The sequence below is a fragment of the Vigna radiata genome, chromosome 5 (genome assembly GCF_000741045.1).
Source record: "Vigna radiata var. radiata cultivar VC1973A chromosome 5, Vradiata_ver6, whole genome shotgun sequence".
In the NCBI taxonomy this organism is placed as follows: domain Eukaryota; kingdom Viridiplantae; phylum Streptophyta; class Magnoliopsida; order Fabales; family Fabaceae; genus Vigna; species Vigna radiata.
In genome coordinates, this window is record NC_028355.1 from 14,860,048 (window position 1) to 14,930,397 (window position 70,350).

Genomic DNA, 70,350 nt, shown 5'->3' on the forward strand with positions numbered 1-70,350 from the left:
TTTTGCTGAGCACAGTATTTTGGGTAGTTGAAGGTCAAACTGCAAACGAGTATTAGAATTGACAATTTTGGTCTTTCAATTGTACAAATTATTGCTTAGGATACACTTTGTTGATGATGAACTGGCCTTTCCATCTTTATATTGTTTGAAAAGTGTTGTGAACCATCTAACGACCTTTTAGCATTTGACAGGGCTCATTTAATGGAGTAATTCGTATTTTATGGAGCATTTGACAGCCAACGGCAATATCAGCGAAGCCTATTTTTGGACCTTCAAGGGTCTTTAGATTCTCTCGTGCTTCTTGTGCTGCCTTCTGGTGTTCCTCCCCTCCTTTGGAAAAGGTGAGAATAATAAAAGTGAGTGTTAACAAGGGGAAAAAAGAACACATGATCGCATGCAGTGTTCTACATTATTACTACCTTTTATCATCGTATCTGGACCAGAATTGTGCCTTGGCCCGCTTTCATAGTGATCATATGGAAGAAGAGGACTTTGCTTCCAGCTCTCACTAATATACCTATAATAATGCAGGAGCATGGCATTCTTGTTACTCAGAGCCTGAGAGTAAATGGACTACTCCATAACCCTAATAACGACACTGATTCTTCTTCTATCATCATTTTCCGAATTAAAATCCAAACACTTGCAGTTCTCTCATTCTCGTGTCTATATAGGTATTATTTAGTTATTTGTTATAAATAGAGCTGTTAAAACGGGTAATCCGGTCCGACCCAGTTTGACCCATCATGGATTGGTCACTTAGTGAGTCAATTCAACTCGATTCATTTATTAGCGAGTCAGAAAAACTTGAACCCGGTCCGACCAACCATGGGCTGGTAGGTAAACGAGTTGACTCACTAGTCCATTTAATTACATTTTTTCAAAGTAAAAAAAAAATACAAATTTTCTATAATTTAAATTTAAACAAATTTCACTTCCAAAGAAATTATGTTAAAGACAATTCAAAATAGGGTGTTACTCCCTACACCTCCCCAATTGCTTCCTTCACCTCTCCTTTTCTTTTTTACCCTTCATTATATTTTCTTATTCCTGTTTTATCCCATAAAAATTTATTTTTAAAGTTAAAATTTTATAAATAAAAACCTTTTTCTTCTACGGATATCAACGTCCGCTTAAGATAAAAACGAATGTGAACTTCTGTTTAAGTTGAAAACGGATTTCAACCTTTGTTACTCAGGATCTCAATGGTGCCTCCGAACATGAAAATGGAATTAGGCACACACGTGACCTTCACCCAATTGCCCTTTAGAAAAGTTGCAGACCTAGCACCATGTTGTGAAGGAGGAAGGTTAGTTAACCTATGTCTTGAGTAAAGAACCCGACACTATGTTGGTCCACCCACCGCAAAAATAGAAAAAGAACACCGAACCCAGAGAATATTTTGAGTAAAGACCTTTGCTTTAGGTCAAAATCGAGAATTCCCCCAAACTCAATTCACCAAAGAATCACCAAAAAATCAAATACTCCTCGTCGGAAAAACAGAACCTTTCAAACTGCTATGCTACTGGAAAGAAAAACTTGGGAGATCGGATCGAGAGTTTTCTCCGACAAAAGAAAAAAAAATTGAGTGAGTGAGAATTGGGATTCAGGATTGGGATTCAGGATTTCATAATGTAATTATTATTAGGTCCACTTTGACTTCAATGACTTTTGTTTTTTAGCGAGGAGTGTCTCTTGCAGTGTTGATTGAAAAGCTTGGGAAGGTGGGGTGGGGGAGGTCGGCTGTAAGCAGGGAGAGAGAGTAAAGTAGGGTTGAGAGTTAAAAGTTAAAAAGGGTAAAAAAGGAAAAGAAAAGGGTTATTTTTGTAATAAGAAAAAATGAAAAAAAATTGGGGAGGTAGAAGAAGAAAATGGGGAGGTGGAGGGAGTACCCCTCTTCAAAATAATAATAAAAAGTACAATATAATCCAAATGTCATCCAAAAACAAACACAAAAAACATACAAATAAGTTTCTTATATTCATCATTTTTTGTTCCTTATTCAACATCAACAAAAAATTAATAGTTTAATATGTAACATAATTTCTCAAATTCAAAGATATCAAAAAGAGTTTGTTCAAATAATATATACTCAAATTGTTTAAATAAAATGAACAAAATCTGATAAAACATGTCAAAACATGAAAAAAATCATTTTGTCTTCAAATCTTCTAGAACAAAAAACAAATTCGCAAATTCCTATTTTTGTCATTATAGGGTTTGTGAAAAAAAAAATAATATAAGTGAGAAAACAAAAATGTGGAGAAAAGAGATCGTAAGAGTGATTTGTGAGAGCAGAGGTTATTTTTTTTGTATACATAGTTTTTTGGTATACATAGTGAGTGAAGAGAGTATTTTATTTTTTAGGGTTTCATAAATAAAATAATAAATTAAAAAAATAAAATTAGGTAAGTGGGTTGGTGGGTCAACTTGGTTCACCACGGGTTTAACCCATACGAGTGAGATTTAAATGAGTCGGATTAAAATCTGACCTGCATATAAATGAGTTATATTTTTCAAACCCAATCCGACCCGAACCCGTGACGGGCCGGATTAACTTGTGGGTTGTGACTCATTTTGACGCTCTAGTTATAAATCAATCAATCAGAAGTAACGTACATCTGTACACGTTGGAGCTGAAATAAATGTTCAAATAAATAAATTATCTAGAGTAACGAAAGTAGATATTGGAAGAAAAAATGACTAAGTGTATCAAGTGGTTTTATCTACAACCTTCAATCTTTTCCTTTCTTTGTTTCGTTAGCGTTTTTGTATTTATTTTTTAAAGACAACTCGTTCCGAGGACTAAAGTTGAATAACGGTATTATATCTCAGAAATTAGTTTCTGAAATGGGATAAATTTTTAATGATTTTTAAAAATACTTTTTGAATTTAAGTTAGTTTTAAAATATTATAAAATTAATTTTAAAAATAACTTGATGACTTGAATGCCTTAATGCATAAAATCAAAACCTTTTAGGTTTAATTAAATGAAATTCCAAAATGGTCATTTGTGAATCTTGTTTCTCTTCTAATATTTATGACTGACAATGTTAATTAGTAAGATATTCCATGCTTCTGCATGGGATTTTTGGTATTTTTAGTAGGATTGTAAAAAGAATTTGGGTTGACTCGGTTTGTTTTATTATTGTTTTATTATGGATTAGTTACGCAATGAGTTAATTTAATTTTAGTGAGTTAATTTAAAAATTTGAATTTGGTGTGATTTATTATATTGATGAGTTAAACGGATTAGTTCACTTAACTATAATTTTTATATTCTTTAATTCAAAAATGGTTTCAATTTTTTTTTTAATTGAAACTAAATAAAGTTAAATCTAAATATAATCTAAAATGATGCTAAATTTAGATACTATTCAAAATTACAAAAATATAATATAATAGTTTTTGTTGTTTAATATAATTTAATATTTAAAATTTATGCATGAATCGGGAGTCAATCTAACTTACTAGGAGTTCAATCTTGATCAATCAGATTCTCAGTGGACTAGGCTCAATTTTAACCTGTGTCAAAATTTGCAGTTTTCTTTTAATCAAATCTGATTTGAACATGTAGTGACCAAATGGATTCACGAGTTTGTAACTCATATTGATAGTTTTTATTTTAAATATAAATTTCCTTAAAAAAAAAAATCTGTAACTCATATTGATAGTTTTTGTTTTAAATATAAATTTCCTTAAAAGAAATCTTCTAATCAAAAGCTTACCAAACTAATGTTAAGTTATTCATGCTTGTGAAAGAGTTTTTAATTGAGGTTCAAATTAAATTGCAGTAAATGAAGATAATAGGAAAAAGCAAAACTATAAAGTCTTAAATAATTATTTAAGTGACAATAATCTCACAAGAAAGCAAAATAACTTTCGGACACTTAAGGATAGCAGGATAGCATTTTGAAGGAGGAGAAGTTTGGTTATAACACTACAACAACTATCCATAACAGATTTTACGTGAGACATGCAACACATACATCACTACATTAATATTATACCGATTAATCATCTATTGATTTTAATATTGAAATATTTTTTATAGGTATCATTCAAGCACTTTGAACAATATGTCACAAATTGAATAACGAACCTTGACACACACCAAACATTATATATATATATATATATATAGAGAAAGAGAGATAGATAGAGAGAATAATGATATTTTGACAATATTTTAACATTATTTATACGTGTCATTTCAAAAGTATCATATTATATATATATAAATATATATATATATATATATATATATATATATATATATGAAAACAAATTAAATTATAAACTCAATTATTTACTCTATCATATACACATAAATTATATATAATTCTAAACATTACGTAGTGTAAAAGAAAATACTATTTCATAAATGGCAGTGGAGAAATTTGAACTATGCAAGCTTCTCTTTCTTTCTATTTCTCGTAAATTTCAATTGTATTAGATTGTAGGTGGACCTAATAGTTCATCCTTTAGTTTTTCTTTCCGTATTCGGCTTTTTCCTTTCTTTTCATTTTTTCTTGAACACGACATGGCTGAATAGGAGCTTAAAAGTTAGTCCCAAAATGACATCTAAATTTTAGAAAGTTCATGATATGCACAACAATTTTAGGGAATTTTCATATCATCAAAAGTAAAGCATACTTTCATTGAAAAAATATTTAAAACTAATTCCTCCCGAAGTATTTAAAAGATTTTAAATTCTTTAAGATGTAGAATTCTCAATAACACAAAATATACCAATTTTTCACAATTACATTTATTTTTAGAGAACACTTAGGATTGAAAAATATACTCACAACCAATACAGTTTAAAGACATTATCAAAATATAATTTTCACTATATTTGTCATACAAATCAAAAGCAAATCTCTTCTCCAACAATACTAAACGAATATATATACTTTTAATTTAAATATATAATAATAATATAATATTAAAAACGAATATATTAATTCATCTTAGCGTATTTTGTAAAATCACGTGAGATATGGGCCGAAGAACAGTAGCATTAGCAGTCCATGAACTTAGCGTGGATGCGGGCACAGCATAAGATAACCCTACGGTGAAGCAAAGAAAAAGAACAGAGTTGAGCAGACCATACACGACACCAAGACTTCCCTTTTTCACCAAACATAACACAATCAAGATAACTCTTATTCACCTATTTCCCCCAATTCTTGGATCCAAGATTTTTAGGGTTTCTGAACCAATCTTCTTCGCCATTCTTCCGTTTCCCATTTATTCTTTCTCCAACGCATTTATTTTTTTTCTTTCGATTCTCTCTTATCTTCCATTGGAGATCCTCCTTCGCTCCAAACCTAAGAGGTTCGTTCTTTTCGCGCTAATTTTCTTGTGTCCAATTTTTGCTGTTTTATTATTAGTAAGCCACGCTTGATCATTGGGAAAATGTTAATTCTCACACGCAACCAAAAAGTTTCTGGTTCTTCTCTTCCTCATTCTGCTGGCGGGGGAACGGGGGTTTTCCCTTTTCCCTTTGCCTTTCCCTTTTTGCGTGCCGTATAATAATGACGGTCTTTTCTTGAAATTGGATGTGATTGCGAATATAATACATATATATATGTGTATGTATGTATCGGACGGGTTTTCGATTATTGTTGATGCTCTCTGTATTGATTGTAGAAGACGGATCAAGGTGTGAAATAGGGGTTTGCTTGGGGGATGGGGTTGTTGTGATCTTGAGATTTTTGAGAGTGGTGATAGTTTGTTAACGTTAACCGATGTAATGAGGAAGAAAAGGAAAGGAAGCGAGGCCGATGCGTCTGCTGATCTGCCTGTTATTTTGTCTCCAAATCTTGGCTCTGCTTCGTCGAATTTGAAGTCCCATTATTCGCTAGAGGATTGTTCTAGGCTGAAGAAGAGGTGTTGTAAGGAGGAGGATGCTGCCACTGAGCCAGCTGCTTCCTTTAAAAGGAGGCTTGCCGGCATTGCCACTGCCCCGCCTTGTGGGACTTCTTCGTTGATCACGCCGGGGCGAGGGCTTAAGAGGAAGATTGGATGCATCGATGTTGCTACCCAGATGGGCAGGAAGAAGAAGATTGAGGATGATTATGTGACTGGTGAGACGATTGGGCAAGGCAAGTTTGGGTCTGTTTGGCTGTGTCGGTCCAGGGTTAGCGGAGCAGAATATGCATGTAAGACCTTGAGGAAGGGGGAGGAGACGGTTCACCGAGAGGTTGAGATAATGCAACACTTGTCCGGTCATTCTGGGGTTGTGACACTGCAAGCAGTTTATGAGGAAGCTGATTGCTTTCATCTTGTAATGGAATTGTGCTCTGGGGGACGACTAATCGATCAGATGGTTAAGGATGGTCCTTATTCAGAGCAGAAGGCTGCTAATGTACTCAAGGAAGTGATGTTGGTCATCAACTATTGTCATGACATGGGAGTTGTGCACAGAGATATCAAACCTGAGAATATACTGCTCACAGCATCTGGGAAAATAAAGCTTGCAGATTTTGGTTTGGCCATGAGAATTTCCGAAGGTAACATATGGAACTTGTTTTGATTATTTAACTTCGATTCCAATCTGACTTTTGTAAAAATATATCCAGTTCAGTATCTATCAAGAAAAAAAAAATTATGGGGCTTACGTAGATATGCTGCTGTTCCCATCACATGTTTATTATTCCCGTTTCCGTGCTTTAATTGAAGGAGTTTATCATAATGAGCTTTCGTCTTAAAACAGTGAAGAATTTTGAAAGCGATAGGATCCACATTGTTTGCATTTAAAACAATTGCAAATATCATTTTTTTGTTTGGCAATTTTTTTCCGGTCTGGCTTCACACATCAAGCAGTTATCCATGTCTTGTTTACTAAATAGTTGTATTATCTCAGGTCAGAACTTGACTGGTTTGGCGGGAAGCCCTGCCTATGTTGCCCCAGAAGTATTGTTAGGCAGATACTCTGAGAAGGTGGATATATGGAGTGCTGGAGTGCTTCTGCATGCTCTGTTGGTTGGCAGTCTTCCATTTCAAGGAGATTCATTGGAAGCAGTTTTTGAGGCTATTAAGACCGTCAAATTAGATTTCCAAACTGGGATGTGGGAATCAATATCTAAACCTGCGCGAGATCTTATTGGGAGAATGCTAACAAGGGATATCTCAGCTAGGATATCAGCTGACGAAGTACTTAGTAAGTTCATTATATATTATGAATGCATTGTAGATTGCCTGTTTTATCTTTCACATGTTATTTCATTGAAATAATCAAACCTCGGAGTATATGCAAGTGTACTTCAAATTTATCCTTGTTATCACAATGACTTTGAGTAAATAGGCTTGTTTTATCAGTCTTTAACTAGCTGTGAAACGATTGTACCCTAATATTTTGTGGTAAAAGTGTCTTAATATTTTGTGGACGAGAAGTTACAATACCTTCAATGTTTGAGATGGTTTTAAGTTGGCTGTTTGCGTGTTATATTAACCTTATGGTTTAATTTCTCAGGACATCCATGGATATTGTTCTACACGGCACAGACATTGACGATGCTGCCCATCAAATCAAAATTGAAGAACCAAATTGGCGCAACAACTCAACAGTTTGTTGCTGTTCCTGAACCAGGATTAGGAGGGAATAGAATAGATAATTACTCACTTAGCGAGGGTTCATTCTCCGAAAGTTGCACTTCAGATGATCAGGATGAATCTGTGTTGATTGATGTGCTTGCCTCTGCAATTTCGCATGTGAGGATATCTGAACCGAAGAGGAGCAGGGTGTGTGGTCCCACAGGTCCGATAGTTCAACAAGGTTCATCTAACATGAAGCCTAACAACCTTTGTAAAGCATTTTAACCTACTGACAGGCTGACACCAAAGATACCACTTCTCTTGACTGTTCTTGCTGGGATTATAGAATCTACTTTCCTCAACGCATCACACAGTGGGCTTAACTGAATTTTACATGCTGACTCCTATGGAAGGTTGGCCTGGGTGCCGCTTCCTCCCCAAGTTGCTTTATAGTGAGATCTAATTGCAATATTTTTTTGTCCCTTTGCTTGATAAACTAATAATGATTAACTGCAATAATTGTACAGCATTTGTGAATAGAATGGTAATGTATCATTTTCTTGAAATCGCTACTTTTTAGCAAATTGAATATTTTATCCTTTCTCATTATCGAAACCTATTGACATATCTTCTTTACATATCCGATCCGATCGGGTATTTTTACCTTTTTTAACTTGTCTCGTGAGACTTGCATTCCCTTAACAAGCAATGACAAAATTGAATTGCTTTAAAGTTCTTATTAAGGCAAGAAATTGCTATAATACTTTTCTTCATGTGTGTATGGTGGTGGATGCTTATTTTCTTTTTGCCGTGATTGCAGTATTATCCAATTATTTCCGAATTTAATGGTTATACATGTTGATACCATAAAGTATTTTAGAAAAACTATTACTAGAACTTTTTAAATTAAAACTGTTTTACGACATTAGTACATTACTTCTTTTAATTTCCTTCGATCAAAATTTATTTAATAAGATCAAGTTTGTAATGCCGGGAATACATAGGTAATGTACTTACAAGTTTCGTACGTCTTTTTTAATATATTGAATACGTCCCATCTATTTATCTTCTATTTGGAGAAATAACAAACCTTAAATAAAAAGTAAATAAATAAAATCTTGTCTTTCAAAGTCATATATTAAGATTTCATTACCGTGGTACAAAGATTCACAATTTGCTTTTAGCATGCAACAGTGCACTTGGCAACAATAACAAACCAAGATAGCTCCATTTTGAGGGCTTTCAATCCAGACAGGTTATTGTCTATTGTCGCACCATAAACTCAGTCAATTTCGAGGATGATATTAACTGCATTTATCAAATATATATATATTTTGAAGAGAAAAGAGGATTTTGCGATCCACTAAGCAAACAAACTAGCTTTACTGCTTCGACCCAGAAACATAATTCGGAAGTCGAAGAATTTTTATCAGTAAACTGCAACAGGTAATGTAGCTTTTATGTACAAGATGATTAGGCATAACAGTGACTGGTGCCCTGAGTACAATCTTTCAGGTACGAGCCATCATTTTCTGGACACCTTTGACCAGAGGTATACTATAAAGAAACAGAGTAATGCAAAAACAATCACGTGAACAACATGGTTGGCACCATTTCGGACGATGCTCTTGTTCAATCTTCTTAAATTATTCTTCACTCCAGCTTGAGCTTTTAACATTGTCATTTGCTGTATTGAAACAGACAATCAAAATATTAATGAGACGGTTGGATAATTCCTTGCCAAAAAGGAGACAATGTGCCAATGTCTGATCAATTATAATAAAACAACATTCAACAGAAAATACCCAAAAGAATTCCATCTGTACTCATTTCGCAAGTAGAAAACCATTATTATAAAATATTGGACAAAAGTGTTCATCAATTGATGAAAAACCATTATTAATCGTAACTTTCCTTCTTCCATCAATCATCTTAATGCAATTTAAAGCAGAATAATCCTTTGTAACCAGCCCAAAGCAATGCCGTCCCATCTGATACATGGTTAAAAAAGGCTTTTACTTCCAACATCCCCAAAATTACTATTTGCACCCACATAACTTTTAAAATGCCCGTTCTATTCTCCATGGTATATTTAAATGGTGACTTCTGAATTATCTATTCTGAAAATCTTCTAGAACAAGCTTTTCGGAACAATCCTTCCCTAACAAGATTTTCAAAACACACTTTCGAGGACATATGATAAGCTTTGCGGAACTGCATAAATATCTTTTGTTTAATCAGGAAACATTACAAGTTGAGCAATCCTGAAGTTTTCAGATTAGGCAACCCAAAAGGTAAAATAATACTTCAAAACTATATAATCTCAATCAAACCCAACGTTTTACTCTCTCTCTCTCTCTCTCTCTGTATCTCTCTATTGTTGTAACCCATTTAATGAAATCCGGTTTGATGGGAAATAAACATATAACTTCTAACTTATCATTTCAATGTTTTATGTGCAAACTTACCAAAACAAAATTCTTCCCTTTCTCACCCATGCTCATCGTGATGAAAAATGTTTTCAAATTATTCGTAGTGATGTTTCTCCTGTCTTATCCCATGCCAATTATAAATACTTTGACGTTTATTGATGACAACAGCCCCTTCACCTGGGTTTACTTCATTCTAAAGCTGAAGTTTTTACAATAACCGCTTCATTTTGTCTCGGCATTCTTGTCCCTACACGCCTAGGCAAAATGTCATTGACAAACATAAAAATCAGCATTTCATTGAGGTCACACATCCCTTGCCTCTTGCAGCCTCTATCCCTCCCAAGTTTTGGGTTGAAGATCTATCAGCAACTATTTTTCTAATCGATCACCTTCCTTCCCAGGCTATTGGGTATGATTCCCCTTTCTTCGGTTTGTTTCATTTCATGCACATCCTAATCACACTAATCTTCACCATTTTGATTTTTTATGTTTTGTCCAGCTTTCACCTCTTGAACGTAATAAGCTAGGGGCTTAACATGTCAAGTGTCCTTTTCTAGGTTACAGTACAATTCACAAAGGGCTTTTATGTTATGGTGCTATTGTTAATTGTTTACACATCTCTTGGAATGTTGTTTTCTCTGACCACCAACATATTGTCCCATGCATGTCCTAGTTGTTCTTCGATTGGCTGTTTACACTTTCTGATTTTTCTAGTGTTTTTAATTTTAAGAATGATCTAAACTGGGAAAAGTTTATGCCAAGTGAAGTTCTAGTATGTCCCTTCTCACACCTGACCCATCACCCATCCTTGCTCCAGTAGTTTTGTAACGCTCACAACAGGTTTCTCGTAGCTAAATAGGTACGAATTTGGACCAACTTATTTTCTTATTGTTTATCTGGCACAGTTATTCCTACATGTTATTCCCTGATACTTAAAGATGTTGATTTGGTCAACACAATGAATAATTAACTCAAAGCCCTTCAAGAGAAATTCACTAGACATTATTCCTCAACCATCAAGAGTTAAGCCAATTGGTTGCAAATGGGTCTATCCTTGAATTCTAACAACACCCTCAATCATCATTGTAAAGCCCATTTGGTTGCTCTTGAAAATTGTTAGAGATCTCACGTCAACTAAAAATATAATCAAATCATAATATATATATATATATATATATATATATATATGTGTGTGTGTGTGTGTGTGTGTGTGTGTGTTAGGATACAGGCTGAGAGGACTTCAAGGGTTTGATAACCGAGAAACCCCATTCTTTCTTTCTGTTTCTATCTTTTGAGAGAGTTATTGTTAGGTACCGAACCCAGGAACCTAATACTATACATTTTTGATACAAATCTTATCTTACAAGTTAGTTTTAGGAGACTAAATCAAACATATACCCACTCGCTGAGATGGTATCAAATTTTGTCCTAGTCAAGTTCATTCAGGTTGTTATGCTACCTAATGACCGGCTCCTGTTGAACCACCCACAAATATTTAATCACATGCTTGAGATGTTCGTTCCATGAGGTGAGCGCTTGGTTATAGAAATAAGGTCAAATTATAATATATAAATAGAACATAAACCTCAAAAGTCAATTTTATGAAATTGAATTAAGTCTAAACTTATTAAGATAATCTCAAAATCATTCAGAGCCTATCTTTGTCAAATTCATTGTGATTGTTCTGCCACTAATTATTAGGTTCCTTTTAGACCACCCACAAATATGTAATCCCATGCTTGAGATGTTCATTCCTCGGTCAATTAATGGGTAGCCTCAATTATCTAATCATTATACGTCCTGACATTGCTTTTCTATCCAGCAAGTGAGTCAATTAAAGTAGAGTCCTCACCATCTTCATTTGGTTGTTGCTCATTGCATCCGTCATTAATTGAAAGGAATCTATACTTGAGACCTAATCTTTACTACTACGCAATCTCTTAGTTTGGTTGGCTATAATGATTCAAATTGGGCTGGTTGTTTTGATACATGGAAATCAGTCAATATATGGTGTGTGTGTATTGGTTCTGTGTTAATCTCTTGGAAGAGTAAAAGGCATTCTCGAGTCTATAATAAGTCCTCAATCGAATCTGAGTATGGAGCTATGTCTATTACTTGCTCAGAAATCATTTAACGTTGTTGTCTTCCGGTTGAGCTTGGCTTCCCTCACCACTGACTAACTGCTGCAGGATTTCCACACCGTCCTCCCCTCGAGCAACCACCATTCCATGTTTATCCAGAATTGTTTTTCGGGTCAGAGGTTCAAAATGTAGTAGCAGCATTAACACTATGGTTTTCCATTCCATGTCCTATGATCCTCAACATTATAAGAAATTGGACCTAGAAGCTAGATTTTTTTTATTGAGAAACATTTCTTGCCAGATACACCTATCATTTCACATTTCAATATCTGTAGAATTTAAAACGTCTAAAGCACATAGTTCCAGTATTGCCTGAATCATAAAGCAGACAACTCTGGGGTCCTAGGCCCTCAACAGCACTCTCCTCTCCACCCAAAATTCGAAACAAGCAAAAAATAACAAAAACTGCAAAATTACATACCACTTGCTCCAGAAAATCCCTCTGATACTTGACCTCTGTACCAATATCTTCAGCAACCTGCGGCAGAAACATACGAAGTTTCATTTCACGCGAACATCATTTCAGAAAGGACAAAAAGGGGCATAGAGAAATAGATAAATAGCGAAATACATTTCTCAATCTTCTAACTTGGCCACGAAGACCGGTGATTTCGTCGTCGAAGTCGATGCCCGGGTCGATACTCAATTGGATTTCATCCGACGATGCAACGGGTCGGGTGCTAAGTCCCTCACTGCAATTGTCGAAAAATCAATTTTATTGCAAAAATTCTTTGTGATGAATGTAAGAGAGATAATACAAAACCTGGATCGATAATGAACAGCATCACCGTAGAATGAGGCACCTTTGTGGGGATTGGTGGACATTGAAACGGAAATTGCAAACCCCAAGAAATTAATTCAATATTTCAGAGAATGAGAAACTCAGTTCAACTTTCAAGGTTTCGTGTCAAATCATTCAATTCATTGCAAATTCCAAGTTACAATTCTACCCCCAAATCTATCTCACATTTACATAACCATGTCCACCCTAATCTGTTAAATTGTAGAATATGAAAATATATAAATTTTCATTCTTTATTTTGTCACCTGGCTGTTCTTCCATATAAGTTAATTAAACTTTGTAAAATAAATTTTCTTTCTGTAAAATGTCCTTTATGGTCCCAAATATATTTTTCAAATATCTAAGCCTACAAAACATCATTTTGTTATGTAATTTAATATCAATTTTTCTTTCAAATGTCCTAAACCCTAATATACATATGCATTAACTCTATATAATACTTCGTTTTTTTTTTTTTTTACTTTGATTGAAAAAAACCCTTTTTTCAAAAGTAGCAAGTTAGAAAAAACAAATAACATGTTATTTACAGAGATTATTCAAAAAACATTATGTAAAAATGATTCCTCAGAAACTGAAATCCATTTTTCAATTTTTTTTTTCCTAAAAGTTAAAACGGTGAGAAATTTATTCTCTAAAAAATGTTTTTTTATAAATTTTACTTAAAATATTAAACTTATAAATTAGTACAATTTTATTTCAATAAAGTTATGAATTTATTTGTCTACCTTATATTTATTATTGATTACTGTTTCTGATTTGAAATTGTGAGTTTTTCTTACCTTCTTAATATATAGCCCTTCTAATATTTATTTTAAACTTTAATTTCAATTCAATAAATAAATACATATTTTTAATATTATCTTAAATCATTAATTTAAATTATAAAATAATTTTCAGTTTGTATTATCAAATAACTTTCTACCTGTTCAAATAGTCTAAAAGTTACAGATTTTAAATCATAAAGTTTAATTATAAAAAATCACATTTTTCAACAATATTATATGCCAGTGAAAGATCATGGAGGCACGGAAGACTTGCTTCCTCTCCAAATTATATCTATATCTAAATATAAAAAATTCTCCATATTCATTTTCCAATTTTATTTTTTAAATTAAAATAAGACTTAAACCCTCTCTTGGTCCTAATATTTGTGTGAAAATCTCAGTTCGGTCCTTAAGTTTTGAACTGTCTCAATTGAGTCATAACTTTTGTAAAAATGCACACATTTTACCCCAACTATTAACTGATCTCAAACGGCGTTAAGTTTAGCTGACGTGGTATGCTGACGTGTTGGCTTAATCCCTTCTTGGTCCTCGTATTTGTGTGAAAATCTCAGTTCGGTCTTCAAGTTTTGAACTATTTCAATCGGGTCATAATTTTTGTAAAAATGCACACATTTTACCCAAATTGCTAACTGATCTCACTGTACAATTGTTATCTTTTGCTATTAGTGGAATAAATAGCTTAAAGGCTGGTGATGAACCTATAGGTTACCAAGTTGGTTCATTTGCAGAAAAGGCTGTGAGACTGATTGCACTGGTTATGCGAGTTTTCCGATGACTTTATTTTTTGAGCCGACGAGATAATCTATGTAAAATCCCTGATTTTCAAAGAGATGAATAAAATCCCTAATTCAAATAAACTAAATAATAGGCATTGTGCCATGTGAAACACTGCTTATTTTAAAGAATAATTCATATAATTAAATAATACATGTTAGCATGTCCTTTGGCTACCACGTCAGCTAAACTTAACGCCGTTTGAGATCAGTTAACGAGGGTAAAATGTGTGCATTTTTACAAAAATTATGACCCAATGAAGACAGTTCAAAACTTGAGGACCGAACTGAGATTTTCACACAAATACGAGGACCAATAAGAGATTAAGCCAACACGTCAACATACCACGCCAGCTAAACTTAACGCCGTTTAAGATCAGTTAACGGTTGGGGTAAAATGTGTGCATTTTTACAAAAATTATGACTCAATTAAGACAATTCAAAACTTGAGGACCGATCTGAAATTTTTACACAAATATTAAGACCAAGGGAGGGTTTAAGCCTTAAAATAATTATTTATCAACGTATATTTAAAGTGACTTTTTTGGAATTATTTGATTATTTTGTAAAATTGACCATTTTTAGCATACAAAATAAATGAAATTATTTATATTTAATTTTATAATCATAATAATTTAATTAATTTTTATAATCATAAAGAAAAATAAACCCGTGCATATATTACAGTTAATAAAATATTTAATCTGATATAAAATGAAGTTTAATATCATCAATGTTATAAAATATTATTTTTTTATTATTCTTTTAAATTCTATATTTTAAAATTTTGTCATGTTTTTTTTTAAAAAAAAGCTGAGTTAAATTTCATTTCTCCACCATCTATTTAACTAAATGGTACGAATAGCATGTTATTTAAATATTTTTGTAATAATGTTATTTTAGATTGTTTCAAAGAAAAATATCATTAATTTCTTTCAGTGTGAATCTTATTTCTTTAAATTGATTTGGTATTCTACTAAAATTCACTCGTTTAAAAATTATTTTTTATAATAACTTACTGATTATAGTTCATTGATATAAAAAGTAATGTACAATTGTAAACGGTATAAACTTTTTATATTGGTTGAAAAATTGAGTGTGGTAACATTTTTTAAAAAAATAAGAATTTTTTTTAAAACAATTATAGTTATAATTAATATAGAAAATATAAAAAGTAGACGTGATAGTATTTTTTAATAAAAATACATTTTTATATCGATTTTAATTATAATCAGCATAAAAGTTTTTTTTTTAACACGTAGAGGTTTTAATTATAATTTTTTTTTAACCGATTAAAAAAAACTTTTTTACATTGGTGATTTCTTAGATATAAAATATGTAATATCCTAAGTCAAGTTACTTACCATAAATATAACATAATACATCACCTCTTATAGTTACAAACATTCGTTATAATTATTATTGAATATTTGAATAAAGTTGTGTAAATGAAATTACTTTAAACGAAGACAAATATATAAAAAAAATTATAAAAGTAATAAATAATACATAATTTTATAGTAAATAAGTTATGTTAAAATAATAATTTTAGTTCAAAACATTTTTAAAGTTGAAATTGACTAAATTAACACAATTTTAATTAAAACATTTTAAATTTAAAACGTTTTAAATTAAAGTCATTCTATTTTAATACAATACCAGTTTAAAATATATTGTACTAACACGATTTTTTTTATTAAAATCGTATTAACTTACACAATTTTAATTTTAAAAATAATTTAACTAAAATCGTATTAGTATGTCTTTTTTTTTCCAGTAGAGTCGTTTTATCTTAATACGACTTATTCATTTTTATAATTTTTTCTATTTTTATAATTTTGAAAATAAATTTCACCAATTTTTATTTCAGCTTTCACCAAAATGTCATATACAAATTGATATGTTCATTCATTTGGCCACTTTTAACGTAATACTGATAACAATTTAGAAAGACTCCTATACAAATAAATAACTAGTTCAAATGCAATATTCAGTGATGAATACAGTAAAAGAGCTTTTCATCATTTTTCAATGCACACATGTATTATTTTCTTGAAAAAAATGCTAAATCTTTTTTCATGTTCAACATATTAATTTCACAAGAAATTTCAAAACTCAATCAGATTAGTCTCTCTGACCAGTTCAACCAAAAATTAAACCATGATTGGTCAAATGTGGTCACATTCAATGCATGCAATAAATTTACATTGAAACGTGTAATTTTTTTCATGTATTATGTTAAAGTTCTCTCTTAACAAATTTGAACATATTAATAACCAAGTTTATCGATTTTATTTTTATTTTTTTTACAAAAAGTGAACAAAATTTTCTATTTGTATAAAAATATAAACTAACTTATTGTTATAATTAAAATTTCCTAATACATTGTTTATAGGACAAAATCTAAGAACTCATGTAATGTTAATAACATTATAAATTTCACGATAATAAGATCATATTATATAATATATAATGAAATGTAAATCTATTATAAAAATTATAAAAATTAGTAATGTAAGGTTGAAAAAAAAGAAATTCATTAGTTTTTTTCTTAGTTATTAAAAAAACTAAAAGATTTTGATCATTAATCTAATTGGCAACTATAATTTATCTAAAATAAAATTTGTAGTTTAGAATTGACATTCTTTTAAAAAATAAAAAATGAATATTACAACTTGGAATAGTATTTTAAGACTTTAAATATTACAATTAATTGACCCAGAAGTCTTTAACAAGCCATGCTTAAAATATCTCAACCTAATTCTATCCGTTAAATTTAAACCAACCAGGTCAGATTTTTTTAAGAAACAACTCTCATAATATCATTACTTTTTGTTTAATTACATATAAAATGAAAAATGAAAAGGGAAATAATACCATCTGTTAATTGAATATTCAAAATTAAGTAACAAATATTAAAACAGTGTTGCTGATTTTACATTTAAAATAAAATGAATAAATGATGCTGTTACTTTTAGAAATGTATAAAAAGAAATCAATTATAAGATGATAAAAAAAATTTGGATGATGAAAAAGAATATTATAAGAATAAAAATAAATGCAATACATCAGAATGCTTGGCTGTGCTGTGAGTCAGAATTTGTGTGAATGAAAAAAAGAAGGAATTCCACAAATAAAGTTGAATAATATTATTATTTTCAGCAAAAAAATAATACTGTGTTAAGTAATAGAAAAACAAAAAATCATTATTCTATATTAATGAAAATATTGTGCCATTTTTTTATATATAATTATAAAAATAAAATAATTTTTTAAATGATTTTATTATGAATAGATATTTTAATTTTAAAATATTAAACTTAAAAAAAATATTTTTTTTTTAAAAAAAACAGCATAAAATAATTATTTTAATTTAAAAAACAAATATTAAAAAGTTAAAAAAATTCTTTATATAATAATAATAATATAGATAATAGTATAAATTTATAATGGGATTCATGAGTTTCTTCCACTAAATAACAACTTTACATGATTTTTACCTCCAGAAAACCCAAGTATAAAAGATACAGGATGCAACTGATCTTAACGTTACAACAACATCAGATATTATAATTATCTTATAAAATAACTAATAAATATTAAATAAATAGTTTAAATTTTTTTATGTAAAAATCTTATAACGGGAAAAGAAAAGAAAAACGGAAAATCCATGGAGGGGCAATAATGGAAAACGTTGGCAGTCGATTCTTGGAACACCGCCTGCACCTGCAAGCAATACAAAGAGCCTCTTCACCATTTCTCACTATTTATACTCTATTCTTTGCTTCAGAAAAAAAGGGCTAATTTTTTCTCTTCTACAAAACACAACAATTTTATTCTAACAAAGCCGATTCCCAACCCCAACCCTTTCTTCTCTCACACTCCTATGTGTATGCTCTCACTCTCTCTTTTCTCATCTCTCAGGTACTTCTCTCTCTTCTTCCAATACGATCTGCGTTTTCTTTCCATGGCGAATTTTCGATTTCTTTCAATTTCAGCGCCGGTTGTAAACACTGCGGGGGATGGGTGGATTCTGCGGCGTCGTTTTATTTGCTAATTGTTTTTGTTTTGCGGTTTTGTTTTTTGTTTTTCCTATCCTAATTAAATCTGCAGTTCAAAGTAGCGAAACTGAGGGGAGATGGCAAGCGTGAGATCGAGTTTGCCTTCGAGGCTGCGCCAACTTCTATCGAGCGAGGGTTCCATTGGCCCTTCCGTCAAACTCGACTATGACCCTGTCAGTCTTCTATTTCTCTACACTCGTACTTTCTTTGTTTATTTTTTGTGTATTTTTCTTTCTCGTTCAACTGTTATCATAATTGGGAAATGCGTTTTCCAAAAGCTTTTTGTTCAGTCTTTAGTTGATTGTGTCTATTTTGCTATTCTGCAAAGAAGCAGTTTTAACCTGGTGATGTCTGTGAATTTTATTATTGGTTGTTTATTTTTTTTTTTCATGTCCTCACTAATTCGTTGATTTGGAGTCATCAAAGGCTCTATTATGCATGTGTGAGAGAGATTGAAGGAGTAGGTGGCGTCCTTGTTTGAATTTAGCATCTGTAGACCTGTGATAGCATGTGCTGTTAGAAATTGAAATGGTGTGTTGGAAAGTAAGGGAGTGAAAAAGGAAAGAAAGAGAAAGAAGGAGAGTTAAAAGAGGGGAAAATGATTTTTTAGCAATTATTAGAAAGAGTGAAAATAAGTAGAAAGCAAGATGATTTTGTTATTAATTATTGTAATCATTATAATAAAAAATGAATAAAAATAGCATTATCGAGTGTGTCAGAAGTTATAATCAATTATGTGTTTAAAATGAATGTAAATATCAATAAAATAATATTTACTACATAATCTATTATGTCATCTTTCTTCAACTTTCGTGCAGAAAGTTTATTGCATATATCCTTCTTGATTTTCTCACTTTCCATGCACATCACACCATCCAAACTCCCATTTTCACATTCCGTGCATTCCCTTTGCCATTGGTGGAATCAAAGGGAGCCTAAGTGAGTATTTGGCTAAAGTCTTCTGGTTTAATAGGAGTATAGATTAACTTGTTAGCTTTTAGGAAAGTGAAATGATTTTTTTAAGTGAAGATGTTGGGTTCAGATATAGCCTCATTTGTAGCCAGTGATAAAAATATAGTCAAATCTAACTGCGTGTGTTTTAGAAATCTATAGGCTGTTGCATTACGCTGTTTTAGTTTTAATTTAGTTCTGTTTGAATAGCAGAATATGGTAGTTGACTTTGGCTGAAGATGGACTTAACAGGAACTCGTGCGATTCTATTGGTACCTAACAAGCGTAACTTGTGACTTAAGTTTGAATTGCTCAATTGCATGTGTGGAAAAATTTAGATTCTCTGTTGAGTTTTTTGTGTTAGATCTCTATTGAGTCTTTACAATACACTTATGGACACTAATTTTGATGTTTAAAATATTCTAAAAACTTTTTTAATATATTAATATTATGTATTTTAAAGTTTTTACTAGGAAAACAGTACTAGAATCTCAGCAGAAAATCTAGACTGGTGTGGGAAAGACTAATTTTGGGGACATGATTGTTTTTTCTCTCCCAAAAGATCTCTATTCTAAATAAAGGAAAGGATCCATCTATTTCCCACCATAGTGCATGTGTGGAAAAAATTACGGGTAAATTTTACTTTTTTTCTGAGCTCACTCAAGAAGTTTTGCAAAACTTGCATCTCATATTGTCTTTTCCTTTTTTTGTATTCATTATTTATAAAATTGGTTTAGCTTTCTTTCACAACAAAGAACAATGTTGTACAAGATGCCTATAAAGCAGTTACTTCGGGCAAAGTAGAAAATCTAATAAAGATGCTTTTAAAATATCCACTAGAGCAAAAATGTCAGTTACAGTATGATTGCCTAGCGTATAATAGCTATGCTACCATAGAATTTGATTTTGATATACTGTAACTGTGTGTTGTTGATGTTACTAGCTGCTTATTCCATTAGTCATTCAGTCACATACTATTTTTGACTTGACCATCATGTAAATAAGTGATGAGGGGCTTAAACTTATATAGTAAAATAATAAATTAGCATTGGAGCCTTCTGTATCATTTTTGTTGCGTGGCCTACATTTCGTCCATAGAATGTTTGAATATTATTGATGATTGATGGGGTTATAGCCTCATTCTTATGCTTCCAAGCAGTAGTCAATTGTCAGTGTATGTGCCACACTACCAATAGAAGTGGTGGCCAGATGAAAATGTTTGCTTATAGTTTAGAATTCTTGCATTACTTCCTGGTAATTGTAGGGATTTTTAACTTTTCATGCATATATTTCTTAAACTTAATGGTGGCATTTCACGTTTGAGTGAATTTTTGGTTTTGATGACATTTTGTGATTGTAACTTTATGCATGTGAAAGTGTTAACACGCCTACTTAGAATATGAGGAAGTATGGCATCTTCTAGCTTTTATCCAGGTTTGGATTTTGACGTTCTGTTTTCTTGTGCATTCATTGTTTTCAGTGACAATGTCCTTTGGTTTCTTATAAATTTTGTGTGCTGCATGCTAGTGTGCACATGCTCATTTTGGTAAAACTAATATCTCAATGCCCCTTTTTCATATTCTAAAGCTGAGTGTTTCTATTATTATTATTATTATGATTATTCTGCTAAATTGATAAATACTGTTTTTCCTTTTCTGAAATTGATTAACATGAATGGTTTGTAGACATGTAATAATTGTGATAGGAATTTGCTTCAACTTCGCTTCACAAATTCCATTTTTAGATGCACTAGCCTTAATATATACATGTTCATCATGTTCACTTCTATCTATTCACATGTCATGATGATTCATGGTTGTGCATCTCAGAAATTCTTTTGGCTTAAATTTTTTGTTTTTATCTCCCTTCTTTTCTATCTAGCTTATATGTTATGTGATTGATTTCAGCCTCCCAAGATCAAAGCCTTCATTGAGAAGGTCATTCAATGTCCATTACAAGATATAGCTATACCCCTCTTTGGCTTTCGGTGGGAGTATAATAAGGTAATAGAATGACGAGTTGCTGCAGATAGTATTCTTCTTTTTCTTCTCATAGACTTATGTATTTGTTTTATCAGGGGAATTTTCATCACTGGAGACCATTGCTGCTTCATTTTGATACATATTTCAAGACATATTTATCATGTCGAAATGACCTGACATTGTCTGATAATTTAGAAGTTGACGTTCCATTACCAAAACATGCAATTCTACAAATACTGCGGGTGATACAAATAATTTTAGAGAACTGTCCAAACAAGAGTTCTTTTGATGGCTTGGAGGTAATTTGAAGAGAAACTGGGCCCTATTTTAAGATAATCTTATTTCATTTTCATGTTTCACTCTATCATTAGTTTTTAGTCAAGCAATTTATTTGTGGATTATTTGATACTATTGGTTTCTGATTTATCTCCCTTCGTTTTCAGCACTTCAAGCTTTTATTAGCATCAACAGATCCTGAGATTATTATTGCAACATTAGAAACTCTTGCAGCACTTGTAAAAATAAATCCTTCTAAGCTTCATGGAAGTGCAAAAATGGTTGGCTGTGGTTCTGTGAATAGCTATCTCCTGTCCCTAGCACAAGGGTGGGGAAGCAAGGAGGAGGGCATGGGTTTGTATTCGTGTATTGTGGCAAATGAGAAAGCTCAGGATGAAGCACTCTGTTTGTTTCCTTCAGATGTAGAGAATGGTAGTGACCAATCCAATTACTGCATGGGTTCTACTCTTTATTTTGAATTGCATGGACCCATTGCTCAAAGCAAGGAACAAAATGTTGATACAGGTTCCTCAAGTTTGCGAGTTATTCACATAGCAGATATGCATTTGCGCAAAGAAGATGATTTGACAATGTTGAAGCAATGCATTGAACAATATAATGTTCCCCCAGAGCTCCGATTTTCATTACTCACAAGAATTAGATATGCTCGTGCCTTTCGGTCTGCGAGAATAAGCAGGCTTTATAGCAGGATCTGTCTTCTTGCTTTTGTTGTGTTGGTTCAATCCAGTGATGCTCATGATGAGCTTGTGTCCTTTTTTGCTAACGAACCAGAATACACCAATGAATTAATTAGAGTTGTGCGATCTGAAGAAACCATATCTGGATCTATCAGAACACTTGTAATGCTTGCATTAGGGGCCCAATTAGCAGCATATACGTCATCTCATGAACGTGCACGGATATTGAGTGGATCTAGTATGAACTTCACTGGAGGGAACCGCATGATACTACTGAATGTACTTCAAAGGGCTATTTTGTCATTGAAGAGTTCTAACGATCCAACTTCCTTTGCTTTTGTTGAGGCACTTCTTCAATTTTATCTGCTGCATGCAGTGTCAACATCATCTTCTGGGAGTAACATCAGAGGTTCTGGAATGGTACCCACATTCTTGCCTCTTTTGGAGGATTCTGATCCTGCTCATATTCATCTTGTTTGTTTAGCAGTGAAAACCCTTCAGAAGCTTATGGATTGCAGTAGTTCAGCTGTATCTTTGTTTAAAGAGTTGGGAGGTGTTGAGCTTTTGGCTCAAAGATTGCAGATAGAGGTTCATAGAGTCATTGGGTTGGTTGGAGAGAATGATAATGTGATGCTCACCGGTGAAAGCTCAAGGCTTAGTACTCATCAGCTTTACTCTCAGAAGAGGCTGATAAAAGTGTCTCTTAAGGCTCTTGGTTCTGCAACGTATGCCCCTACAAACTCTACTAGATCTCAACACTCCCATGATAGTTCATTACCTGCAACTTTAGTAATGATTTTTCAGAATGTAGATAAGTTTGGAGGTGACATTTATTACTCAGCTGTTACTGTTATGAGTGAAATAATTCACAAAGATCCTACATGCTTTTCTTCTTTACATGAAATGGGTCTTCCCAATGCTTTTTTATCTTCAGTTGTATCTGGAGTACTTCCTTCGTCAAAGGCTCTAACATGCATTCCGAATGGCCTTGGGGCTATTTGTCTTAATGCCAAAGGCTTAGAGATTGTTCGAGAAACTTCTTCACTGCAGTTTCTTTCCAACATCTTTACAAGCAGAAAGTATGTCCTTGCCATGAACGAAGCTATTGTTCCTCTTGCAAATTCTGTAGAGGAACTTCTTCGACACGTGTCTTCTTTGAGAAGTACTGGTGTTGACATTATCATCGAAATCATCCATAAAATTGCATCCTTTGGAGATGGGATTGATGCAGGATCTTCTTCCGGAAAAGCTAATGAGGACATTGCAATGGAAACAAAATCTGAAGACAAAGAAAATGAAAGCCATTGTTGCCTTGTAGGTACCACAGAAACTACTGCTGAAGGGATAGATGATGAGACATTCATTCAGCTTTGCATTTTTCATTTGATGGTATTGATTCACCGTACTATGGAAAATTCTGAAACATGTCGGCTATTTGTAGAAAAATCAGGAATAGAAGCTTTATTGAAGTTGCTTTTACGACCTACAGTTGCACAATCCTCAGATGGCATGTCTATTGCTTTGCATAGCACCATGGTCTTTAAGGGTTTTGCTCAACATCACTCCACTCCTTTGGCACATGCCTTCTGTACCTCTCTTAGAGAGCACTTGAATGTAGCATTAACTGGGTTTGGTGCATCTTCAGGACCTTTGTTACTGGATCCAAAGATGACAACTGATAACATATTTTCTTCACTTTTCCTGGTTGAGTTTCTTCTCTTTCTTGCTGCATCCAAAGACAACAGATGGGTGACTGCTTTGCTTACGGAATTTGGAAATGGTAATAAAGATGTTCTTGAAAACATTGGACGCATCCACCGTGAAGTTTTATGGCAAATTGCTCTTCTTGAAAATTCAAAGCCCGATATAGAAGATGATGCTTCTTGTTCTACTACTGATTCACCACAGGCAGACGTTGATGCAAATGAAAGTGCAGAACAAAGGTACAATTCTATCAGGCAGTTTCTTGATCCTTTACTCAGGAGGAGGACTTCAGGATGGAGTGTAGAATCACAATTTTTTGACCTTATTAACCTGTATCGAGATCTAGGACGTGTCCCTGGTTCTCAGCACCGACCAAATTCTGTTGGTGCTACAAACAGGCGGTTAGGATCCAGTAATCAGTTGCATTCTTCTGAGTCTGCAGATGTTCCAGGAGCTGTGAATAAGAAGGAATGTGACAAGCAGAGAACATATTATACCTCCTGTTGTGACATGGTTAGATCGCTTTCATTTCACATTACACATTTGTTCCAAGAGTTAGGAAAAGTAATGCTGCAACCCTCTCGCCGTCGTGATGATATTGTGAGTGTGAGCCCTGCTTCAAAATCAGTGGCTTCTACTTTTGCTATCATTGCTTTAGATCACATGAATTTTGGTGGCCATGTTGAGGAAGCATCCATATCAACAAAATGTCGTTATTTTGGTAAAGTCATTGATTTTATAGATGGGATTCTAATGGAAAGGCCCGAGTCCTGCAATCCCATTTTACTGAATTGCTTGTATGGGCATGGAGTTATTCAATCAGTATTGACTACATTTGAAGCCACTAGTCAGTTGCTATTTGCAGTTAATCGGACTCCTGCATCGCCAATGGAAACTGATGATGGGAATGGAAAGCAGGATGATGACAAGGAAGATACAGATCATTTGTGGATATATGGTTCTCTAGCTAGTTATGGTAAATTTATGGACCATCTAGTGACCTCCTCCTTCATATTATCTTCTTTCACAAAGCCTTTACTTGCACAACCCCTTAGTGGTGATACCCCCTTTCCACGAGATGCTGAGATATTTGTTAAAGTCCTCCAATCTATGGTGTTGAAAGCTGTGCTCCCAGTTTGGACTCATTCCCAGTTCGTTGATTGTAGTCATGAATTTATTTCTAATGTTATCTCTATCATTAGGCATGTTTATTCAGGGGTTGAAGTAAAAAATGTAAATGGCAATGCTCGCATTACTGGGCCTCCTCCTAATGAAACAACGATTTCAACCATTGTAGAGATGGGATTTTCCAGGGCAAGAGCTGAAGAAGCTTTGAGGCATGTTGGATCAAATAGTGTGGAATTGGCAATGGAATGGTTGTTTTCCCATCCAGAGGACACTCAAGAAGATGATGAACTTGCACGTGCACTAGCCATGTCCCTTGGAAACTCTGAATCAGAGCCCAAGGATGCTGCTGCAAGTGACTCCGTTCCTCAACTTGAGGAAGAGGTGGTCCATCTTCCTCCTGTTGGTGAATTGTTATCAACTTGTACTAAGCTTCTTCAAAAGGAGCCTCTTGCTTTTCCTGTCCGTGACTTGCTCATGATGATCTGCTCTCAGAATGACGGTCAATATAGATCCAATGTTGTCACTTTTATTGTTGATCGGATCAAGGAATGCGGATTGGTTTCTGGTAATGGAAATAATACCATGCTTGCTGCTTTATTTCATGTTCTGGCTTTGATTCTTAATGAGGATGTTGTTTCACGGGAAGCTGCTTCAAAGAGTGGTTTGATAAATATTACTTCAGATCTTCTCTGCCAGTGGGATTCTAGTCTTGGTAGCAGGGAGAAACATCAGGTGCCAAAATGGGTTGCAGCTGCCTTCCTTGCACTGGAGAGGCTTTTGCAAGTTGATCAAAAATTGAATTCTGAAATTGCAGAGTTGTTGAAGAAGGAAGCTGTGAATGTTCAGCAGACATCAGTTCTCATTGATGAGGATAAGCAACACAAATTACAATCTGCATTGGGACTTTCTACCAAGTATGCAGATGTACAAGAACAGAAGAGGCTTGTCGAGATAGCTTGTAGTTACATGAAGAACCAAGTTCCCTCAGATACAATGCATGCTATTTTGCTACTTTGTTCCAATCTTACGAGGAATCATTCTGTTGCTCTTACCTTTTTTGATGCTGGTGGTTTAAGTTCCCTTCTTTCTCTGCCAACCAGTAGCCTCTTTCCTGGTTTTGATAATGTTGCTGCTGGTATTGTCCGTCATGTTATTGAAGATCCACTAACTCTCCAGCAAGCAATGGAATCTGAGATAAAACACAGTCTTGTAGCTGCATCTAACCGCCATCCAAATGGGAGGGTCAATCCACGAAATTTCCTTTTAAGTTTGGCCTCGGTAATTTCCCGGGATCCAATAATATTTATGGAAGCTGCTCAATCTGTTTGCCAAGTTGAAATGGTGGGTGAAAGACCTTACATTGTCTTGTTGAAAGATCGGGATAAAGAGAAGTCCAAGGAGAAGGATAAATCACTGGAGAAAGATAAATCACATAATAATGATGGAAAAGTTTGTTTAGGAAGTACAATCTCAGGAGCTCCTGGGAATGTGCATGGAAAACTTCACGATTCAAACTCAAAGAATGTCAAATACAAAAAGCCCACTCAAAGTTTTGTTAATGTGATAGAACTTTTTCTTGAATCTATATGCACATTTGTTGCCCCCCCTCTGAAGGATGATAATGTTTCAAATGTCGCCCGTGGCTCCCCTGCATCAAGTGAGATGGACATTGACGTTTCTGCAATCAGGGGGAAAGGAAAAGCAGTTGCCACTGTATCTGGGGGAAATGAAACCAGCAGCGAGGAAGCATCTGCATCACTTGCAAAGATAGTATTTATTTTGAAGCTTCTGATGGAGATATTGTTGATGTACTCATCTTCTGTTCATGTTCTGCTTCGGCGGGATGCTGAAATGAGCAGCAATAATAGGGGCTTTAATCAAAAGAGTCATTCTAGTGTTGGTGCTGGAGGTATATTCTACCATATTCTTAGGAATTTCCTTCCTTATTCTCGAAATTCCAAAAAGGATAAGAAAGTTGATGGTGATTGGAGGCAGAAACTAGCAACCAGGGCTAATCAGTTTATGGTAGCTGCTTGTGTTCGGTCTTCAGAGGCAAGGAGGAGGGTTTTTACTGAGATTAGCCACATTATTAATGAATTTGTTGATTCATGTAATGGCATTATGCCAAAGCCTCCAGGCAATGAAATTCAGGTTTTTGTTGATCTACTTAATGATATTTTGGCTGCCCGGACACCTGCTGGCTCAAGCATATCAGCTGAGTCCTCTGTAACTTTCATGGATGCTGGTCTAGTTAAATCTTTTACTCATACATTACAGGTTTTGGACTTGGACCATGCTGACTCGTCTAAAGTTGCTACTGGTATTATCAAAGCTCTTGAATTAGTAACCAAGGAGCATGTTCATTCAGTTGAATTGAGTGCAGGAAAGGGTGATAATCAAACAAAGCCTTCTGATCCTAGTCAATCTGGAAGAATGGATAATATTGATCACACATCTCAGTCTCAGTCCATGGAAACAATATCTCAGGCCAATCACGATTCCCTTCAAGTTGACCATGTTGGGTCGTACAATGTGATCCAGTCTTATGGTGGGTCTGAAGCTGTTACTGATGATATGGATCATGATCATGATCTTGATGGGGGCTCTGCTCCCGCCAATGAAGATGACTTCATGCATGAAACTGGTGAGGATGCTAGAGGCCATCAAACTGGGATTGAAAATGTGGGGCTACAATTTGAAATCCAATCTCATGGACAAGAAAATCTTGATGACGAGGATGAGGGTGACATGTCCGGAGATGAGGGTGAAGATGTAGATGAAGATGATGAAGATGATGAGGAACATCATGATTTGGAAGAAGATGAAGTCCATCATTTACCACATCCTGACACTGACCATGAGGATCATGAAATTGATGATGATTTTGATGAAGTGATGGAGGAGGAGGAGGAGGAGGAGGATGAGGATGAGGATGATGAAGATGGTGTTATACTAAGACTTGAGGAGGGAATTAATGGAATTAATGTTTATGATCACATTGAGGCTCTTGGAAGAGACAATAGTTTTCCAAATGAATCTCTTCATGTGATGCCAGTTGAAGTTTTTGGATCTAGACGTCCAGGGCGTACCACCTCTATTTACAGCCTTTTGGGCAGGAGTGGTGATAATGCTGCTCCTTCACGCCATCCACTTTTAGTTGGTCCTTCCTCATTCCACCCATCTACTGTTCAATCAGGTCACTTCCTTTATCAAATTGTTGTTGATGTTTTATTATAATAATGTTTTCCCCTTCCTTTTATTTTGCGATTTAGTAATGCCACAGTTATGTTTTTTTTTTTTTCTAATTTACAGATAGTATAACAGAGAGCTCAACGGGGTTGGATAATATCTTTCGATCACTACGGAGTGGACGTCATGGACACCGCTTGAACTTGTGGAGTGATACTAACCCTCAAAGCAGTGGGTCAAATCCTGGTGCTGTACCGCAGGGCCTTGAGGAGTTCCTTGTCTCTCAATTGAGGCGACCTACTTCTGACAAGTCATCTGATAATAATGTAGCAGAAGCAGGTCCTCAGAATAAAGTTGAGGTCAGCCAGATGCACAATTCTGCAAGTTCACAGCTAGAAATTCCAGTAGAAAACAATGCAATTCAGGGAGGTGGTAATGTGACTCCTGCATCAATTGATAACACTGACAACAATGCTGATATCAGACCTGTAGGGAATGGAACTCTGCAAACAGATGTATCAAACACTCACTCTCAGGAAGTTGAGATGCAGTTTGAGCATAATAATGATGCAGCCGTGCGAGATGTCGAAGCTGTGAGTCAGGAGAGTAGTGGTAGTGGGGCAACTTTCGGTGAAAGCCTTCGGAGCCTAGATGTTGAGATTGGAAGTGCTGATGGTCATGATGATGGTGGAGAAAGGCAGGTCTCTGCTGATAGGATTGCAGGTGATTCACAGGCTGCACGTACAAGAAGAGCAACTGTGCCTTTTGGTCATTCTTCTCCTGTAGGTGTAAGGGATGCATCCCTCCACAGTGTTACTGAAGTTTCAGAAAATTCAAGCCGAGATGCAGATCAGGAAGGTCCAGCAGCTGAGCAGCAGGTGAACAGTGATGCTGGATCAGCAGCAATTGATCCTGCTTTTCTGGATGCTCTTCCTGAGGAGCTGCGTGCGGAAGTTCTCTCAGCCCAGCAGGGTCAAGTAGCTCAACCATCAAATGCTGAGTCACAAAACAATGGGGATATTGATCCTGAGTTCCTTGCAGCACTTCCCCCAGACATTCGAGCAGAAGTTCTAGCTCAGCAACAAGCACAGAGACTACATCAATCTCAGGAGTTGGAAGGGCAACCTGTCGAAATGGATACTGTCTCAATAATTGCAACATTTCCTTCAGAATTACGAGAAGAGGCAAGCTTGTCTGTTGAATCCAGGTTTTGCTAAAAGTGAGCATGTATCTGAAGTTTTCTTTTTTTGGTTCAGGTTCTATTAACATCCTCTGATGCTATCCTTGCCAACCTTACACCTGCCCTTGTTGCTGAGGCAAATATGTTGCGGGAAAGGTTTGCACATCGATACAGTCGCACCCTCTTTGGTATGTATCCCAGAAGTCGCAGAGGTGAAACTTCTAGGCGTGAAGGTATTGGTTCTGGCCCAGATGGGGCAGGGGGAAGCATCACTTCACGCAGGTCTGCTGGAGCTAAATTTGTTGAAGCTGATGGAGCACCTCTAGTGGACACTGAAGCTCTGCATGCCATGATTAGGCTATTTCGCATAGTTCAGGTATTTCTTGATAATAGGCACTTCAAAATAAGAACAACTTCATTAGTTACACATTTTTTTCTTAATTTTTTCAGCCACTATATAAAGGTCAATTGCAAAGGCTTCTTTTAAATCTTTGTGCCCATAGTGAAACCAGAATTTCCCTGGTGAAAATTCTGATGGACTTGCTGTTGCTTGATGTAAGAAAGCCGGCTAGTTATTTTAGTGCAGTTGAACCTCCGTACAGACTATATGGTTGTCAGAGCAATGTAATGTACTCACGTCCTCAATCTTTCGATGGTAAGAAAACTTGATTAACATTTATTTTTGTTTGTATTTACAGTTATAGATTTAGTCAGTGCACAGCTTTTGAATTTGTCTTCCTGCTTTTAATTTCTTAAAGGGACTTCTGTTTTATTATTGTTCATGCTTGTTTTAACTAGTCACAGTCAATGTTATTTGAAAGATGTTCCTCGGACCCTCCTCCCAATCTCCAATGGTGGATACTTATTAATACTCTGTATATTTTTAATTTTGTAGGAGTTCCCCCATTACTCTCTCGGCGAATACTTGAAACACTCACCTATCTTGCTCGCCATCATCCATATGTGGCAAGAATTTTGCTTCAGTTTAGGCTGCATCATCCTGCAGTGAGACAACCAGATAATGCTGATGTTGCACGTGGCAAAGCTGTGATGGTTGTTGAAGATGAAACAAATGCAGGATACATATCTATTGCAATGCTTTTGGGTCTCTTGAAACAACCCCTTTATTTGAGGAGCATAGCTCATCTTGAGCAGGTGATGATTTGAATTTATTGATATCTTTGGCACATCCATTTGTGTACGTGCTTGGAGTGCTGACACGATTTTCTGTTTTCAGTTGCTAAATTTGCTTGATGTTATCATTGAAAGTGCTAGAAGCAAGTCTAGTTCATCTGACAGATCTCAAATATCTACTGACCCAGTATTGGGTCCGCAAATTTCTGCAATGGTGGTAGACGTGAATATTGATTCAGCTACATCTTCTGCTCCAGAGGCGTCTCCTCAAGTCAATGAATGCTCTAAACCCACAGCTTCCAGTAATAAGGAATGTCAGGCTCAGCAAGTATTGTGTGATCTACCACAAGCAGAACTTCAGCTTCTTTGCTCGTTGCTTGCTCTAGAAGGGTATGGTTATGATTATGATTTTAGATTACAGTTAATTCTTTTATCTGGGATTTTTTCAGTCTGCCTTAATTTGGTGTATTTACTTTGATATCTGAACTTCTTACTTTGAGAGAGTGGTACGAGTTTTCCTGGCATGAGGTTTCGTTTTTTAATTAGACCATTCATTACTTGGGTCTTGACACTTGTTCCAATTTATGTTTTATTTTATTATTTATTACTTCATAATTCAAAGTCTATTGGGTCTGGCTATTGTTCTAAAAACAATGTTGTAGAATTTAGCAATGTAGATTTCATCTAATGTTTCTTGTATCTGTTCCAGTTTGTCTGACAATGCATATGGTCTTGTTGCGGAGGTAATGAAAAAACTGGTGGCCATTGCTCCAGTTCACTGTAAGTTTTTTGTCACTCATCTGGCAGAAGCAGTTCGAAATTTGACTTCATCTGCAATGGACGAGTTGCGCACCTTTAGCGAGGCAATGAAAGCTCTTCTCAGTACAACATCTTCTGATGGTGCTGCAATTTTAAGAGTTTTGCAAGCCTTGAGTTCCCTTGTTACCTCATTGGCTGAGAAAGAGAATGATGGAATAACTCCTGCCCTTTCTGAAGTTTGGGGAATCAATTCAGCCTTAGAGCCCTTGTGGCATGAGCTGAGCAGTTGTATAAGCAAGATAGAGGCCTACTCTGAGTCAGTATCCGAGTCTATTACCCCTTCTAGAACATCTGTGTCCAAACCATCCAGTGTCATGCCTCCACTTCCAGCTGGTTCTCAAAATATTTTACCATACATAGAGTCATTTTTTGTTTTTTGTGAGAAGCTACATCCTGCTCAGTCAAATGCCACTACTGTTACAAGTGTTCCTGTAATATCTGATGTGGAAGATGCCAGCACATCTGGTACTCGGCAGAAAACATCTGGACCTGCTACAAAACTAGATGAGAAACATGCTGCTTTTGCCAAGTTTTCAGAAAAGCATAGGAAACTATTGAATGCTTTTATCAGGCAAAATCCTGGCTTGCTGGAGAAATCTTTTTCTCTTATGCTGAAGACTCCAAGATTTATTGATTTTGATAACAAGCGATCCCACTTCCGATCAAAAATTAAACATCAACATGACCATCACCACAGCCCATTAAGAATATCAGTGAGAAGGGCGTATGTTCTTGAGGATTCATATAACCAGCTTCGCATGAGATCAACTCAAGATTTGAAGGGAAGGTTGACTGTTCATTTCCAAGGTGAAGAAGGTATTGATGCAGGTGGTCTTACACGGGAATGGTATCAATTGTTGTCCAGAGTTATTTTTGACAGAGGAGCACTGCTCTTTACTACAGTAGGCAATGAATCAACATTTCAGCCAAACCCTAACTCTGTTTACCAAACAGAACATCTATCTTATTTCAAATTTGTTGGTAGAGTGGTGAGTTCTTACAAATGTTGTTAATGTATGCGTTTAGTGGTCGCATATACCTTTTACTTATCCCTTTCTACACTATCCAGGTTGGAAAAGCTTTATTTGATGGTCAGCTCTTGGATGTCCATTTTACTCGGTCATTCTACAAGCACATCCTTGGGGTCAAAGTTACATACCATGATATTGAAGCTATTGACCCTGCCTATTTCAGAAATTTGAAATGGATGCTTGAGGCAAGTGTCCTTTTGTATTTTTTTCCTTTGCAATAGTTACTTTTGTATTCTTTGTGAAAATTGTCTCGTGTTTATTGTATAACTGCAGAATGATATCAGTGATGTTCTGGATCTTACTTTTAGCATTGATGCAGATGAGGAAAAGTTGATTTTGTATGAGCGGACAGAGGTTCTGACTTTATTTCAAAACTATTGAGATGATTTTGTTTATTTATTGGACTTGCACATTATTTAGGATCAAATATTAATGAGCTTTGTATAGGTGACTGATTATGAGCTGATTCCTGGTGGACGGAATATGAAAGTTACAGAGGAGAATAAGCACCAATATGTTGATTTGGTTGTTGAGCATCGATTGACTACTGCTATTCGTCCTCAAATAAATGCTTTCTTGGAAGGGTTCAATGAATTGATTCCCAGGGAGTTGATATCTATATTCAATGACAAAGAGCTGGAATTATTGATCAATGGACTTCCTGATATTGATTGTGCGTCTTTTTCAATATACATCACCTTTATTGATGCCACACATTTATTTTCTCTCAATGCTGGCTATCTTTATTAGTGTTCAAATTCTGGAAAAGAAAATTTAACAATCTTTTCTACATTTCATTTCAGTGGATGACTTGAGAGCAAATACAGAATATTCTGGGTATAGTGGCGCATCACCAGTTATACAATGGTTTTGGGAAGTTGTTCAAAGTTTCAGCAAAGAAGACAAAGCTAGATTGCTGCAGTTTGTGACAGGCACATCCAAGGTATCGGTTTTGAGCTTTAAACCTTATGATCTTTACGTCTTGTTACAATAACAATTTTCAGTGATTTTCCATCTTGAATCATGGCCGCTTTGCTGCTTGTACCTTTACATTGGAATAATTTTCTTTTCTGCTCAATACCTTAGTTTTTGGATGGAAAGGATGAATTCAATTAAATATTAGCAACATTTAATCAGATCCAGTTATTGTGCGTTGAATTTATTTCAAAACATCGAGAATTTGTCTCACAATATTGAGAATGTTGAATACTTGTTTTTCAATGGAATTGCTTTAGTGAAAAAACACTCCTCAGATTTTCTATATATGGAAGAAATTATGATTCAAGTTCTTAGTCTAAACAAGAGGATACGTTATATAGAATTCGACCACCATAGAAAATAAATACAATAAATAGGGACAACACTTTGTATCCTTACGATATCAAAATAGACATAATAATTAATATTATCTCCTCCTAACTCAACATACACATTTCAGAATGTTTTTTATTCACAATTGCCTTTACCTTTTAATGCAGCAATTGCCATTCCCAATAGTCAAGTTTCCTGTGTATAAGTTTCCAACAGACAACTTAAGGGAGAAGTATAAGTAGTTGGATTTGTTTTCATGAGAACTACTAATTTAGTGATTTGAGTTGTGATGGAGACAAGATGCGCTGATTGTTTTGTTCCTGTCAATATACACCTTGATCTAATCTATACTTGTTTACATCAAAAGACAGTATCCAATATCATTCTTATAATAACCAAATTATGATGGTTCCATGTTTTGTTTATTTATCATGCACTATATGATTAAGGGTTCTTATTTTCGCTACCAACATTTCAGGTGCCTTTGGAGGGTTTTAGCGCTCTTCAAGGAATTTCAGGTTCCCAGAGGTTCCAGATACATAAGGCATATGGCAGCTCTGATCACTTGCCTTCTGCACATACTTGGTACCTTTTTTCAACTTTTCATTTTATTGTAGCTTCAATCAGGCATTTTTTAAGAGTTCTGAACTATATTTAATCACTTAGATGGATCGATTATTATACGTCTTGACTTTAGTAGTAACACGAAGTCTTTTATTTGCAGTTTCAATCAATTAGATTTGCCAGAATATCCATCTAAACAACATTTGGAAAAGAGGTTACTGCTTGCCATTCATGAAGCAAATGAGGGATTCGGATTTGGTTGACAAGTTTTTTGTTTCTTTCTTTTTTGGGAGGGGTGGGGGACGAAATCAAACTGTATTACATTTTAGGTTACAAGCTATTTAAAAGCTTTTACTGGGGGTTGACAAGATTTTCAACATTATATCATGTTAATATGCTGTACAGTTCTATATTTGCAATGGGAAATGCTTCGGCGGTTTTTCAATAACCTGTTCAGTGTGCTTTTGGCATCAACGGGTGACTCATTTTTCCACAAAGACATGTAGATCTCCTCAATGTTTCCATCATTCCTAAAATTTATTATTAGTTGCAAGATAAGCACCACGTTCTTTGTCTGTTTTACTTTTTATTTTTTATTTTTCCTTCATTGTTCTGTAACTTTTTTGGTAGTAGAAATTTTAATATTGTGTGTCTTAATAACTTTGTTTTGCATAAAGTTGAATAATGTAGATAATTGTGTATAATTTGATTTAAGGAAACTTAAAATATATTATTCATCCACGATTAGTGTTGGTATTTTATTCTTGAATACCATAATTAGGATGTTTCTTGTATTTTATATAATATACGCCTTCATTTTTGTGATTATTTCTACTTATTTAGAAATGAAATATAGTAATGAAAAAAATTAATAATAAAATTAAATTTCTCATTTCGTTTCTTCTATTTCATTTTCCTCAAATCTTAGCATTTGAAATATTACAGAATAACAAACAAATATAAATGTTTTATTTTGCATGAATTATTTTATTTATTACGATAACAACTATTAATTGTTATTTAATATTAAAGTTTCCTAATATAGAGGAAAAAAATGAGTATTGATTTAAATTAGTTAAATTTTGCAACAAATTCTATTTTGAATATTTGTAACTACTATATTTTTATATCAATTAAAATTGTGGAAAAATATCTTGTCACTTTTTTTTCATTCAACTGAAAAATTTATTGAAGGTTATTTAATCTTTTCTCGATTGGAGAAATAAATAAAACTGATTATTTACCTTTTCAAATATCGAAGTTAGATTAAAATGGCATCCTTAAAATATGTGTACTTTCTTTTATATAAAACTGAAAACGAAAGTATTTGTTCAGTCCTTTCTAGTTTTCAAGAAAAAAAAAAAGTTTATAATGTTAAATTTAGAAAAGATTGAGCCAAAAAAACTGTGTCCCCCCTTCTGGAGAACTTTCATATACATACAAATAATTACAATCTATCAAGCTGATTTTCAGCCCACTAAATAAGTTACAATATCATATACATTTATTACATTTAATTATCCTAATTAAGAGAATAACCGTTGCATATCTTTTCCATTCATTGACATCCCCCTCAAATTGATGCTAGTGAATCTACAAGCATCAATTTGCCAAGTAGAAAAGATGTTGTGCTCAAGTTGAAATCGACGAGCGACATTATTTTGACTATAAATCTTCTGCAAATAAGACCACATTGTGCTTGCAGTCTTGTAGGGACGAAGATTCAGGACAATGTTCGAATCCGCTGAACTTAGGATAGCATCTTTGACGGCCCACTTAGCATGAGCGACCTTATCTTTGTCAGGAGCGGGAGTGCTGCCATCAACATGACCCCACAATTCTTTTCCGGTGACAAAAATCTGGAATTAGAATGCCCAAGCGAAGTAGTTTTTTTTTCGTTAAGGCGAACGAACAAGACATCATATTTTCGGAACTCATGAAGCTAGGAAAAACAGAGACAAGAAGAATCGAAAGTTCGAAAGTCGAGAGTCGAGAGTCGAGAGTCGAGAACGAGACTGAAAAAAACGCAAACTAGGTTTGGGAATCGTAACCTAGACTGATACCAAGAAGAATTCAAGAAAACATATTCAAGAAGATGAAGAATAAGAAAAATTCAAGAAGAATTAAAAGAATATATCAAGAACAGTTCAAGAAGATGATTAAAGATTTAAGAAAAAGAATTGAAAAAGATGCTTCACAAAAAGAAAGACATATGTGAGACAGAAACTAGAGATTGCCCATTGAAGCATAAATGCACAGGTTGAAAAAGAAACTTTTAGGGGCTGCCGGCGGCCATGGCGACCGACCGCTGGCAGACAACAAAGACAACGAAAGCGGATCAAACAAACTCTGATACCACTATTGGAGAGAGGTTCGATACACACATAGATCTCCACACATGGTAAGAAATTGTCCGCTTTGGGCCAAGCCCTCACGGGTTTACTTTTGGTACCACTCCAAAAGGCCTCTTACCATTGGAGATATCTATGTGTATATAAACCCTTGACCAACCCTTCTTTTACACGATATGAGACTTTATTTGCACTCCAACATCCTCCCTCAAACAAAGGACTATGGTCACCTTCCTCTCTCGCTGCGGAAGTCTTGTCATCCCGAGTACACCATGGTCAACACGGAGCATTTCTCTTTTACCCTCTTTCACGATCCATGGTCACAATGAGCATTTCTAGCTCTCCCCGCCTCTCATGATTCATCCGGCGATCCGCCACTGGCCTCCTGCCTGGCTCACTTGATCATGAGGGGCGTACTCGTCTGAGCCCGGTCACCAGCCCCGAACCATGGGCTCTGATACCATGTTAAATTTAGAAAAGATTGAGCCAGAAAAACTGTGTCCCTTCTTGCTGGAGAACTTTCATATATATACAAATAATTACAATCTGTCAAGCTGATTTTCAGCCCACTAAATAAGCTAAAATATCATATACATTTATTACATTTAATTATCTTAATTAAGAGAATAATCAGCCTACTAAATAAGATAAAATATCATATACATTTATTACATTTAATTATCCTAATTAAGAGAATAATCGTTGCATATCTTTTCCATTCATTGACATATAATAAGTTCAAGTCAGGTATATAAGAAAGTACAGGATAATTCTGTTGATCAGATGATGAAACTCAAGCTAAACATTTTTTTGGTTCGTCACTAAACGTTGTAAATAAATTAGGTTTAATTGCTTCTTTTGTCTCCAGTTTGATTAAAGGGTGTCAAATTCGTCTCCTTTTAGAAAAATGTCAATTTCGTCCTCATATAGAAAAAATTTGTGTCAAATAAGTCATCTCCGTTAAATACAAACTAACAGAGTTAACTACACTATTTTCGCTTAGGCTAAACCTTCTCGCCTGAGCGAGATATGCAGAAGGATATTTTCGCTTAAGCTAAACAATTTTTGTTTGAACTAGATATTTTCGCTTAAGCTAAAATATTTTCGCTTGAGCTAAAAATGTCCTACAACTAAAGTTGAGCCACTAAAACTCTTTCGCGTGAGCGAAACTTACTTCATCTGGGGCTAAAACTTGGGGTGCTCACTGGACATAAGTTTAGTGACTTCACGGGAATAAGTTTAGTGGGAGTATTCCGATGAACATTGGGGATTCGGTCTCGTTTAGGGATTTCGATCTTAATAGGAATGAGTTTGTTGGGTTGATTCCGTGTGGTTTGAATGGGACGAAGTTGGAGCGGTTGGATTTGAATAATAACCACTTCATGGGTCTGATCCCTGATTTTGCAGCGGATAAAGTGAGTTTTGAAAGCAATGATTTTTGCTTGTCGAAGCCTGATGCTATGTGTGCATTTAAGGTGATGGCGTTGTTGGATTTTCTTAGGGGGTCGGGTTACCCTCAGATTTTGGTTGATTCATGGAGTGGCAATAATTCGTGATGGAGGTAACGAATACACCATTCAATTATTAAAGACCATGCATGGAGGTAACATTGGATTCTCTTGTTGGATAAAGTACCACTAAGGTTAAAGTTATTCACAATAATCATTTCCACCTTTCCATCACCATTGCACTTTATCCCCAGCCATGGCCCAAGAAGCCACTAAACTTATGTCCAGTGAGCACCCCAAGTTTTAGCCCCACACGAAATAAGTTTCGCTCACGCGAAAGAGTTTAAGTGGTTCAACTTTAGTTGTAGGACATTTTTAGCCCAAGCGAAAACATTTTTGCTTAAGCGAAAATATCTAGTTCAAACAAAAATTGTGTTTTGGTTTTATGCAAATCTCGCTCAGGCGAGAAAGTTTAGCTTAAGCGAAAATAGTGCAGTTAACACCATTAGTTTGTATTTAACAGATATGACTTGATTGACACAAATTTTTTCTATATGGGGACGAAATTGACATTTTTCTAAAAGGGAGACAAATTTGACACACTACAACCAAACTAGGGACAGAAGAAGCAATTAAACCAATCAGAAATCTTCCTGCATTTAGTTTGCTTTCTCTCATATTCTTTATATTTTTTAATGTTTTGTCGTTTTTTCTTGAAAGACTATTATATTATCTGTTTAGAATAAGTCAACTTTGTTTCATTGAAGTTTGACAATTTTTTACATGTATGGAAGTTGGGATAATGATACTTAGACAATATTTTGTTGACAACATTTGAACATTATCTACGTGTCGTTCTGTGATTGGTCCAAAATTACTTCATAATCAATAATAATAATCATAAATATCACCATGGACCAATCACATAATGATACGTAGATGATGTTTACATGTTGTAAAAAAATGTTGTCTAAGTATCATTATCCATGGAAGTTTTACTTCACTAAATTAGACTGAAAATGTTGACACTATTGGAAAAATGTATTTCCACCACACACCATTCAATCAATGCCATTTATTATAAGAGATCATATATTCTAAGTATATATTGTGACCCTTTTTATTTGGCTTAAATCCTTAATTGGTCCCCATGTTAAGAGGGAATTTTCAATTTAGTACCCACTTTTAAAAGTGTATACATTGGGTCCCCATGTTTTGCAATTTGTGTCAATTTAGTCTCTTTGAACCATCAATTTGGCTTGAAAATTGCAAGTGGACAAGTCATTTTGAGTTGTAGCATGTTTATTAACTGTTTGAACGTTTGGACACCTTCCAATTGCTATTACAAACTTGTATGAAGTGTCATTAATTCACTAAATTGACACAAATTGCAAAACATGGGGACCCAATGTATACACTTTTAAAAGCAGGTACTAAACTGAAAATTTTCTTGTAACATGGGGACCAATTAAGGATTTAAGCTTTTTATTTTTTTAAATATAAGCAAGATAAAGCGAAAATGGTTTTAAGATACGTGTTTAAATAAAAAGACTTTAAGAAGATATTCTACTTATATATTTAGTTTTACTAACTGTAATACCTGGATAAAAGAAAAAAAATATCTTTGTAGTTTTATTTTATAATTCTAATATTAAATATTTAATTAAGGTATTTTATTGTGTGATAAAAGTGTTTAGGGATGATATAAAAAAAATTGATTAATAATCTTTTTATTTTAAATTTTGGAATAAGATTAAATAAGGTTTAAATATAATTGATTATGTTATTATTTTAACATGATAATGATGTTCCAATGTTTTCTGTGTACACTGATAATATCTTCCATTTGCTGTTTGAATCTTTCTAGCCTCTCTTTTGTTGTTTTTAAAAGGTTTTTAATTTTCTTTTGGGTTGCACTGGTGGGGTCCACGAGAGGAAGTGGTAGCTTTAATTTTTCCCTTCCACGTTTTCATTGTACCATTTTTGGAGGGGAGAGAACCTTGCATAAATTTACCGTGGGGCCAAGGAGGATTCTTGTTAGCCAATAGGAGAAGAGAATTATTGTTATGCTTATTTTGTTTTTGCATGGTCTTGTTTTGTGGACTCTTTTATAAGGAATGGGCTTAGATATTTATGGTTATAAAATCTATTTGTTGGGAGAAGGTTTCGGAGGAACTTGGAGAGTGGCAGAGGAGTATATTAAAACTGCTTTTAGGTCAAACAGGAGGGAGGATATATCGAGTGACAGTGTGAAATAGAAAGACTACCCTAACCCTAGCTTTCACCTAAGAATGGATTGAGTGTTGGAGAGTGAGAGCCTTGTTTTCTCTGCATATATATACACCGTGAGTGGCAAGTGAAGGAGAGACATTCAAACATCTCTAAGGAAACGTTAGAAACTGCAGAATGCAAGTTGATGAACCAGAGAAACTTAGAGACCTCATAAATCCAGGTAAGGGGAGTTACCAAGAAGTTATCATATGTGTATAAGGGTTTTTGAGTTGTTATGTTTTGTAACATATTGTTCTCGATGTTATTATTGTTAACCTACTTTGCTTAAGAGGAAGAGTGTTGGCTGTGATTGGGTATAATACCGTTGGGGGCTTGTTTTTGAATGGAGAGTGTCTCTGTGATGGTTATTTTTATGCTTTCAGAATGATCATATTGGGTGAGGGTGGTTGATGATTGACGCATACTTTCATGATGTGTTTCGGCTCCTTGGCAATACCTTGAGTGCATGATGTTGTTTCTTATATGCTATCATGTTCTTTTCTGTTTTCTCTGATCTTAATTTAGTACTGTCAAATTATAGGACTTAAGTATATGAGATGATCAGTATAGTAGTTGTTGGTTTTGAGTGCGATGCAATGATATGCAGCTGTGTGTACTGTGTTGAATCTGTTTGAGTGATATAGCTGCTTGGGATCATGATTTTATGGTCTGCATAAATACTGTTAAAAATAATCATATGCCTTGAGTCTGATTGGGCCTTTGTATGTGCATAAATTGGAAAAGAATATGAAATAAGAGAAATAAAATGAGAATAGGAAAGGAAATTTACGTTTCTGCATAGATTCGGTGAGCATGCAATGAGTATATATATAAAGGTATGCAAGTTTGAAAATAAAATAAAAATTGTGGTTTCATTGAGCTCTGTAATTGGTGTGAGAAGAATAGTATATTAAATGCATGAAACTATCATTATTTGTTATTAACCTTCTCGTGAGTAGGTTGCAACTTTTCTTTCTTTTAGCATGCAGTGCAAACTGTTTTATGCCAATTAATTACCCTATTTTTATTTTATATGATTTCCCTTTTATAAATATGGTGCAGAGGTTTGTTTTCAATTAATGGCTTAGAGTTTGTAATTTAATTTTTTACAAAACTTGGATTATTAAATGTGGTACAGTATACGACTTTTTACAAGGATCATATTATTCGTTTTTTTATTAATCAAAATATACACCATTAATTATACTTTATATGGAAACCTGGAATGTAGCATATTTTTTTAAGGTATATTATTGATTTAGAGTTGGGGCATTGAAGTGGGGCCGCTTCTGATAATAAAAGTTACGTGTGTGTATATATACATATATATATATATATATATATATATATATATATATATATATATATATATATATGTATGTATGTATATATATATAAATTTATAATATATTGTATGATGTTACGTATATAAATTTATATAATATTATATTGAGTGTTACGAAAAGGAAAAGAAGGGAGAGATATACGTCCAGGAGCTTTTATAATATATAGAAAAGCAAATGTTTAGTACTTTTAGTTGAATGAATGGTGTGGTTCTTGTTGGGGTTTAATATTTCACAAACTTTGTTTACAGTGTGTTTATAGTATGATGCAATAAAAGGGTAATTGACATTGTATTTGTGAATGGAATATATTTACGTTATGGGTGATAAACACATATTATTGCGAGTATGCATGAAAGGTAATTAGTATGGTGTTACTAACCTTTTGAATGGTTTGTATAATATCTATTATTGAGAATGTGTATTGATTGGTGAACAATGCATGTTATTGATGAGTTAGTGTCTATTATTGAAATTAAAGGTGAAAGGTGAAAGGTGATGAGAGTGTGTTATAAGTCTTGTGATCGGTGAGTAATGTCTATTGTTGAGACTATGTATATTTTGAGAATAGTGAGATAAATCTTATGATTTGTGGAGGAATGTATGATAATGAGAATGTATATGAAATTGTGATGTGAACATGAAACTATGTCATCTTCCTCCTACTGTTGTTGTTTGTGTGAGCCTTTCGTATTGCGATACGATAAGGATGTTGGGTCCCATGTAGAGATAGAGATTTGAGTGTCACTTTCTTTTGCGCAAGGAAGTCAATGTCTCGCCCAAAGGGCTTTTCGATAAGTCGGGGAGATAGGTCTGAAGTTGCGATGGAGGACGACTCGAATCGCCCTGTTTTGCGTAACAGGTTGGGACAACAAAGTACAAGGAAATGACATTGGTTTATAGATGGATTGGTGTGATATTGTCTAGGCGTGGAGATATGAATTCAGTACTTGGTATAGACTGTGTTTGATGTTGTTTTACACTTATATTTTATGATGATGTTTTTGGTTGCTCACCCTTGCAATGTTTGTGGTTGTGGTTTCCACCTACGATGATCGTACTTCTACGGGAGTAAATGGCGTTGCAGATAAAATCAGATTGAAGTGGCTGACGAGAGTTGGGATATTTGATTTCGGGATTAATTCTTTATTATTTAAAGAGTTTTCAGATTTGCTGTAAATTTATGTAAAAGTGATATTCTGAACTTTTCAGACAATGTTGATATATATGTTTTGCCTCTGCATTTCAATAAAGTAAAGTATAATCATCTTTAATGAGTATTTCTGGAAAGGTTATTTTTTTAGAAAAGAAAAATCACCGTGACGTCTCAAAAAAATTCGGAATGTTACACTAACAAATTATTTCTTTAAATATATTTTTTCGCACATATTACTAAATTAATTTTCAATATATTATCAATTAGTTTAAAATAACCGCGTATCATAGTATAAATTTAATACATAACTTATGTGTTAAAAATATTATTTATTTATACTAATTTTTAATAATAATATAATATATTTAAATATCTATTTTTTAATAAAATTTAGTTATAGAAAATCGTTATTATATATGTTAACAGTACTAAAACTCTATCTTGCAAAATGAAAATACATAAACAAATATTACAATACCCTCCTTAAATCTTACATTCTAAATTACTATCATTTTCATCTACTAGCATATCTTTATCATAAATATAGCTCATGAATATAAAACTTAAACTTTATAAAACCTTCTTATTTAAATTCGATATTGATATGCATAAAATTTAAAACTCTACATCTAAATAAATCCTTATGATCCATTAATAAAAAAAGATTTTTTTTTCAAATACCAATAATCAAACAAAAAATAAAAAATATAATTATGAAGAACTTTCGTCAAAGTAAAAATTCATAAAGTTTTTAAGAGTGATGTAACACATCTAATTCAGCAACAAAAAAGTAAATTAAAATCTCATAATATAATTCCTTAAATGTGATCATCTTACACACCATAAAAATAAAGATATTGTTATCACTTTAAAATGGAAGATCTTGTGTTTTACTATTAAAAACATTAATATACTATTGTATTTTATCGAATAATAATTTTAACACCACTTAATTTTGAAAAAAACTTCACTTTTTATTATTTTTCAGTGAAAATTACATAGATAAAAAAGGATAGAGTGGAGTTGTTTTATAAATATTTTCATAAATTTCATCCAACAATAATCCAATGATTACTATAAAAAATATATATATATATATTAGGAGCATTTATTTTACTTACCAGAAATTATTCAAGGTGGTTGAAAGTAAGAGCAACGCTGATTGGCATGGCATTCTATTCAACGTCGTCGTTCCGTTGCAGTTTCGCGCTCTCCCATCCGAAGCTGCAGCCTCTCGTTTCAATGTCACTCTCTTCGAAGCTACCGTTGCACTTTTCCGGCAACGCTCGATTCAACCGCAACCATGTCCACCACTACCCAACGGCACTCAGAATTCGTGCTTCAAATTCAAGTTCATCGAGAAGTGGCACCAACCTCGTCTTATTGAGCTCCACTGTCACCGTTACAACAGCGGTAGCCAATCGCGTGCTTTACAAATTGGCCCTTGTTCCCATGAAAGAATACCCTTTTTTTCTCGCCCAGTTCATAACTTTTGGGTAAACCTCTTTGTCGCTGCTTGTAATTGCATTTGTTTGCTGTTTTAACTCTAGGAGAATTTGTTTCTATTTTGGGATTTCTTAGTGCGTTGAACAGTTGTGGTTTTTGTGTAACGTAGGTACGTTGTTATATATTTCTCCATCTTGTATATTCGGTACCGGGCTAGAATAGTAACCGATGAGATGATGGCAATTCCGAAATTGCGTTTTGTGGCCATTGGACTTCTGGAAGCTTTGGGATTGGTAGCTGGAATGTCTGCTGGAGGTACTGACTTTGCTTGTGTTTTAGTCTTTAACCGTGTTTTATTTCCATGCCACTGAGATTTTTATACTTTCAATCAAGCAGAGATGATCTTAGAATAGTTACTATAAAGCTCAACAAATTTTCTATACTTGACTGTAGATGACAATGTAAATATTTTTATACTGTCACTGTGTGAATGAAATTAAACTCCTTCTAGTGGTTTTTTAAGTGATTAAAAACATTTAATGGTGTCTATTGAGTGTTCGGTTTCCTTAGCGCACTCCTATTTATAAGGCCCATTTTTTTTTTATAATGTTGAGGGTGTGCGTGTAGACAACTAATGCACTCCTTCCTTTCCAGAATAACTGCAGTTTTAGCCACATAAAAAAAAGAGTTATAAATTAACTTATGTTCTCACATTTCGATGAAGTATTAATTCTTTTCTTCAAATTAATTGGTTTCTATTTCTTATTAAAAGTGATATATTTATGGATATAGCGAAGCTATTTCAGTAAAATTGTTTCAAAAAGTTATATAGCTATCATTGCTCTTAATAGATGTTCAATACCTTAAAGTGCAGCCAATGTGGAACAAAGGGAGTACCATGGTCGCACATCCCATTGGAGTTGTCCGAATTTTTGACTAAATAAATATATGTTAGGTTTTATAGTGTTAATAGTCAGTAATAGAGGAGTGTGAAATAAAAAAAGTGACTGGGGCGTTTGAAATGTTTCTAGAGGAAAGAACAAAAGCGGAAGTTGCAATTTTTTTGTGATGAGTACTTTGAAAATGAGTTTCCACCTTCTGCCAAGCTACAATGAATTAAAATCAATATTTTTCCGTTTTAACTCTGCTCTTAATTTTCTGCCAAACATACCCTTCGTGTTCGCTTTCAATGTTTCTGAAATGAATGTTGATTACCCTCTGCAGCCTTACTTCCTGGACCAGTCATACCCATATTGAATCAGGTATCTGAAATATTTTGAGCAGCCCTTTTCATTGAAGGATGAGTAGGGGTGATGAACAAAAATACATGTTTGTCTTTCTTTAAAACAGTATACATCTGCCATTTATTTTATGTAGCTGTTAAGTTTACTTTTTTTTTTCTGATTTGCTTTTGGCATACATTTGGTAAGGTCTTATTTCAGAAAAATGTGCTTTTGTTTTACATGACGCAGATGTCATACTACACAGCAGCAGTTGAGATTTGAGAATTTGATTGAAATGATGTAGCACTGATTCAGTGTAGTCAATGGTTTCTGAGAAGCATGATGGTCTTTTTGTAATATATTCAGAATAGGGGACCTTATAGCACTGATCAATGATTTAAACCGGCAAATTTATTGGTAATAACAATAAATCATAGAGTTGACTTTTATTAACTTGTAGCATCATAGAAATAAAGAACTTTGTTTCTTACTACTAACCAAAGGTGTTCTAGAACCCATCACTCTCATTTTCTGTCTTTCAAAAATATATCGATACAACCAGCATCGTCCAGTTTACTTTTTCAAGGACAGTGTAGTCCATTCTTGTTCATGGATTGAGCTGCCCTGTCTCTCACTCTGATGGCATCCGGCGTACAGCATTTCATTGTCATATTTATAGTAACACGTAGCAGTCACTTCTAAAGTGTAGGGGGCTTATTATTTTTAAACTTATTCAGTGTGTTCTGATGGCATGGCTACATTTGTGGTTTGTGCTCTGGGCCTGTCCTTTTATTCCAACTAAGAAGGAAGAGAATGATAATATTACTGTAAAATCTGTAGTATCTTCTCCCATTCATCAAGGATGGCTATTTGTGACTTATGCATTGGCTGAGACTTTAATATTACTTACGTTATTTTAATGTATCATTGTGTGTAATATTGATTTCTCAAAATCCTGTTTATGAATTCTTCTTTTTGCAGACATTTTTGGTTTGGCAACTAATGTTTTCCACCCTTCTCTTGAGAAGAAAGTACACAATCAATCAATTGGTTGGGTGCCTACTTGTAGCCTCCGGTGTCATAGTGGCTATTACAAGGTACTTTGACTTTATAATACAGAGAATTTCAATACTCCCTATCTGTACTCTCCAATATTCAGTTTCTCATGCCGAGGTCACTAATCAGGTCAGATTCCCATGTGAATCAAGTATTCCCAAAAGTGTGCGGTGATGAACTTTGATAAAAGATATTGACTTGAAAATATCAGACCAAACTTCTAATCTCCCTTTCCAATTGAAAAAGAAATGAGGGAACTGTCATTGTATTCCCTTAGATATATGTGTGACATCAATTTGGTCCTCTAAAGGACCAATTGCTGTCTCATTGTTTGTTGAGCTAAAATAGTTTACTTTTTAAAAAATAAAGTAATTACTTGTGATCAGTTTATAGTTGTTGTAAACAGAAAGAATTTTACTGTGTGCATTATCTCCTTTGGTGCAAAATATTGTAGGTTTATTATCCCTTTTTTGGTCTGAAGCGGTACATAATTGTGGGAAAGTTACCAAATTTCTTGGCAAAATATTTCCATTTTAGGAATGGTTCCACTCATTGAATTGATTGACCACCAAAACAATTTCTTTAAATTCGAAATATTTATATAAAAGCTTCATTTGTTCTAACCTTCTGAGTAATATTGTTGCATGTAAAACCTTAAGCATGCTTTCATTAAAACGTTAAGCAGCCCAGGTCAGCAGCTGCTTGTAACGGTCTGTAGAAGCTCAAAAGCTGTGATATTTGTCATGCATTTTTTTTCTTGTGCTTGTTGGGGTAAAATTCCCATGGTAGATTGATAGGAAATTCCTTTTTTCACTTCAAATGGAGTGGCTCCCATCTAATAATTTGTTTCTCATCACTGCAGTGGCTCAAATGCTGGTCAGATGCTCTCTGATGTTCAGTTCTTTTGGCCAGCATTGATGATAATTTCATGTGCTTTTCAAGCTTTGGCTTCTGTAATCAAGGTTAGTCAATAACAGATGTTGACTTTTAGTTAATCCTTCTTGGCGAACATTATAATCAATGTTTTCTTGTATGGCAGGAGTATATTTTCATTGACTCAGCTACTCGATTAAAGGTATGCTTTCCTTTACCTTTTTTTTTTGTGTGTGTGGGGGGGGAGGGGTATACATATTCCATTGACATTTCATTCATGGGCATGATTTGGTGTTCCTTACATGTTCACATGCAGCACAAGTCACTGGACATATTTGTGGTCAATTCGTTTGGATCTGGCTTTCAGGTACATCTTGCAACATAAATTGCTATGAACTAGGTGTACCTTTCAAATTTTACAAATAGCGTTACTTCCAGTATTTTGTTAGTTTTTGCTTTCTTTATCACTGATTTCTTATTAGTTGCTTTGCTTCATCTTGTAATTGAAGAATGACTGTGTGAAACAACTTACATGAGTTCAAAGTATATGCTTGCTTTCTATCTTTTTATATGATTTCAAAATGTATCAAACACTGACTGTTAGAATACTTGGATTATTGTAGTCTTATGAATCTTATTATATTAGAGTATTGTAAGCTATTTGTGTACTAGTTGTCGTACATGTGAACTTGCCCTAAAATGTTAGTATCTGGTTAATATTTTATATTATAAATCGGCAGGAATTTTCAGGGCCCTGTTTGTTAAATATTCTTTTTTCCTTCATCCAAAACAAAACATGTATACTGGTAAAAGAACATGAAGGAAAGGTTAGCTAAAATTTGTCTTATAGGTAAGAGTTATATTGCTAATTCTAGAGATTTGAATTCACTATCCCAAAAACATTGAATATCTTTCTTACAAAAGATATATACAATAATCCCAAAGTTCCATTCGTCAGTTCCCAATACTAACAAGGCACCATGAATTACATTAACGCATAAGTTGCTGCTATTTGCTTCTATCCACAATGAAATAGACATGAATGACTAAGTATTCTTATTCATTTATTTTAAAGTTCTGGACTCTGCTTGACCTGCCTTTTCTTTTCATCTATTTTCTGCGCATTAGTCATATACATTTTGACTGAGGTTTTATGTGGATTGTATTCAATCAGAAGAAAAGTCGTTTGATTCTATCCAAAGTTTGCTTGTTTTAGTTAAAGTGGTTTGGATCGGATCAAGCTTTTGGTGTTATTAGGAGGCCGTAAATAAATCCGCAGAATACCCATTAGGTTTTGTAAAAGTAATTCAAAGCGTTTGTCACATTCATCGTAATATATAAATTCAGATTATAAAACATTAGTCAAATCAATATTAAAATTTCTAAATACGGTAATTTAAGAATTAAATAAATAAACATATATAGATGCACAAGTTAAGTTTTTTGGTTTGGATAAGATGAACTTTTAAAATTGGAACAGAATACTGATCCAATCCAAATGAAAAAGCTCATTTTCTTTTTATTTAATTCATTTTACTGTTTGTATTCAGTTGGATTGGTATGTAAACATCTCTAACCTTAATCAAAATAGAGACTATCTAATCCGAAGGAAAAGTTGACTTTCTTTCATTTAGTTCCTTTTTTACTGTATGTGTTGGATTGGTATATATGCACACTTCTAATTTCGATTAAAAAAAAAGAAACAGACAGGGCCTTTATCCAATCCAATGGAAAAGTTGCTTTTCTATTTGGATTAGTTTGTGCACATCTCTAATTTTTATCAAAATGGAGATGTGATACTCTGTCAGCTTTCGATACTTGGCAGTGTGTTTTTCTTCTTCTGAGGTTTTCATAAGCAGCCCTCCTTCATTTTAGGGTGGAAGAGCTAATTTGAAACTTATTTGGGTATACTTATAATATAAGCATATAGGTGTTTTGGAGAATTTATGAGATGATTGGTTCATAAGCTGTTTTTCAATTTATGACAACAAACTTCTAGAATAGCTCCTGAAAACTGATTATTCCTATTTCTTCTTCAATTGTAAGTACAACTTACACCTAAATGTTTACGTAACAAAAACTTATTTGTTAGGTCCTTAATTAAGTTGTCTACTCAATTATTGGCAAGGCAATTTGCCTAATGGTTATTGGTGCAAGTTTCAGATAGTCTCTTGTTTATGTTTATTAATTGATTAATTATTGAAAGGTACACTTATGGTTTACGTGATATTTGTTGTAGGCTCTTTTCGTATTTCTGTCTCTGCCTTTACTTTCAAAATTGAAAGGCATACCGTTTGCTGAACTTCCTTCATATTTTAAAAGTGGTGCCGGTTGTTTTCTAAACCTTGGAGCTGGTAAACCAGGTAAGACCTAATAAATTGGTAGCAACGTAATTATATCCTCACGTGGTTTTCTAGTACTTGTCAGCTTTTCTTATTACACCTTCTGCTGTTAAAACACTATTAAGATTAGTTACTATGTGTATATATATTTTCCTGGGTTTATGACCTTGAACTTTCAAACCACAAGGGCAAGTTTTAATTAATAGTAAGGAATTTGAAGTGGGTCTATATGTCATTGGGTTTTCTTATCCCAATGGGTAGATCTTGTGGCTATTACAAGGTTCATGTCATATTCGATACCTTACCTTTTATTTACTAGGATTATAGATGCTTTTAGTCCTTCAGGTAAAAGGCCGAATAGTATATAAGCAATGATTTAACCCCGTCTATAACTAGATTACTTGGAGTTTAGTTATTTCTAACCATTTTAATAAAAACAATTAAAACTCATAATTGTAAGAAATCAATAAATTTATATTTAGTTTGTCTTGTACCCTTTAGATGATTTTGAACCTTGGTTTAATTTTTTTGTGTCTAAGTTTTAATATAATGTGTATTCCTCTTGAATTTCCGGCTTAGGTTGTGATGGCGCTCCCCTACTTCCACTGCTTTACATAATTACCAATTTGGCATTCAACATATCCCTCCTTAATGTAGTAAAAACTTCTTCTGCAGTTGTAGCTTCTCTTCTGGTAATGTTGTCAGGTACTCGTTATCATTGCATCTCACTCTTTTATGTTGCATTCTAAACTATGAATCGTAAGGTCTTTTGTACCTCATATTTTCTTAATAGTTTCTTAGCTTACGTGTGCTTATGATTTTTGCAGTGCCCATATCTGTTTATATTCTTTCTCTTCCATTACCATATCTTCCCGAGGGAACAAGCTTGAGCCCATTTTTTTTGCTTGGCTGTGGAATTCTTCTGTCTGGGCTCTTACTGTACAATACATCTCGACCTGTGAGGAGCAGCTCTGAAGTGGACTGAAACCGTCGCAGTTGAGGATGAACTATCGGCTGGGCACCCTGCCCAAAAGAATATCAGCAGCCACCAGGTACTACTGGTCACGGTGAAATATATTTTCTCCGACGTGCTCGAATTATACATACTCACTATCCTTGCGATTATTCTTTTCAGCCGAAAATTTGTTCGGTTTCCACTTTTGAGTGTCACTTAGTTGCTTTATGATGGCTGACTTCCTCGTTCTTCCACTGGATTATTGTAACTTAAGATTATGCATATATCTCTGATCACTTGTTCTGGTATATTTTCATGTACATTAATACATAACAGAAAAATGCAGTTGGAAGAAATGCAAGGTGCGAGCATTTTTAAGTGATCTTTTTCAAATTCGCTTTTTAACACAATATTTAGAGTTGAGGCGTGTTTATATAAATTTATCTACAAGCTCCTTGGAGACATATAAAAAGGAAAATTGGAATTAGATTTTTTACAAATTAAATTAGCTTATGTGGTAAGCTAAGTTATAAGTTTTATAACTTTTTCCATATAGTGTATCTAATTCTTTTACTTGTAACTTGTGTATAAGTTAATTTTAGTTGAAGAGAAATTAAATTTATTTATTTTTTCCTATTTTTCCATTAAGAAATGTGTAGAAAAACTTGTCCGAACAGGTATTTCATTGAATTCCAAGCAAAAAGTTTTGTTAGCTGCCATGTTATACAATGAAATACTTTAGGTCCAGATAGAATATGATAGGATAATAATCACCTTATCCAATTGATTGTCTTGTTATTTATCTTGCATGGTAGTTTGTCATTTCATGTATAATCTTAATATATCAGTACTACCATGTTTCCTCTGTCAATATATCATGGCCACAAGCATATCACTAATATGATCATAATAACCATCACATCTATCAACATTACTCACTCTCACCCCTTTTTTCTCATTATCATCACAATTATTCTTATCCTCATCATTATCATTAATATTATCATCACTATTCTCATTATTATTAATATCATCTCATTAATATATTAATTTCTCATAAATTGGAGAATTTTCAACTGAGTCCGATTTATTATGTGATCAAATTTTCTATATTTTTTAAATTGAATGTCATTTAAGTTTTGGTTAATCAGGTAATGCAGTTGTTATATTGTGTCATTATTTTTGTTTAGTTATATCTACTTGTTAAGAAATGTAAGTTATTCTAATTAATTAAAAATAATATTACAGTTACTTTTATATTTTCATTAAAACATGTTAAATGATGAAGTTGTAATTTTCTCTAATATTTTCATAACCTACAAAAATGGTCGTTACTATTATTATTGATGTAAGTAACAACAACGGGTGTTCATTATCTAAGTTAAAGTTTTAATAAGTCATTTACTATTTTACATTAATCACAATATCATATTATATTAACTTTAAAATTCCACATTTATTAACAAATGACAAACAAAATAATAATCAATTTACACAATTGAAAAAAAAATAAACATAAAATTCAACTGAAAAATATAACATCTTAAATACTCAACAATTTATTTTAATAAAAACAATTAAAAATACTTAAATTTAAAAAAAAAAAAACTTAAAACTTAATTAAACTATATATCTATCATTATAACCATTATTATTATTGCCACCAATCTTCCAACATATTTTTGTCTTTTAATTATGATATACATCAAACATTAAATATGTTTATCAAAATCTTATTATATGGTGTTATCTTCTCATGAGTATCAAACTAAAACTCTTATATTTGATTATCATTTAGCACAATACGAGAAACTATTGGGTCATGTACAAAAGAACCAACCAATGGCCTAGACCCGTGAAATAACAAATAAAAATATATATTCAGTTTAATATCTATGCATTTTTCCACTCGGACATAAAGTTGAACCAAAAAAGACGTGCATAACATAATTGGGTGTGAAATGGTAATAATAAACCAAAAAACACTATTTCATCTCTTCCAAAATCTCTAAGCCACGTTCCCCATTGGGCACCAGCCAATTAGGATGGCAATAAAGTACAAAAATAAATCTACAAACATGAAGGAATTTCCCAATACCCAACACTAACTTTTACATTTCCTTTGCATTCAACCTAATATTACTTTCTCCAACAGTATGCGGTGGTCAGTCTCCCAGAACCCTTTAGGTCAACCCTAAATCTCCTCCTTCAGTGTTTCCTCTGCAAAGAAGCCAAAATTGTTAGTTCCCTGTAACAGTACAATGCAATCACGTCGTTTGACAATGCAATCACGTCGTTTGACAATGCATACACTAAAAAATCCTTTTTCAAATTAAAAGCCAAGCTTAAGGGAAGGGAAAGTGTGTATCTGCTGAAGGATAAAACTCAATTTTTCAAATACTTACAAAATTTGTGTTGGTGGTGAGCAAATTCTCTCAAGAGGCATTTTTAACTTTATTTCGTATTGTGCGGGTATCATAGTATCACCTTTTATTACTGTGTTCAGCACACAGCTCAGAACTATCAGTAAACAACTGTACATATAGTATAACTCTCCATGACCAGAAATTGGTTCGAAAATTACAAAACTAGTCGACAAATAACCAACTCTACACGCTTACTCCAGAGGAATATGACATTAGTTTATTTAAATAATTTTTTATTACACACGGTGAACATTAGAGCAATCATCAAATAATTTGGTTAGTCATATGCAATGCAGATGCAACAGTACATGAACCACATCCACATAATTCGACTTAAACAAAATTTCGTATACGAAGTTCAAAAAACTAGTCTACGATTTTCGCATAATAATTTCAAAGAATAAAGTGTCATACCTTTCGCTTATGTACTCGGCTCTTTCTGCTGCTACCTTTACCAGATCCCATTACTTGCTCTTCAGTTCTATCTTCAAAGGGTAATGTTTTGATTTCATCATAGAAACTTTCTGTTAGACCTTGCAACCTGAAATAGAAAAGGCACAAAAGCTAAGAGAGAAGACAAGGTATTTAAACAAAAATATTATCACACATTTAATTCTTTTTACTTGTTAAGAATGGAGAAACAAAAGGAAAACATTCCAAACACTTCCCATACCCATTTCTCGATTTTTTCAAGTATTTTTCTCGCTTCCTCTCCTGTTTCGTAAGAGGAACACGAGTGAACATCTCCTCCTCTTGCTGAGCACGTTTCTCCATCTTGGAGACAAATCTATCAACTTCTTTGCTAGCTCCCTCAAAATCCCTCACCTGAGTAGAGTAGTGAGCAGCCAAAACAAACCATTACGTAAAGTCATTAAATGCAAGTTCAGATAATAGTTCAAAAAATATTATTAGGGGTTAAGAGTACTTTGGAGAAGGATGCTCTCTTTGTACATTTGAGACTGAAAATACTTTTGAAAGGAGTTTAACTGAAACCCAAGCATACTATAAGCCATAATGATTCAGCACTAAAAATAACTTTACCTCTTCAGGTCTTTCCTCCATATCATTCATCAATGTCCTGATATAATCACTCTGCTTAGCTTGTTTCAGAATTTCTTTTTCTCTTCGCAAGGCATTTCTTTCATGCTTAGAAGGTTTTTCTAGATCCATAGAAGTAGGGGCAAACTTTACAGGTTGATATGTATCATGTCCATCCTACATCATATAATAAAAGTTAGATAGACCAGGAAAATACCCTTTGCAAGCTATTACCACCCTGCAGTACACCAAATTATACACCATTCATGATATCACATATACACTGACTGACCTGCAAGGTTAAGTCTACTTTGCTAACTAGCATGTCAGGATTGGGACGATACTTTGATGCATCCTCACTCTTATTGGACGCATCTGGCTCCTTACTTTGAATATCACTTTTGGCTGCATTTTCACCAGCCTGCACTAGTTTCTGGATTTGGTATTGTTGTTTTTTGTCAATTGGCCGAATCTGCAATGGAAACCAGGAAGTCAAATGTTTAACACATAATACAATGTGAGTATACACATGGAAGCCCTTGAAGATCAACACACAGAAAGATAAAACTATACCTTTTCCAAAAACAATCTTATCTCTACAACACTTCGAACAACAGGGTGATCTTCTATTGATAACCCTTTAGCCTTCCGCAATAAATAATAAACAAGGGATTGACAATAATTCAAAAGCAGCAAATTCTTAGCCTCAAGGTAGCTAAATCCATCTGCTGTAGGATACTGACCTTCTTTCACCTGGTATAAGAAACATCGAGAGACACAATAATAACAATAATCATATCATTCATTGTTATCAGGGTACTATAACAGAAAGCTTAATAGAATCCCCAAAAAGGCCCAAATTGCGAAACTTCATGTCCAAACAACAGAAAAACTTTTTTTAAATCTTAATATTATGAATTTGAAATGACGTTAACGGAGTCCTTAAAAAAATTACTTGAATTGAAAAAAGGGCCACTCACTTTGGCAGTTAAAGATTGAACTTTAAGCCTCACAGTATCGATTCCTTCCTTCATCTCTTTCAACAACGCCGCAAGTTTAGGCGCTTCTCTGCGACAAATGACAAGATTTTGAAAAGATAAAGGCTCCAATTTATTACTTGCGTATCAGAAAATTTGAAGCAAACACAAATTGATGCATGTTCAAGGAAGAGGAATAATTAAAAAAAAAAAAAAAAAAAAAACACCTACTCTTGCTTGCTAACGTCCTCATCTAAATGCTTCGCACTGTTTTCCATGAGTTGGGACGATTTTCAATAATCTCCAATCCTGAACCTTCTTTTTGTAGGAATGTGAGTGATTAAATTTTGATAGAAACAGAAGTTAAATGATTAATGATGAAAGGTTAAGGGAAAAAATATATACAGAGAGGGAGCGAGAAAGATGCAACGAACAGAGACAGAGAGAAGGTGGCGGCTTTTTGGCGGTGAATGGCGTTGAGAGTGAGATACTGCGGCGGAGGAAGCGATTTGCGAAACTGAGAACGGGGCAAGATGAGTGCCCAAAGAAACCTTTTTTTAAAAAAGAACAACATTTTACTATTTGCACCCTTGCTGTATTTACTAATACTTTCGCTTTACTTTATTTTTCAAAATAAATTATAAAATATATAGCTAACCAAAATATATTTGGTTTAATAAATCAGTTCAAATTGACCATGAAATAGAATAAATCAAGTTAAAAAAAAAATAGTAACTTAAATTGAAGTGAATCAATTCCTATCAAATCTCTTTAAAAATGATAATTATAATTTTTTTAAATTGCAAAATTAATATTATTCTATCAACAGCATATACATATCAATGCTTTATATTTCAACTTGCTGTGTGTACAGAGTGAAATTAAATTTATTTTTCTGACTTAAATTTTTTTAAAAAATCTTTTAGAATTTTTAAATTTTATTATTATTTTATTGATTCGATTTAGAATTGAATAGAAAAAAATGTGACAATTGCTTTTATAATAAAGAATTATATTAAAATAATAAAAATAAATGTAAATAAAATATTATGATAAAATTATAATTTATAAAGTTGTAACTTAAACTTACAAAAGAAAATAATATAGAAATATCATATTGTTATGATCTAACTAAATATTTTTAAACTTTTATGATTGATCTTCGACATAACATGCTTCAAATGAGTTCTTCGAATATTTTAAAAAAAGGATATTGATATTTAAAGATGATAATGAATTGAATTTATTTGGATAAAGATAACATATCTATTCATTCTTTGTTTAAGTTGATCATTATCTCTCTCTAGATTATTATGAAGCATATGAACATGTTGTCACTTACACCATAAATACACTTTTTCAGGTTTAGCCTCGTGTTATGATGGTGTACCTTGTCAAAGATGATTTACAAGTGTGTTGGATGGTTGGTTGCAATAATGATTTGGTGACCATGTGATCCACGTAAACCTTCATTATTTTTCTCATGAGTTTGGCAAACACTTTGTCCATTTGGCAAACACTTTGTCCATTGAGCACTGGTATGTCACCCTAGTGTTCTTCAAACCAAAAAGGCATGACCTTATAATAGAAGGTGACTCATTCTGTCTTGAAGGCTATTTATTTCTTTGTCGGGTGGGTATATCTAGATTTGATGCAGATAGGAAATTCAGTAACTCATAATCTGCAATGTTATCTACAAGTCAGTCAATATTGGGTAGTGAATATGTGTCATTCAGGCATGATTTGTTGAGATCAGTGCAATTTACAAACATACGCCATTTGTCATTAGCTTTTTTTACTATAACAATGTTAGCGAGCCATGTGGTGTAAGTAATCTCTTTGATGAATTCACTTCGAGGAGTGTTGTTACCTCCGTGTTGACTGTAGTTCGACGTTCTTCATTGAACTTTGGCATGTTGGTCGGGCACCAAGCGAATAAATTCGTATTTTGTTTTAGAACTTCTATCATTCGATTGCAAATAGGTACGTCCATGTTGTGGCTGACCTTGGTGACTTGGGACGATAGGGTTCCTAAGACGCAATTTTTCATTGGTTCGTTGAGCAAAGGTCGATTGTCATCGAGGAACTCAACTTTAGGTTTGAGGTCAAGGTCACTGTCGTTCGGGCCAAGTTTAGTGATTTGAAAACATTGGTTGACATGATTACTCTACATTCCTGGGTTTGGTTGGATTAACATCTACACTTGATTTTGAAGAGCTGTCATCAAGTTATATTCCATCTCACGAGACAATTGGGTTTGACTTCGGGTGGTGACCATGGAAGAGTGAGATCAGGAAAACGTTTTATCGTCCCATAGTGAGTGTCAAGTGTTCTTACTAGGATCCGAGCATGGTCCTTACGACAGGTGGTATTATCCGAGTGGACTAAGAGATATCATTATACTTCTTGAGGGCTAAAACATAGGAGATCACTTGTAAAAGACTATTTGACGCTTAAGTTAGTAAGAAAGTTTAAATATTTATGAGTAAGTGATGGTGAGTACGAGTGTAAGAGTGAGTATGTTTTAGGGAATACCAAATGTATCTATAGGGTATTCAGGGCTTAAGATTAATATTATAAAATATCAATAACAATATGGTGATATAATTAAACTGACAATATTAGACGTGATTACCATTGAGATGTGAATATCTGTTTAGTAAATGTATTTTAGACTATTTCAAGAAGGCGATGTTTATTAAGTCTTGTTAGACTGTACTCTTTAACACATCCAAAAGTTTGTTAAACACTTTCATTACCTATGCAATGTTTGGTTTTATACAAATCATGACATAGATAGGAATCTCACCACTAATGCATGTGATATTCGAAACATTTACATCTAACTGTTCAAAATAACTGTACGTGCTATTAATTTGATAATTCAGAAGATTTTCTCATTTAACCATTTCACTACTTTTTAGCATACTCCTTTCATAACCAATCTAGCAAAATATTGTTTTAGCTGTTATCTTATATAAACATATACAACAAATGACTTTTCAACCTTTTAAAAGTTCACCAAGTTTTCACATCCAATTTTTATGAAGAATCTCTATTAATTTTTGTCTCCATTCATTATTACATCTCTACCATTTACAAAGAACATTTAAATCCCTTGCAATATCTTAAAAGTTAAAAGGTTTTCCTTTTTTTTCACTACAATACACATGTCTCTTGGCATAACATATTGTAAGTGCAGTTGACATATATCTTTTGTTGATTATTAGATTATTACTAATTTCATTTGTCTTTTGTTCTTTCTCTCGAGTGACAAAATCTTGAAAAGATATTTTGGAAGTGTCAAAACAAACATAGTAGACTTTTCAAAGTACCAAATATATAAAATATATAAAATATATCAAAATTAAAAAATGTATTTTAATTTATACATTTTTTACGTGTTTGAAAATAAAATAAAAACTTCAATTAAGTTTCTTCAGTGTTTGTACTCCTGTTCTTTGGACACACCCTTTCAAAGACCCAGTAGAATTTTCTCTTCAACATGTTTGTAATTGATTCTAAACATATAATATAATATTTAAGTGCAATAAATATTTTTTTGGTTTTTATTTTAAATGTGATATTTAAATCTTAGAAGTAGATATAAAAAGTCTTAAAAAAAGTAGATATAAAAAACGGTTTGTTTTGAGAAAAAGTAGATATAAAAAAGTCCAAAAAAAATAAGTTTTATTTTATTTTTACTTTTTTCAATCAAATTTGTAATATTTTTTTTAACATGTTTAATTATGAACACTCCTAATTTTTACATATAAATAAAGAAAGATCTTGTCGGAAGTTAAAAAGTTTTTCCATTAACAAGAAAATGTCAATGTGAAAACGCGTAGTCAAAAGGTTAGTCGTTTACCCTGTAAACAACGGATCAAATTCTCTAAATATATAGATTAATGCCAAGTCAACCTAAAAGATATTAGCATTATTTATTTTAAATTGTAAAAATAAAACAAATACAAAATTTAACTTAATGTTATAAAATATTACTCATTAAATATTTCGATCATTTTAATATACTCATTAAATAAATGTATTTAAGAAAACGAAATACTAAATCAGGTCCAAATAATTTAAAGCATAACCCAACAACTTATAGAATTTATTTTCAGATTCCAAACATCTCTGGATTAAATTAAGAGTAAATTGAATAAGAATGTATCTTGGGCAGTTAAAAAAAGAAATTTATTTTAATAATATTTTTTTATAGTCAGTCATAACAAATATATATATATATATATATATATATATATATTGTTTTGATAAGTTTTCTTAAAAGTAGTTTTGACACAACTACTTTTATTTGACGCAACAAAGAATTAGATTTTACATATAATAAGGCTAAAAAGAAAAAAAAAATATTAAGACACATCGCATCGTGCTCAGTAAGTGCCCAATGAAATGAAAATCCAAACTATTATTTTTATTTGGTGCATTATTGTGTATTGTAAGATGCATCGCATCATTCTCAGTAAGTGGCCCAATGAAAGGAAAATCAGAAGTATAAAAAATAGATTTTGATAAAAGTATAATTCAGGTGATCAAAGATAGAAGTTGAAATGCAAGTTTATTATTGAATAAAAAATGCAGTCCGAATTGGTACTTGTTTGTTGTGGTAAAGCACGAAGCACTTAAAAAACTGTGTTAGCGTCGCCCTGATCCAATAATTGATTTGATTTGTAGTTAAATTATCACGTTCGACTAAAAGATAATATCAATTTAATATATATAAATAAATATAAATTTAATTTTATAAGTGGATTTTGTAAAATTGAATTAAATTTAAAATTTATTTTTTACACGTAATTATTAATAGAAGGAAAAAATTAATAGAAAAGTAAAATACTGACATGATAGTACTAAGTAGTAGGAAGTCCGAGAAGAGACATAAAGATACCTTACAGTAGAGATGATGAGGAAAGTGCGCGGGCAAAGAAAGAACCGTAGCGTAGCGTAGCCTCGCAGCGAGTAACCGCCATTACCACGCAACGGAGCGTTGAAAAAAAGTCACCCTTAGTTTTACCACGTCATGGTTTCGCTGTTATAAATCGTTGAAGCCTCTCCTGCACCGCGTCGCACCTGATTACTCCCCCCACTTTCGACCCAACCCAACCCAACTCGCCTTGGATCACCTCACCGAGCATCTCACGGATCGGATCTGAGGAATCAACTATAAAGCATCATCACTCAGCAACGCTTCCGATCACGACGCTCTCAACCACCAAACCCTTCGTCACTCCCTTTTCTTTCTCTAGGGTTCTTCACTTGTCGCTTCCTTTTCTCTCTGCTTCTTTTCGTCTTTCTTTCATGGAATCTCGCGACAGAACCGCTTACGTGTTTCTGCTCGCGGAATTCCGAGAGTTCGATTGAAATTCACCCGTTTTCCTCGAACCACTCGTTTCTCCCTTCTTAAATGGCGGCTTCTCCGGTCAATTTCCTCTTCGGATTCTTGCTACTCTCGATTACATTGTGGCTCGTCTTCATGTAAGTTCTTCAGTTGTTTTTTTACTTTTTTCTCTCTCTGAAATTTAGTGCACTCGGCAATTTGAGTTTCTTAAGTTCGTTTACTGATATGTTATTAGTTGGAATAGAGAAATGCGTGTTTTAAACTACCTGTCTGACACTTGAAATTGTTGCTGATGATTTAGAAGGTCTGTTTGCCTGTTGAAATGTTGTTGAACTATTGTTAGGAGTGTTTACTGAAGACAGTTGGTGTAATAAGAGGCAACGCAACTGGTTAGGTGTGTAGTCAAAGGGGGAAAGTTCTCTAGTACTAGTGCCGCATCACTTTTTTTCGATGGTTATGAAGGAGTTAAGTGACCTTTTAACCAATAGTTTGGAGAGATGCAGGGGACCTAGTTTTCTCTATGTCTAAGGGGGAGGAAGTTACTACTGCCTTTAGGTTCAATGAAGAGCAAGCTGTTGGACTAAAATACGATTACTTTTAGAAATTAGGATGTTTGGGAAGTAATGGAAAATCTACTCCTTAAATGAGTTTATCTTAAGAGTATCACGAAATGACTCTTCTTATCCTTTAATTGATCTGGATCTCTCACCTGATTGTATATTTACACCACTGTTTGGAACCTATGTAGTAAATTTGTTGTTCTAAATGTAGCCTTGATCTGAATCGACTTTAAAAAACTTCTGATGCTGGTTTTCTGGACAGACTTCGCATCCCATTTGAATGGTTAACACCACAAATGGAGATGTTAGCATTAAAAAATAGTTGCCTACTACTCTTGGAGTTATAGAAAACATATAGCACAGACATTAGGAGAAAGTGCTTTTAATGTGCTGTGAAATCACTCTTAATAGCTTAGCAAGTTTCTGACAACTTAATGAAAAAGGGGAATTGCAGTACTGAAGGTTTCTACTTTTGTGGAGTTTGGAGAGAATTATGTCTTTAACATAACTTTGTAAGCGGATAGGTTGTTTCTGTAGCTAGATGGACCGCACAAAGCCTTTGACTTTGTTGAAGACCAAAGTTTTAGTAATATTATTTACCATGAGATCTCTCCTGATCAATTCCTCCAATGTCCTTCTTGATCACCCTCTCCTCCTCTTAAGCAGATTAAAAATCATTTAATTTACTCTTCTCATTGGTGTACTTTCAGGGGGCCTTCTTTGTACATGTCTGAACCACCTTAATCGGTTTTCTATCATCTTTTCCTCAATCAGCATACTAATTTCTTCTTGTATTCAATCATTTTTTATCATGTCTATTTTTGTATGACCACACATCCATTTTGACATCTTTATTTTGCCACTTTCACCTTTTTTTCTTGTTGTTCCTTCAAGACCCAGCATTCACTACCATTGAGTACAACCAGACAAATGACCCAGCGGTAAAACTTGCTGTTAAGTTTGATAGGTATTTTTCACAAATAACTTCCCATGGCTTTCTTCATTTTAGCCACCCCTTACAATCCCATTTTTGACATTGTCATTAATTTCCCTCATCAATTTGTAGCGTTGTTCCCATATCTTTTAATTTAGAAACCTGTGGTATAACATCTCCCCCCCCCCCCCATTTTAAGTTCCACATCAGATTCTTCATGTCCCTTGCTTAAACTTCATTGTGTATATTTTGCCTTATTCTCAAGAATAAACCCTTTATTTCCTAAGTTTATTTCCAAAGTTTAGTGCTTTACTTGATTCCTCGACAAAAATTGTATCATTCACAAAAAACAAGCAACTATACGTAAAATTGAAGTTAAAGAACCAAAATCCTTAGTTTTAATTATGCTTTCATTGTGTAGTTTATGTTTTAAAAAACATCTTATTCTTGATAACTTTAGAAAAAATAATGATGCTTTATTTGAATGTAAATGTGTCTATTGCCATTGGTTTTGATTAAATATTACTGTTCCTCTTTGTTAGTCGTACAAATAGTGTAGATAAATTATGTATAGTTAACTGAATAGGAGTTGTGGTAGGTTTTCATATTCTTATTTGATGACAATCTAGAGCTATTGAAATTTGATTACATGTTTCTAATTTTTGGTGTTTGGTGGTGTTGAAAATCCTGCTGTCGAGGGAAGACAACTCAATAGGCGTGATGATCCTTGTGGAGATGTCATACACAAACTTTTATGATCAAATTATATAACATTGATGTTTTTTGGCCAAGTTGCCATCAATTTTTTGCTTTATCCCTAGTGCAATTGACAAGTACATACAATTTTTGTGTTTTAAGATTGAGTATTATGTTCCAATACTTTTGTTCTTTGCTCTGCAAAATATTGTTTGGAGACTTTGAACCATCATGTTCTTGCATTTTTATTGCAGATTCGCTTCTGGGCTGGTGGCTTGGATTTTAAGCCGGATTTTGGGAGCATCTGTTGGATTTCGTGTTGGTGGATGGAAATGTTTAAGGGACGTGGTAGTGAAGTTTAAAAAGGTTTGTCTTTGCCTTTACTCACATGCGTTATTTCTTTTTTGGAAATTTGAAGGGCATTGAGGGACTGGGGGGAATATTAGACTACAGTCTAGAGAGACTAAAATGTAGTTTGTGCTTGGAATTTGTTGTAATAAATGATGTAAATATTGAATAGTTAAATTGTTACATCCCGTACCTTTTGAGTAAGTTTCATCTTCAACAATTTTTCCCCAAGTTTTTTCTTAGCTTCTGAATCTGCTATCAATTTTCGTCAGATCCCTGTCTATGGTGATATAATCTATTGATTTATAATGTGTACAGGGTGCTGTTGAATCTGTTTCTGTTGGTGAAATTAAACTCAGCTTACGCCAGTCCCTTGTTAAACTTGGTGTGGGTTTCATGTCTCGGGATCCCAAGCTACAAGTGTTAATATGTGACCTAGAAGTTGTTTTGAGGCCTCCAGATAAAACTCCAGGGAAGAAGAAAACTAGGAAATCTCGTGCTTCAGGCAGGGGGAAGTGGATGATTGTGGGCAATATTGCAAGATATTTATCAGTTTGTGTGACTGATCTGGTTCTGAAGGTGTTCATCTCCATAAAGTTGTATTGTTCTGCTTGTATGATCAAACACATGCTGACTTTTAATTTCATAACCTTTGGAGTGCATGTGAAGCACATAATACATTTAAAAATAGACCATCAAATGTAATGATTATTATATTCATAAATAAAATAGGTTTCACACCGGCTACTTTTAAATTTAAACTTTATTCTAATATAGTTTCCATTTGAATCTTATTATAACTTTTTTGTTCACTGGGAATCTCTATTGAACATTGCAGACTCCAAAATCTACAGTTGAGATCAAGGAATTGAATCTAGATATATCTAAAGATGGTGGATCCAAGTCAAATTTATTAGTTAGACTGCATATATTACCTATTTTTGTTCACATTGGTGAGCCACGGGTCAGCTGTGACCTAATATCTAATTTAAGTGGTGAAGGATGTAGTTCTTCTGGCCAGGCATCCATTACTGCTATAGAAAGGTCTTCAGCTCCTTTTTACTGCGAATTGTTCTCTGTCTCGTGTGAATTTGATCATGATAGGTATATCTTTTCTCTATGTTCATTTTTTTTTTTTAAATTAACGTTGCACTTGTCTGAATGCTGGTTGGGTAAGAAGTAAGTGTTTGTTGGATGACCTATAAGCTGTCTGACATGTAATTTGAACAGTTGGAACACAATGGGTCTTTTCAAGCGATAAGTGAGCTTTTAATATACAGTGGTAGAACACTCAGTTATGATCTAAAATAACAGAACTAGACATTTAGGGAGTGTTTCGTCCCTTATTTTAAAATATATTTAAAAATTAAAGCTCTAAACAAGAATTTTAAAGTGAAGTAGAAGCTGGGCATGGGGAGGCTACCGACCTAGTGCTTCTGAAAATGCAAGAAGATATCCAAAATAACATGCCTATCTGATTGTGCAAGGTTAGGCACTGAGGTGGGTGGCAGTGAGGTGTGGCAAGGGGTTGTTGTTGGAATCATCCTTGGGGAGAGCTGCAGAAAGAAATGCAGCAAGTTGCTGATGTTAGTGTAGGTCTTGTATAACTGCATTTGATTGCTCACTGTATAACCATTCCCCAAACAGTAATGAGAAGCTTTTTAACTTTATTCTAAAAGTCCTTTTACCTCACCTTCTTTTCGAAAAAAAGAAAACTGTTTCCCCCTTTTCTTCTCTATAAATTAAGCTGCCTAACTTTTTAGGGATTTCCAGAAAAAAACCGTGGCCCAATTTCTCCTTTTAAGGAGAACAGAAGCCCACAAAAAGATGGGCCACATACAACCTTAATTTGACAAATATAGCTGGGTATAAATCATATTTCAAAATGTCAAATCATCTGTCAATTTTTTTGGTTTGTTTCAAAGGTTTGATGGCGTGTCATGTGTATAAATTTCTCTAATATTGATTTTATCAAATGGAACTTCCTTCTTCACACACACACACACACACACATATATATATTTGTCTCTGTTCATCTATTGTTTTGCTCTGTGGAGGGGACTCTTAAACCAGCGCTTGGTTTGCTGTGTCACTGAACTTGTTTTTGTATCTTGTATTCATGTTGTAGTCTAAGATTAACTTGGATTCTGCCCTTTTTTTAATTTTATTTTTATATGTGGTTTCTATCGTCATACAAATTCTACAGTTAGTTGTCTTTCTTTTTGGACACAGGGAAGTGGGTATAGTTATTAAGAGTATGGACATTTCTAGTGGAGAGGTCAACGTGAATTTGAATGAGGAGTTGCTTTTGAAGAGAAAGAGTTCATCAGAGTTTTCTTCTGCGTCTGGCAGCAAAGTAGGGTCACATGCTGATTCTGTGAGTTCAAAAGGCCCATCAAAGAAGATGCAAACACTTGTTGCTTTCTCCAAGTACAGCTCTATGTTTCCTGAAAAGGTTGTGAATTTAACCAACTTCCTGTCTGTTTCTAACCATCACTTTTATATTATCGAGGAAGCAATAGAAGGCAAATGCAAGGGACAAGTAATCAGCACAAACAATCATTTTAAAAACTGAAAAGCATATAAAAACACTGGAAGTACACCAATACAATAACCATTTTAGCAATTTCTCTTCATTACTATTCATTTCATTTTCTAAGAGAAACCATTTGTTTTGGCTGGATATCAAAAGTTTGCATATTACTATCTTTAGGACACGTATCACTTTGTGTATAGTACTTGAATATATTTCTTGCATCTCTTTCTTTTTTGTTGGAGGTCTCACATCTACCAATAATGTATGGCCTAATTAAAGTATGTAATGTAAGTCGATTTTTGTATGGTTAAGTAAGGTCCAAACCCAAATTTTAATATGGTATCAAAGACCTTCTTAGTGATTGTGATAAGATACAGGGAGAGAGGGCATAATGGGTAATGAGTCTAGTTTAGAAGGCAAAGGAATAGTATAAATAGGACTCTATTATTTTGTTAAGGGAGTTAGTGAATGGTTTACTTTGTAAAGACCGGTTTAGAACCTGGTGAGAGGGGTTAGGCCCTCGAGTTACACTTCTTACTTCGTGATTGTTACTGTGAATAACATACCCATTGTTTCATTCTTTCTTTGTTTTACCTGTTCTGTGAGAGAGGGAGAGTTAGCGGATAGGTTTCATCTTCGGGCACCTATCAAGTGGTTCGACCTGCCAGATCCGTCAAGGGCGAGGAAAACTGTCGGAACGAAGTGGGGGTGCCGGATTTGAGAAGCTGTTGTTTCAAGAAGTTATCGGATTTTCAAGAAATCTGTCAGATCATATTGGGGCTGTCGAATCGAGAGTCTGCCAGAAACAGGAGAACGGCCGTTTTGCAGTGGGAGTACTGAATCAAGAACCTGATCAAGAAGTTATCAAGAACTTGTAGTTTCAAGAAACGGTCGTATCGCGATGCTGTCAGAATCGTGTGGGGTGAAGCAAAATGGCAGTTGATAGAATGACGACGCAACTAAGAGCGGTGTGATCAGATTATGCGGCAATACGCCAAAATTGTGCTGAAATCCGCAGAGATTTGCAAGAAATCATAAGGATGTTGGGTGGTTGAGGCCTCAACGAGGACGACCAACCTTGCGACCAACAAGAGGAAGAAGAAGGAGAGAGAGGGGAAGAATGCCATGTAGTGCAATCCAATGGGAAGGAAAGGGTAAAACTCCCCACTTTCGAAGGGTCCGATCCGTTTGGGTGGGTCTCGAAGGCAGAGAAGTTCTTCGAGTTGCAAGGTGTGGCAGAGGAGGAAAGGGTGCACCTGGTGGCAGTCAGCATGGAGGGAAGCGGGTGCTACTGGTTCAAAGCCTGGAAGGAGAAAGCCAGGAACCGTTCTTGGAATGGGTTGAAGGAAGCTTTGATAATAAGGTATGGAACCGCCGTTGAGCGGTTGGCGGCATTCGAACGGAAGGGAACGGTGGACGATTCTTATGAGGGACGAACGTGCGGTGAGGTGACAAGGTCCGAGGCCGATTGCTATGACCCAGACCGATCGAGAGTAACTAAGCGGTTGGACGAATCAGAACAGGAGAGGACTGTTGGACCCAACGGGAAAGGACTGACGAAGCCGAATGTGACAGGATGGTCTGAACCGAACGATGAAGCACTGCAAGCTTCGGAAGTGAACAGAAGAGCACCGCGGACTCCGAACGTGAAAGGACGGGAAGAACCGAACGATCTTACTTTGACATTCAAAGGCCGAACGATTGAAGTTAGCGAGAAGGAACCGAACGTTAGCTCCATTGTTTCGGAGCGGTTCGAGACAGAAATTGAAGGAAAGCAGATGGAGTTGTCCACTTTCTCGGCTGGAGGCCCTATTCAGCCAAAAGTGATGAAGCGGCACTGGTCGATGTGGTACCGATCGGTATTCACCCATATAGGACGTTATGGAACGATATTGACTAGTACAAATCAAAACCGTACGGTGTTGGAGGCAATGGAAATGAAAGAAGAAGAATGGAAGATAGTAGTGGGGGAGTTGCCACCGCCGAAGCCACCAGACCTGAAGTTGCAAGTAACAGCCAGTGGGTTCTCTCCCTATGAAAAGACCACACCACAATGCAATAGGTTCAAGTTTCATTGTTCCAACCTTGAGGACAAGGTTGTTCTGCAGAGGGGTGTAATGATAGGATACAGGGAGAGAGGGCATAATGGGTAATGGGTCTAGGTTAGAAGGCAAAGGAATAGTATAAATAGGACTCTATTATTTTGTCAGGGGAGTTAGTGAATGGTTTACTTTGTAAAGACCGGTTTAGAACATGGTGAGAGGGGTTAGGCCCTCGAGTTACACTTCTTACTTCGTGATTGTTACTGTGAATAACATACCCATTGTTTCATTCTTTCTCTGTTTTACCTGTTCTGTGACAGAGGGAGAGTTAGAGGGTAGGTTTCATCTTCGGGCACCTATCAGATTGTTGTTGGCCTCTTTGGACCACTCACTATAAAACTTTTATCAGATGATCCACATACTAGTCACAAAATCTATACACTTAAGACGTAGAATTTGACATGAGAAGTGTGTATTTGAGATTTCATATCTACAATAAATATGACCAGATTAAAGAATGTAAGTTTGCAATCCTTGTCTTATAAGTTGTTTGTAAGGTTGAGTTAAATCTAAATTTTAATATGTTCAAATTCGTCTTTCAGTTTCTCTTGATGTTCCCTAGAAACAAACAATCTCTTAGTCGATGTTCCCTTGACAGTATTTTGATATTTTGTGCTTCACTGAAAAATATTTGCAGAACCTCTATTCTCTTTGAGAACAAGTTGGGGCCAGAATAAATTAAAATAATGTAGTTCTGATCTGATAATATTAAAACAATTGGCTGCCTTTATCAAATCTGTAGGTTTAGCCAATCGGCTTTCCAATCTTATTCTTGAATTTTTTTGGGGAGCATATTCATCTACAATATCTTGCATAACAGTCTGACGTCTAGACATTTTGTTTTTCTCTAATATGGTCCACTGACATACAAGCCTGGAGCTAGTGTAGCACTTTTAGGTCTAATATCTGCTCTCTTTTTGATAAATAATGAACAATACAACAGATAAAGTTTTGTGCTTCTGTCTTTCTCTTCTCTAAATGTTTTCTTCTCCTGGGAACTAAAATGATGTGTTAGTGGCAACTTTATTTTGTATGAACTTTTAGTGCATCGATTTTTCTTAGTTCATTGTAGTTGAATTGCCCCACCCCCATCAAACTATGATTGTTGTGTAATTGTTTCCTATCTATCCTAGTTATTTCTTATGAGTTAGTGTCTTATTAATTCTGAATGTTGTATGCTTTTCTTGTGTCGTGGAGAATATTGATCTACCTAATCAGAAAGATTTATTATGTCATCAATTTATCTTTTTAGTTGATTGTGTGGTGTAATGATGTGTCCTTGTGCCGCTTTCCCCAACTTTATGCTCTTAATGTGGTGCTTTGGTTATGGGTTTCCTTGTTGTGGATAGTTCTAGTTTTTCAAGCAACTTTCATTTTTTTTCAGAAATATGAAGGGTAGAGAAACTGCGTAAGTTATGATCTTGTTGCTTCAAAGTCTTGATTCTGTTACTGTTTATGGCTTGCTGGACCCTAGAATTTGGCTTTTGGGAAAAATGTGGTCCCTTCACTTGTAAGTCTCTCTGCGTGTGTGTTCCAGTGTTTGTGTTCTTGGTGAATTTTGTCTTCCTTTGAGTACATTTTATTCAGAAATATGGGTCCCATTGAAATTGAAAGTGTTTATACACTTTATAATGTTTAAATTGATGATCAATTTTGGTTATATTTGTTGGTTTGATCTATTAAAAGTAGTTATGGAAATGGTTTTAAATTTTTTTTAATTGTTTTAATGTCAACTGTGTAAGTAAATTTTTATTGATAGGTCAGCTTCAATCTTCCAAAGCTGGATGTGAATTTTGTGCATCGTGAACATAATCTAATCATTGAAAACAACATCATGGGCATCCAATTGAAAAGTACCAAATTGCGATCCACAGAGGATCTTGGGGAGAGTACACGCCTTGATTTCCAACTGGAGTTTAGTGAAATCCATGTATGGAGTTTGTTGATTTTGGCAGAGCTTGTGATATGATTCTTACTTTTCACTGTTTTGTTTCTTGCTGACAAAATTTGTTTTGCTTGTTTATAAAGCTTCTGAGAGAAGCAGGTTCTTCCATCCTGGAGATATTGAAGGTGGATTTGGCCTCTTTTGTATATATCCCAGTACAGGTAAGTGGTTTGCAGTCCATGTACTGTAGCTTTTGCATCTTTGTGAAACTGTCTTCTTTTGGTTTGCTTCACCGGGCAAAATATACTCAAATTGAAGAATGAAAAAAAAAATTGTAAACTTACACATGCACACACACACACACAAACTCATGTATATATGTTTATGTGTGCATGCCTGTGTTGTGAAGCTAATTGGCCCTTCGGATGTCTTGTCACTTTTACTTCAGGAGCTCTCATGATGCAACAATTGGTTTTATGTGTGAGATTATTGTGCAAACAAAATACATTTTGTTATACAAAA

General features: G+C 34.1%; 7 protein-coding genes across 35 annotated transcripts in view; 5 read left to right on the plus strand and 2 right to left on the minus strand.

Annotated features, from left to right (window-relative positions):
* LOC106762198 (pentatricopeptide repeat-containing protein At5g27460) overlaps positions 1-897 on the plus strand; it is a 6,376-nt gene extending 5,479 nt beyond the window's left edge. For 10 of the 17 annotated variants that reach the window (XR_002667781.1, XR_002667782.1, XR_002667784.1 and 7 more), the window contains one exon: positions 1-657. This exon is cut by the window's left edge. The gene's annotated coding sequence lies outside the window, so the exon portion shown is untranslated. The other 7 variants (XR_001375786.2, XR_002667780.1, XM_014645967.2 and 4 more) reach the window with 4 other exon arrangements.
* Positions 898-5,041: 4,144 nt separating this feature from the next.
* LOC106762822 (serine/threonine-protein kinase PEPKR2) lies at positions 5,042-8,151 on the plus strand. Of its 3 annotated transcripts, none has more exons than XM_014646899.2 (4): positions 5,042-5,340; positions 5,656-6,518; positions 6,872-7,168; positions 7,481-7,827. In XM_014646899.2, the coding sequence occupies exons 2-4, from the start codon at positions 5,759-5,761 to the stop codon at positions 7,825-7,827; spliced, it is 1,404 nt and encodes a 467-aa protein (XP_014502385.1). In that variant the 5' UTR covers positions 5,042-5,340; positions 5,656-5,758. The 3 variants fall into 3 exon arrangements, with proteins under 3 accessions (XP_014502385.1, XP_014502386.1, XP_022636414.1); XM_014646900.2 differs by having other exon boundaries at positions 5,659-6,518; XM_022780693.1 differs by lacking the exon at positions 5,042-5,340 and having other exon boundaries at positions 5,759-6,518; positions 7,481-8,151.
* Positions 8,152-8,855: 704 nt separating this feature from the next.
* On the minus strand, positions 8,856-13,051 carry LOC106761112 (bet1-like protein At4g14600). The gene is made up of 4 exons (XM_014644622.2): positions 12,879-13,051; positions 12,687-12,807; positions 12,537-12,593; positions 8,856-9,229 (listed from the first exon to the last, which is right to left on the minus strand). Exons 1-4 carry the CDS (start codon positions 12,938-12,940, stop codon positions 9,068-9,070), a joined length of 402 nt encoding a protein of 133 aa, XP_014500108.1. The 5' UTR covers positions 12,941-13,051; the 3' UTR covers positions 8,856-9,067.
* A 5,176-nt stretch (positions 13,052-18,227) lies between these two features.
* LOC106761206 (E3 ubiquitin-protein ligase UPL1-like) lies at positions 18,228-34,951 on the plus strand. 2 transcript variants are annotated; one of them, XM_014644733.2, is made up of 17 exons: positions 18,235-18,399; positions 18,589-18,709; positions 21,395-21,490; positions 21,565-21,768; positions 21,913-28,471; positions 28,588-29,648; positions 29,721-30,020; positions 30,095-30,299; positions 30,540-30,799; positions 30,882-31,168; positions 31,488-32,586; positions 32,667-32,813; positions 32,902-32,982; positions 33,076-33,301; positions 33,432-33,571; positions 34,418-34,524; positions 34,664-34,951. In XM_014644733.2, the coding sequence occupies exons 2-17, from the start codon at positions 18,614-18,616 to the stop codon at positions 34,764-34,766; spliced, it is 10,971 nt and encodes a 3,656-aa protein (XP_014500219.1). In that variant the 5' UTR covers positions 18,235-18,399; positions 18,589-18,613; the 3' UTR covers positions 34,767-34,951. The 2 variants fall into 2 exon arrangements, with proteins under 2 accessions (XP_022636415.1, XP_014500219.1); XM_022780694.1 differs by lacking the exons at positions 33,432-33,571; positions 34,418-34,524; positions 34,664-34,951 and having other exon boundaries at positions 18,228-18,399; positions 32,948-32,982; positions 33,076-33,217.
* A 9,241-nt stretch (positions 34,952-44,192) lies between these two features.
* LOC106760821 (protein CLT2, chloroplastic) lies at positions 44,193-51,364 on the plus strand. Its single transcript, XM_014644250.2, has 10 exons — positions 44,193-44,568; positions 44,688-44,833; positions 45,743-45,780; positions 46,723-46,838; positions 47,660-47,759; positions 47,837-47,872; positions 47,987-48,037; positions 49,910-50,033; positions 50,592-50,717; positions 50,840-51,364. Exons 1-10 carry the CDS (start codon positions 44,240-44,242, stop codon positions 50,995-50,997), a joined length of 1,224 nt encoding a protein of 407 aa, XP_014499736.1. The 5' UTR covers positions 44,193-44,239; the 3' UTR covers positions 50,998-51,364.
* A 1,524-nt stretch (positions 51,365-52,888) lies between these two features.
* On the minus strand, positions 52,889-55,974 carry LOC106761095 (neuroguidin). Of its 3 annotated transcripts, none has more exons than XM_014644601.2 (9): positions 55,814-55,974; positions 55,640-55,723; positions 55,412-55,499; positions 55,005-55,184; positions 54,724-54,903; positions 54,435-54,608; positions 54,067-54,218; positions 53,808-53,934; positions 52,889-53,187 (listed from the first exon to the last, which is right to left on the minus strand). In XM_014644601.2, exons 2-9 carry the CDS (start codon positions 55,684-55,686, stop codon positions 53,176-53,178), a joined length of 960 nt encoding a protein of 319 aa, XP_014500087.1. In that variant the 5' UTR covers positions 55,687-55,723; positions 55,814-55,974; the 3' UTR covers positions 52,889-53,175. The 3 variants fall into 3 exon arrangements, with proteins under 3 accessions (XP_014500087.1, XP_014500088.1, XP_022636417.1); XM_014644602.2 differs by having other exon boundaries at positions 55,640-55,726; positions 55,814-55,973; XM_022780696.1 differs by having other exon boundaries at positions 55,640-55,717; positions 55,814-55,969.
* A 4,334-nt stretch (positions 55,975-60,308) lies between these two features.
* Positions 60,309-70,350, plus strand: part of LOC106761802 (protein SABRE) — a 32,840-nt gene continuing 22,798 nt past the window's right edge. Inside the window, exons 1-7 of one of the 8 annotated variants that reach the window (XR_002667786.1) lie at positions 60,309-60,904; positions 63,212-63,323; positions 63,624-63,884; positions 64,144-64,409; positions 65,538-65,760; positions 69,703-69,873; positions 69,972-70,049. Coding sequence is in view for 6 of the 8 variants with exons in the window: in XM_014645367.2 (XP_014500853.1) it covers positions 60,834-60,904; positions 63,212-63,323; positions 63,624-63,884; positions 64,144-64,409; positions 65,538-65,760; positions 69,703-69,873; positions 69,972-70,049 (1,182 nt within the window). In the remaining 2 variants the exon portion in view is untranslated. Of the gene's footprint in view, positions 60,905-63,211; positions 63,324-63,623; positions 63,885-64,143; positions 64,410-65,537; positions 65,761-69,327; positions 69,454-69,702; positions 69,874-69,971; positions 70,050-70,350 lie in introns of those variants that run through there. The other 7 variants (XM_014645367.2, XM_014645366.2, XM_022780698.1 and 4 more) reach the window with 7 other exon arrangements.

Excerpts from the sequence above, each read along its gene's own strand:
- LOC106762822 (XM_014646899.2), top strand. The coding sequence starts at position 5,759 with ATGAGGAAGAAAAGGAAAGGAAGCGAGGCCGATGCGTCTGCTGATCTG. Across the intron at positions 6,519-6,871 it reads GGCCATGAGAATTTCCGAAG|GTCAGAACTTGACTGGTTTG; the intron begins GTAACATATGGA and ends GTATTATCTCAG. Across the intron at positions 7,169-7,480 it reads ATCAGCTGACGAAGTACTTA|GACATCCATGGATATTGTTC; the intron begins GTAAGTTCATTA and ends TTAATTTCTCAG.
- LOC106761112 (XM_014644622.2), bottom strand. The coding sequence starts at position 12,940 with ATGTCCACCAATCCCCACAAAGGTGCCTCATTCTACGGTGATGCTGTT. Across the intron at positions 12,594-12,686 it reads AAGTTAGAAGATTGAGAAAT|GTTGCTGAAGATATTGGTAC; the intron begins GTATTTCGCTAT and ends TTTCTGCCGCAG. Across the intron at positions 9,230-12,536 it reads GGGATTTTCTGGAGCAAGTG|CAAATGACAATGTTAAAAGC; the intron begins GTATGTAATTTT and ends GTTTCAATACAG.
- LOC106761206 (XM_014644733.2), top strand. The coding sequence starts at position 18,614 with ATGGCAAGCGTGAGATCGAGTTTGCCTTCGAGGCTGCGCCAACTTCTA. Across the intron at positions 32,587-32,666 it reads TCAAATTTGTTGGTAGAGTG|GTTGGAAAAGCTTTATTTGA; the intron begins GTGAGTTCTTAC and ends TACACTATCCAG. Across the intron at positions 33,572-34,417 it reads TTGTGACAGGCACATCCAAG|GTGCCTTTGGAGGGTTTTAG; the intron begins GTATCGGTTTTG and ends CCAACATTTCAG.
- LOC106760821 (XM_014644250.2), top strand. The coding sequence starts at position 44,240 with ATGGCATTCTATTCAACGTCGTCGTTCCGTTGCAGTTTCGCGCTCTCC. Across the intron at positions 47,873-47,986 it reads ACTCAGCTACTCGATTAAAG|CACAAGTCACTGGACATATT; the intron begins GTATGCTTTCCT and ends GTTCACATGCAG. Across the intron at positions 50,718-50,839 it reads TCTTCTGGTAATGTTGTCAG|TGCCCATATCTGTTTATATT; the intron begins GTACTCGTTATC and ends TGATTTTTGCAG.
- LOC106761095 (XM_014644601.2), bottom strand. The coding sequence starts at position 55,686 with ATGGAAAACAGTGCGAAGCATTTAGATGAGGACGTTAGCAAGCAAGA. Across the intron at positions 54,904-55,004 it reads TAAGATTGTTTTTGGAAAAG|ATTCGGCCAATTGACAAAAA; the intron begins GTATAGTTTTAT and ends TTTCCATTGCAG. Across the intron at positions 54,609-54,723 it reads AAGTAGACTTAACCTTGCAG|GATGGACATGATACATATCA; the intron begins GTCAGTCAGTGT and ends TATATGATGTAG.